The sequence below is a fragment of the Miscanthus floridulus genome, chromosome 5 (assembly GCF_019320115.1).
Source record: "Miscanthus floridulus cultivar M001 chromosome 5, ASM1932011v1, whole genome shotgun sequence".
NCBI lineage: Eukaryota > Viridiplantae > Streptophyta > Magnoliopsida > Poales > Poaceae > Miscanthus > Miscanthus floridulus.
Genome location: NC_089584.1, coordinates 110361644 through 110426404, shown reverse-complemented (window position 1 = coordinate 110426404; position 64761 = coordinate 110361644). Strand labels below are relative to the sequence as shown.

The window sequence follows — 64761 nt, the reverse complement described above, 5'->3', positions numbered from 1 at the left end:
TCCCTGCTACTGTGCTACCGCCATCACTACAGGGGTAGGAGCCACCGTAGATAGACTCCTCTCCTGTACCGCTCCGCAGCTTACCAGGAAGTCCGCAGTAGCGAAGCGCGTAGAGAATCACGGCACGGCATGCCACCCACGCTCGGGCGAAGCGCCCCCATGCCTTCGCTTCTCCGCAACAGATTACTCCCGTTCCACTCCCTCTCCCTTGCCGTCCCAACCCCACACGCGCGCAACAGTGCTTTATAAAAACCGGCAGATTCTCCTCGAATCACAAGCTCCACATGCACGCACCCTCGAGGCCTCGTCACAGGCGAAGCCAGAATAAATGGTCACCCTACTCATATAAGTAGTTTATAAGTTGTAATAATATAATACACTAATCGATTGCTCCGGCTTTAACAATTTGTCGTATCTTTTCGTAATCATTATGAAAACTATTACCCTTGTTGCCTACATAGTCTCTAAACCTATTAGATATTCCAGCCATCTACTACAAATGCATCATTCCCACCTTGTCCCTTATTGCAATCTCTGAACAAGTAACAATATAAACAAAAACACCAATCCATGTTTTCACTATACTCTAGGCAATCATATTTAGTGACTATTCATGTTGAAGTATCTTTATTATTATTCTCATTATCACTAGTGGGTAATTTCCTTTTAAAAAATCTTTTCAACGTGCTTTGATTACCTATGAAATTAGTCACATAATAAAAATTAAAGCAAATAGATACTAAATTACTAACGTGCAAGTAGCCTACTATTAAAAGTCACTAGTGATTATTGAAATACAACTATGCAAGCTATACTAAAGTAGATAGTTACCTGACATTTCGCCGGAATGAAAGAGCACACTCTTTGATGGAAAGCCTTAAGACCTCATATTTCGGACTAGATTGTTTTAATTAGCAATTGCAAAATAGGGTATTTGGGTACCTGTTTAGGTAGACAGAAGATGGGCAGAGAGTTTATCGTCGTCGGGTCGTCAGTGTGATTTGCGCCAAGCATCTTTGAGACGCGAGACAGAGAACGGACGAGCGGCCGCTGGGTGCTGGGCACCGGCGCCGCTTGCCAAATGTTAGAACAATGGAGATCGGAAGATGAAACGACGACTACTCAGTCCAGGGCTCCAGGCTGTAGCGGAGGCTGAAGGCAAACGTTCGGCCTTCTGGGCTGTTGCCTGTACAGTATCTGGTTGCAATTTATATTTACGTACTGTAATCATGTTCCAGGTATAGGAAGCAGAAGATGGGTTGAACTGCTGGGCTGCCAACTTGCTGGGGTCTGACATATTTTCTACTGAGGTCAACGTGGTGAAAAATCGTTGGCTATAACAGGCTACGGCAAAGTCCTCGGTGTCTGCTGACCCCAATGCCTTCACGTAGCTTCGCCCGGGCCTCGATCGGTATCGATCGTCATCTCGCAAAGCCAAGCTGCAAACCAAACCAAATCACAGGAAGTGACTTTGATCACAGGAGTCGAGTCGAACCCTCGCCCGCGCCACCCGCGCCGTAACCTTTTTTTGGTTTCACTTTCACCACCCCGTAGGCTGACCCGGCCCGACCCAAACCCAACTCACAGCCTGTTCGGTTGGCTGGTTCGTATCGTTGCTGGTTCGTGAAAAAGTACTGTTGACTGATTTGTGTAAGAGAAAAATACTATTTCGGCTGGAAATTCCACGGCCAAACGAACAGTCTGACAGTCATGTGTGTGTATCCGTCCATGCATCTGCTGCGGGTTCCGTCTGTCTTGGTCTTGTGACGGACGGGCCTAGCCGAGGCCGAGAGGGCATTTAAGTAGCAACGACCCCTTCGTCCCCGCCCCCTAGCTCCCTGGTCTGTCACCACCGCCGAGCCTCTCGCTCTCGCTCCGGAGTCCGGGCGCCCCTTCCCTATCCCTATCCTCTCTCTAGCTACTACTAGCACTTCCATTTACTGGTGTTTCCTTGCTTTGACGAAGCAGCACCAAATGTTGTCCCACGTCGAGATGGCCCCCGCGCCCGGCGGGTTCAAGCTCTTCGGCAAGGTCATCACGCAGCTGTGCGCCGACACCGCCCCGCCGGCGCAGGAGGCTGCTGCCGCGGCGGCGTCGAGGAGCACGGCCGCCTTCGCGCGGGAGAGGGACGATCCGGACGAGCGCGACCAGCCGATGGTGAAGCGGGAGGCGGCGGCGGCGGACCACGACTTCGTCGTCGCGGACAAGCAGCAACACTCCGCCGCCGCCGGCGGCGGGCCGGCGCAGGCGGCCGAGAGCGACGACAGCAAAGGCCAGCAGCAGCAGCAGCAGCCGCGCCCGCGGCATCATCATCAGCATCAGCATCAGGACACCGCGGAGGCGCGCGCCGCGGCGGCCGCGTCGTCGGCGCCGCCGCTGCCGTGCCCGCGGTGCCGGAGCCGCAACACCAAGTTCTGCTACTTCAACAACTACAACGTCAACCAGCCGCGCCACTTCTGCAAGGACTGCCACCGCTACTGGACCGCGGGCGGCGCGCTCCGCAACGTCCCCGTCGGCGCCGGCCGCCGCAAGAACCGGCCCCTCGGCCCCGCCGGCGCCGTCCCCGTGCCCGTGCCTGTGCCAGCCCACCACCACCTGCACCCCGCTCAAGCGGCGGCGGGCTTCGTCCTCGCCTTCCCTGGCCAGCACCCTTCCTCCCCGACGTCGCCGTCACCGGCCGTCTACGGCGAGCGGTGGCCGGTCTGCCCCGACCGCCGGTTCTGAGCTAGTCCTGATCCTGACGTGACGATCCGATTGATCGAGCGCAGGCAGGCCCCTCGGAATCGGATAGAGAGCTAGTAAGTAGGGTGGTTTGACTCGCGTAAGTTGCTAGTAATGAGGTGGGAAGGCTGCCTTGTTTGTACGTTCTTCAAGCTTACGCAAAAACACCAAAGTGGGTATGGATTGATGGATGGATGGAGGACATGGAAATGGCTTCTGTTTTCTTTCCTTTTCTCTGTGTCTAGCTCGTCTGTTTCCTTCTGCTGTTTCCTACTAAAAGCTTGGCTTTAGCTACTAGTGACCTTGCAGATGTGTGTAAAAAAGGTGTAATGTAACAGCAGGGGAAGGTAAGGTTGCATACTCAGCGTGCGTGCTCAACTGAATGTGATGCGATCACGATCAGCGATCCCATGCACTCCTGTCCTGTCCAGTCCTTAACTCGGATCCCCGGGAGGGAGTCGGTGCTCACTGCTTGATCAGCGTCCTCCTTACATTCCTGGAATCCTGGGAAAAGGTGACGACGGAGTGCTGATGCTCTGCAGATGGAGCTCACGGCATGCATTGGTCCGGGTGCCCTTAGACCTGCTTGTTTCGTTTTTTTTTTATCCAGAACAATATTTTTTTTTATAATATTTCATTTGAAATAATGTTTTTCATCCATTTTTCTTCGCTTTCCTCCCAAAACCCTCCAGCCAAACAGGTCACTTTCCTTCTCTTCGTAGCGCTAGCAGCCTGCCCAGCCCAGCACAGACGACTGGATGAGAGAGCGTGTGTGAGGGGGTGTTTGGCTCCCATCATATAAAATTTAGTTTCTATCATATCGACTATAATAAACATGTTTGATACTATTTAAAGTATTAAACATAGACTAATTATAAAACTAATTATATAGATTGAGACTAATTTGTGAGACGAATATATTAAACCTAATTAGTCTATGATTTGATAATATAATGCTATGGTAACATGTGCTATGATAGATTAATTAGGCTTAATAAATTCGTTTCACGAATTAGTCAGGGCTTCTGTAATTAGTTCTATTATTAATATCCGAACATCTGATGCAACAATAGATATGATATCCGACGTAACATCTCCTAAACTTTAGGTCCTGTTTGGTTTCCATAAGTCAGGTGACTTATTAAGTCAGGTGACTGAAAACTAGTGACTTATAAATCATGCCTGTTTGGTTGTAGATGACTTATAAGCTCATGCATGTTAAGTGAAAGGTGTGGGACCCACGCGAAAAAGGGTGGCTTATAAGTTTTAAGCAGGGGTGAACCAGCTTATTTCTTATAAGCAAGGGTGACTTATAAGTTGGTGGTGTTTGACAAAATCAGTCACTTATTTTACTTTTTAACTTATAAGTAGGTGATTTATTTGAAACTAAACATACCCTTAGTCCACGGATAAACACCCCAGTGGAGGGAAAAAAAAGACCCATATCATACCGATGTGTTCAGAACCAACAAGGAGATAATGCTGTTGACCGCGCGCACAGAAGAGGGTAGACAACGAAAAGGCAGCCTTGCTAGTTGCTACATAGCCACGGTCACATTTCCCACGGTCACATTTCCGTGTGTGGGTGGCCCAGCGCTTTTCACCACCCTTTTGGGAAGTTTCATCACAATGGGCATGGGGGTGATGGAGGACAGGGCACCTGGCCGCCGGGTGGGCTTTTACCGGCCATCAATGCCCGCCCGGCCAAAGATCGCGCGGCCTTTAAAAAGCGCCGGGAGATAAATATTCCACCTGTCAACTTGTCAGGAGTCAAGGGGGGAAGAAGATAGCCCTACTACTAGTAGCGCCCTACTGTCGTGTATAGCTGCTGCCGCTTTGCGGGCTTTAATTGCTCGCAAAGCTACTTTATGCGGTAGCGGCCGCGAGAGCGCTGGCTTTGCCGCGGGATTACTGCTCTGACTCTCTCGGCTCTCGCCCGCGTCGGCGTCGTGCGAGTGGTTGGGAGTTGCGCGACGCACTGCGGCGCGGCCGGGGGACCTTTTCGGACGCGCGGCCTGCTCTGCTGACAGCTCGCCCACACACGCCGGGCCACAGACGGACCGCTGACGTGGGTGTGCCTAAATTATTGTTTATCTCTTATAACAAATTAGCATAAATATCGATATAAGCTAAATTTCAGTTTTCATATTTTATATATTGGCGGCTACTTAATGAATCGTCTTTGAGGCCCTGTTTAGATTCCAAAAATTTTCAATCTAAAGTATCACATCGAATCTTGCGGTACATGCATAAAGTACTAAATATAGACGAAAAATAAAACTAATTACACAGTTAGGTGAGAAATCGTGAGACAAAACTTTCGAACCAAATTAGTCCATAATTAGATACTAATTACCAAACGCAAACGAAAATGCTACAGTAACCAAACAATAGCTAGGCCCAAACAATTTTGGGAACTAAACGCACACTTAATTGGTTTCACAGCAGCTGTGGGGTTACTATGCTGCCTGCTACAGTACATTAATGAGTGAATTTTGTGCCAGGTAGGTGCAGTAACTCTCCATGACTACTATTCCGCTGCAGCTTGGGGCTTGTTTAGTTGGTGAATTTTTTTGGGAAATGGTACTGTAGCACTTTCGTTGTTATTTGGTAATTAGTGTCCAATCATAGTCTAATTAGGCTTAAAAGATTCGTCTCGTGAATTTCGTCTAAACTGTGTAATTAGTTTTATTTTTTATTTATATTTAATGCTTCATATATGCGTCTAAAGATTTGATATGATGAAAAATCTTAAAAAATTTTGCAAAATGAAGTGTAACTAAACAGCACAATGGAGATGAGATGGACAACCCAAAAGGCAAAAGGTTCATCCCATCAGTCATCAGCTGGCCATGACGTGCACTGGGCTCCTTCCTTCTCTTTCCCGCTGTAAAAAAAGGGCCCGACGACTCTGAACCCAAAAGTAGGTGAAGCGAGCGGACTTCAGGCTTCAGCAGCAGCAGACTGAAATCGACAGCCTTTTTCTTACGGTCACTCGGTCGTCCCGGTTGCTTCATTCGGAAGCGTGGCGTCGCAGCCAGCGTGTTGCCTTTCCTCGGCAACGACGCAAAAGCACCGGAGAAACTACGCGCTCGCTCGCGTCCGACGCTATGCCTACTCGCGCGCGGCGCGGCGCCCGTCCAGAAAAGAAAACGGCGCCCGTCGCCTACGAAGTTAAAGGATTTCGATCATCTCAAGGACGCGATCTTCGTATCTGCGTATAGCTGTAGATTTGTTTCTGCATAGATGGTGTGAGTAGTGTAAGTATGGTTAATGAGCGTGCGTGTGTACGAACATATCCAGATAAGAGACATTAAAAAAAAAACGGCGAGCTGAACCGCTGGTCTCGCCCTCGTCACCCGGCCGCCTCATCTCATGTCTCATCGATCGAGATGGGACATGGTCACATGGCTGGGATGGATGGATATCCATGCTGCCGTCTACCGCCCGTGACATGGACGGACGCCACGGCCTGGCCGTCTGCTACTCTGCTTTGATCTGGTGGTTAACTAGGGATGAAGACCCGGTACTATGAGCCATTAAATCTGCCGTTTTCGTTATAAAATTGCTAAACCTCAACCGGTTGATTTGGTCTCTCCAATCAACTGATTTTTGGCTATCTGATCTTACGCGAACGGCTAGCAGGGGGCGTAGCCGACGAACAGGCGAGGCACGCGCAGTTAGCGAGGGCCGCGCAAGGCAGCAGGTGCGGCCAGCCTCAGAGCTCGCGGCCCCGACCATGGCGGGCGCACGGCCCGGCGGGCGTGGCGCGGGGCCGGTGGCCGACGACTAGGAGGGCCGACAACCGGCTTTGAGGAGGGCGACAAGGAGGGCCGACGGCCGGCGACGAGGAGGGCCGACGGCCGGCTACGAGGAGGGCCGCCCCAGGCGGGATCAACGTTGCTGCTTCTTCTTCGGACTCTGTTTGCGTGCGCATTCGACGGAAGGGAAGGGAAGGGAAGTGCACAGGTGACGGAAGGGAAGGGACAAGGTTGGAGAGGTGGGTCCCACCACAATTTGGGAAAATTTGTTTTAAAATTTATGAAAAAAATTAAAATATATTTCTCTGGTATCTGCAATTCATAAAAATAATTTGAAAGCATTTCTGAAAATTTTGACATATATTTGTATTATCTCCAAATTACACCACCGTGTTTAATAAATTACACTGAAGAAATCATTGTAAATCTAGTAATAAGACAGTGTAAATATAGCTAGAAGACACTGTAAGTACATGGAAAAAATTCAATTGATAGGAGGAACGAAAACAAACTGAATGTCAGCCAGACAGATCCTTTCGTTAATGCAGGAGCCGGGTTGCTTTCCGCTGCAATCAAGGGGAAGAGCCAAGAAAGGGAAGATGCATGTAGCCCTCAAGAAAGCGATTTGTGCTGCTCTTTAACATCCTCTGGTTAGCTACTGTCGACACTACGTGTCAATTATCTCCACGTTCGGCTGGTGCTGATACGATCGTGGATTATTACTGCTGGCTGGTTTGGTGTGAGATTACGATCCTTTACGACCAAGTGAACAGGCTCTGTTAACACTCTGTTAACACCACGTCAGTCGATGCTGGCCAATCATCGTTTAGGGAAGAAGAAACTTGACCAGCTCAGGAAAAAAACTTATCGGCGGCGGCAAAAAGTCTACGATTTGTCTATCATTTCTATGAATAGTGAAATCATCGAAATATATCTGTCTATAATGATCTACACAGTTAGCAAAAGCGCTGGCATCTGTTCAGATCTCATTCTCATATTTATTCTAGTAGATAGTAGTAATATAGAATCTGAATTATGAATAAAAAAAGGTGATAGTGTTTGGATCTTATTCTCGTACAGTAGATTTCGGATTATTTCGGATCTTATTCTCGTACAGTAGATTTAGGAAAAAAAACTTATCAGTGGCGTGTTCAGCTGATCCGTTGCACAGTAGATTTTGGATTAATTTGGATAATTTAATAGTGTTATGTGAGAAGAATAAGCTGAAACAAGCTGGAAGTTGAGCAGCCTTTAATTTGTACGTATAGAGCAAATGTCCAATTAACATGTAGTGTTACCCTAAACAGCCGTGTAGTCCACTTACACACCGTTCATACGCTACTCGATGACCGACTGTGTCCATTCATTCGACCGTTCTATCTTGTTTAATTGACAGTGTAGGTCGTTTAAGTGGTCATGTAACCTAAATAAGCGCTGAACTATATGTGTCCGAGTAATTACCGTTTGATGAACATTGATAACAAGACCTATTTGGATTCTAAAATGGTCTTATTCAATAATCCAAATGTTTGGATCTCATTATTATTTTTATGTTCCATTCCAATTTTTTTAGAGATGACTTTAGCCGCTAGTACAAGTACTCAACTGTGCGATTGCCACTTACTATTGCTTCTTTCGCCCTTTTCGACCAGGAGTGGGCCTTCTCTTGGAGGAAAAATTGAAAGCTAACCCTGAACTAAAGCTACTAAAAGATTTGGGGGAAAGTGCACTTTAGAGTGCTTTCATGGTTTCAGTTAGTGTTTTTCTCTCACAACAAATCAGTATCCGTCGGATTTATTAGTCTAGAAATTAACAAGCAAACAGACCGTTTGATCGATCTTTATGCAGTACACGGAAAGCTTGCCTTTTCCGATGGCATTGTGGCAATCAACTTTGAAATTGCGTACAGGTGTGTAATTCCGACGTGGGAGCGGATTCCTTTCGCACCTTGAGTAGCATTGTCGGCACAAATGCGCAGCACTGCATGTATAGGGAATGCTCTTATCCGTTTCTCTATTGAAAACTGTCTGGAACTGTCCATGAAAATACTTAGGTCCTGTTTAGCAGGACTTCTTCATCTATTTCAGGAGCTGTTTTGTGTCAAACAGGGTAAAACAAAACGGCTTTATCCAGAAAGCCCCTTCAATTGTGCTCTCTCAGAGGTTTGAGGTGGGATGAAGCCAAAAATAGTGGCTTCATCCGGCTTTTCACTTCGTCCTGTATGGCGTTCTGTGAGAGCATTGTCGGGGATCAATACTAGGGTACCCGAAGAGAAGGAGCTAATAACCATCAACATTGATTTATCCGAGCAGTCAAGAGCGCGACTACAGCTCCAACCGACCCTAGGTGTGCAAGCTCCGCCTCGCTCGGCCTCTGGGGGCAGGCTCCGCTTCACCCAACATCGAGGTCGCGGACTCCGCCTCGCTCGACACCAAGGCCACGGGCTCCGCCTCGCCCGACCTCTGAGGGCGGGCTCCGCCTCGCCCGACCCTTGGGTTTGCGCTCTGATTCGCCTGACCTCTGAGGGTGGGCTTCACCTCGCTCGACACCGAGGCTACGGACTCCGCCTCGCTCGACCTCTGAGGGCTGGCTCCACCTCGCCCGACCTCTAGGGGCGGGCTTCGCCTCGCCTGACCCTTGGGTTTGCGCTCCGACTCGTCCAACCTCTGAGGGCGAGCTCCGCCTCGCCCGATCCCGAGGCCGCGGGCTCCATCTTGCCCGACCTCTGAGGGTTGGCTCCGCCTCGCTCGACACCGAGGTCGCGGGCTCCGCCTCGCGCCAGCCTCTGAGGGCTGGCTCCGCCTCGCCCGGCCTCTGGGGGGGACTCCGCCTCGACCGACCCCGAGGCCAGGGGATTCGTCTCGTCCGACGAAGACTCATTCCGCCGCCAACCACTCCAGGTCCAAGCGAATGGACCTGGGTCAAAGCTCTGACACCAGAAAGGTGACCGACACGCCCCGATATAACCCATGGCCGTAACGGGCCATACTTGGGGATTTACATAAGGAACAGCGTCGGGCGTACCGGTGCTGTTCTGCCTAACCCTCGTACAAGCACTGACAGGCGCGTTAGTTTACCACGACGTTCGCTAGGACGAAGTGGAGCGCCATGACCGGGAGACGACGCCTGCGCATGGCGCCAATGACGGACAGGGCCACGACATGGAGCTATCCCTGTTGACGTCTACAGGGTCGGCACGACCCACATGAAGGAAAAGAAGGACCCAGCGATCCTGGAGGACTTCTTCTCCTTCTCATCCTCCTCTTTTCCCGCAACTATAACCCGTGCTTTCCCTTGGCCTATAAAAGGGAAAACATGACGTCCCATAAAGGGCATCGCAACACATCGCATCAATTGGGACTCGAATCCATCAAACTCTGAACCGACCAGAACACATAAGCATACAACCGGGAAGCGACCGAGCTCTCGGCACCCGTTCGCTCCTCTCACCAGAGACTTGGGACATGTCCCTCTCTCGACTGTTTGTAACCCCTACTACAAACTTTCAGTGCTACTAACACGAGCAGCAACAACGAACTGGACGTAGGGACATTCTGCTCGAACCAGTATAAACTTCGTGTCCTCTTAGCACACCATCCGAGCCAGACGCACAATATTAGAAATTTACTAGTCGGTGGCAACTCGAAACGCCGACAAGCATGTTTCAAGGAACTCTGTGTCGAGCTGTTTTGTCAAACGATTTATCAAAATGGCTCTAGCTCCACCAATGAAGCTGTTTATGGAGCTGAAACACACAAAAAAATGGCTTTATTAGTGAAGTGGAGTCGCGCCAAATAGGGCCTTAGCCTTCCGCAACGCTAAGTTTGCCTAGTAGTCCAAGCCTTTACGTTTGCAACAAGGATTAGCTTCATTAGGGGTTTCGCAAGACGACATAGCAGCTTGTAGAAGTAATAGTTGCTTGCTTTGATAAAAAGGTAGAACCACCACTCAAAAGCGCTTTGTGACAAAAAAGCAAACCATACTAGGAAAAAAAACAGGCTAAAGTTCCAACAAAAACTATAAAACCTACAATGCCTATTACGTGACTATGATGCAATAAAAGTAGCATGCGATGTAAGATTGGTCGCTTCAAAACTCATGTATCTATGCGGCTTGTCATTTTATTTTGAGGCTAACACCGTTGTAGTTGTCCTTACATAGCAGTAGCACGTGTTTCTTTTGCTCGTTCTTTCCACGACGGCTTAATTGGCTAGAAAACGGAAACGTGATAGGGGTTTTCCCGCTTATTTCCATCCGTTTTCATTCCTAATCTATCTATGACCCATTATGTTACAAAACAAATCCAACTACCTAAATAAAAAATCTACAGTACATACATAACAATAGACATTCCGGAGAGTCAAATCTCAATTATTCCTCTACAGTATTTTGTTATTTTAGTATAGATGTCCTCGCCACCTTAAGTACTACTTAGTCAAGTTAAATTATTCCCTGTCACATGCATCTGAATAACTTCACGTTAAGTTAAACAGTAATCTAACAAATATGAATGGTGTTGAAGCCACGTGGAACTAGAACTCTAAAGTAGAAGTCCAACAGATCCGAACGGGGCATAAATTGGCCAAACAGGCAAACATCATTGCACAAATGTGGTCAGCTGTCAACTTGTCAAGAGTGATTCATTTGATCCGACGCGAGACGTCAGGCACCTAAAGGCTATAACGATAATACCATTTCATCGAAAGGACCAGCTGTAAACCTCTAGCGATATATTTAACTGGTCGATGAACGAGTCTTTATAAAAAAAAAGAAACTGGTGAACATAACTACTACAGTGTGAGCATAGTGGGTCTGGATTCTGGAGTTGAAAGGAGTGGTGAGCTTTTTTTTTTGAGAAAAAAAAAAGGAGTGGTGAGCTGAAGCACGGGAGCATAGTGGGTCTGGAGCTGTAACCCAGCCCATCTAAACATGTTCATTAGGCTGGGAGGCCCGCAAACAAATATAGCCAAGTTTGTTGGGCCACCGCCGGGCGCCGCCCCCGCCCCCGCCCTGTGTTCCGAAGAGCGCGACACGGTGCATCGCTTCCGCAAGACCGTAAGAGCCGACGTCTCCTTCTGGCCTACTCCATTTACGCCGACGGATCGGAAGCCGGCCGGCCCCTCGCACAGCAGCGAGCGTTTGGTCCTCGAACGTGCATGCCCGCGAGGCGCGGCCGGCGGGCCGCGGGCGGTTGCTTGCGTGCGTGCGTGCTCCCGGCCAGCCCATGCGTCCAGCGCCCATCTGCCCCTGCATGAGTTTTCATGTCAGCATCGGCGTCGTTTTCTATGCACCAGAACCGGAGTTGAATGCGGAGGTGGAGCGCGAAGGAAGCAGTCGGTGCATGTTGAGTACAAAACAGAAAATTGTTCGTCAACTCCTTGGCCTGCCGACCATCAGCCATGGCACATGCTTCCCGGAGTGGGAACCGCGTTCAAGATCGTCAAGAACGACTCAGGATGAGTATATACGGGGGATACATACACAACTTGTTGACACAGAAACAACCTGTATTTCTTCATCACCATCAGGCACCAGCTGAACTAGCCTCGCCATTGCCAACACAGCCTGATAAGATACCTGCAGAACTGCAGAAGTGATCGATCCACACAACTCCAAAAGGACAAAAATGACGGTGAGTTTCCGCGTTATGCGTGCGTTTTTCTTGCAATATAATCTACTGGGATCCCTGCTGCGTCTTACGTACTGATTTCATCTGCTGATACTACATCACCTACAGCTCGTGGAGATGTGCGTGCACATGGACTGCCCCGGGTGCGAGAAGAAGATCCGGAAGGCGGTCCAGCGGCTGGAAGGCGTGCACGACGTGGAGATCGACATGGCGCAGCAGAAAGTGACGGTGAACGGGGACGTGGAGCAGAAGAAGGTGCTCAAGGCGCTGCGGCGGACGGGCCGGCGCGCCGTCCTGTGGCCGCTCCCGTACGCCGCCGGGGCCGGCGCCGGCGCCGCGCACGTCCTGGCGGAGCAGCAGCTCCTGTACCAGCCCGGCGCCGCGGGCCTGGCGGCGCACGCCAGCCACGCGGCGCGGCCCACGTCCTCGTACAACTACTACAAGCATGGCTACGACGACTCGCGCATGTACGGCGCATACTACCACCACGGTGCCAACTCGGCCGTTGCCGGCACCAGGGCCACCGACTACTTCAGTGACGAGAACGCGCAGGGGTGCTCCGTCATGTGATTGACAGGATCCCCATGTCAGACAGACAGACAGACATGTAAAAATGAGATGTATAATCTGTACCGATCACATATTACATCGAAAAGATTTGTTACAATTACTTCTTATTCTAACAGCCCCTCACGATCACAGCTGATTTATGTTGAAATTGTGCTTGAAATTCTATAATTGTCTCACTGATATTGTCTTGGTAAATCCATTTATTTGCAACTTAATCTCATGAAGAAACAAAGTCAATTTCTAGTATTTTTCTTGACACTTGTTCTTTAACAAGGCCACCACCTTCACCGGAAGATTACACATGATCTCAAGTGCTCCGGCTCGCGAACTTTCATGGCTGCCTCACATCTACAAACAATGAGATCACTCTTATATGTGTGTCTCTCATGCCAACACATATCCCTAACACTACATCTCACACTTGATCCTCACATTCTGCTCTCCTTGAGGTCCAACAAACCTTAGCCTCTCTCAATGTGACCAAGATTGTCTGGTGCACTCAACTTCTCCTGGATGGACCGTTCGGTGCATTCATTGCATAGTGCCCTTCTCTGAGAGTGTTGGGTGCAAGATAACTTACACGAACATCGAAGAGTATCATGGACTCCACAGAGTATGTATTTCATGTCCCTGAATAGTACATGTCAAGGGTATTTATAGAGGTCCCCTCCTTCGCTACTATACATGTTTAGGGGGTATTTATAGGGGGTGAGTCTTCGACTTCACTACACAGGCTATTCTTCCCTTCTTACCCTATTATTATTATGCTCAACACACATATTTGCACTTTCTTAAGGGTAATTTCATTCATTTGACGAAGCCTGATGGCAATTTGATTCACAAGACGAAGTCTGATACTTTTGACAAAGCCAACTTTCGACGAAGCCTAATACTTTAGATGAAGCCAACTTTCGACGAAGCCGGATTCTTTTGACGAAATGAAGACTAAATCATTAGGCCATTCAGGACTGCGTTCTGCAAGGTCAAGTTCCCAACAGAGAGACACTGGCCGGACTCGGATCCAAGTGTTCAATGAGTGCAATTTCTTCTCCACCATATTGTTTGTTGAGTGCATTCTTTTCTAATCTCACCTCTAACTTCCTCCAATGAACTCTGATTGAGGCAAAAACTTGTCCTGTTGGACTCCCGCATGTAAGGAAAACGAACCCCAGGTCCATTTACTTTGTATTTTAGTGTTTGATGACCAACACAACTAAATTAGATTAATGAATTTGCAAGTAAATGTTTTGTAGTTCAATAGGGTGCAAGACGTGACTTGAACGAAGGCGACATGATGATCCCACGATCAACACCATAAGTAAGACCCTAGAAGCACAAAAGAAGACCTACAAGCAAAGTCCAAGCACGAAGATAGGAAGCAAGCCGGACGTAAGATCGTGAAGAAACGAGCTTCACAGAGGTGACCGGACGTGACCCTTATAGCGACCGGACGCGTCCAATCGAGATGCTCGGCAACCATAGGCGTCAGCAGCAGCGACTGGACGCTGAGAACTAAAACTGACCGGACGCGACGATGGCACTGTTCATCATCTCGGCAACACATTCCGCATTGACCGGACGCTGGCGGATAATCGACCGGACGCAGGAACTGCAGCGTTCGATTGAGTCCAGAGAGGTTCTAGAGCGGCGACAGCGCGACCGAACGCATCCGATCAACAGTGACCGGACTCGGCAGTGCGTCCGATCAACGCGCGTGCTCCAACCGTCGGGATGACCTGACGTGTCCGGTCAAAACGATAGCAGCGTCCGGTCAGTAGCAGAAAGGTGGGTTTCATCCCCAACGGCTACTTTCTCAGTGAAACTTATAAATAGAACCCCCAATCGGCCATTTGAGAATAGTGGAGCTGAGGAAACATATTAAGGTTAATACACCATTTTAGTGATCTCCACTTGCATAGAGTGATTCATTAGGTGATTAGCGTATGTGCTTTGCGAAGTGCTTAGGTTGATTAGACCACCGCTTATGCACACCTCTTATCACTTGGTGCTTGCGTGCACCATTGTTGTACATTAGAGGGGCTTGTAGTCTTGCGAGATCATACCAACCGCGTTTGTGGTGCGACCGCCACCGTGTACCGAAGGGAACAAAGCCTGCGGCGGTTCGGCCAGAAGCTTGATAGTGAAAACGGCAGGGAGCGGTACGGAAGAGGCTTGCCAGAAGGCACACCGGAGACCTACTTGCGCGTGGGGAAGGCTCGGGGCTATCCACGGAGTTACCCGATCGGGAGTTTGGCCCTTGCAAGGGGCTCCAACGAGGACTAGGGGGAAGCTTGCGCACTTCTCGATACCTCGGTAAAAATACTAGAGTTGTCGATGAGAGTTTGCATATCTCTATCTTACTCTTTAGCTTCCGCATTTACATTGTTTGCATAACTCCTTTTGCGATAGAGATAGCAACACACTAGTAAAACCATAGTTGCATATTTAGATAGTTTATCTTTTGCATAGGTTTTGCTAAGAATAGAAAAAGAGGCCATAGTTTAGAGTTAGACTTTTAAGTTGCCTAATTCACCCCCCCTCTTAGGCGTCATGGTCCCTTTCAATCAGTATCGGAGCCGGTTGGCTCAATTTGGACCTTTGGCTTCACCGCCGTTGAGCCGACGCTATTTAGAGTGGTTGGGATAGATATCTCTAGGCCTCAACACTTTGACGACACTAACTTCTCCTACTACAAAGCTAGAAAGGCTTATCACCTTGAGGCGATAGATTTGGGTGTTTGGAGAGTCACTCGTGATGGGATGAAACCCATTAAGAATCCCGATAAACTCACAAAGAGTGAAGAAAAAAAATTCATTTTAATGCTAGAGCTAAAAATTGCTTGTTTGAATCTTTTAGCATGGATGTGTTTAACCAAGTGTTCACTTTAAATACGGCACATGAAATTTGGTTAAAACTCTAAGAGCTCCATGACGGCACAACTAATGTACGTGAGCAAAAACATTGTCTAGCTAAACAAAATTATGATTCTTTTAAAATGAATGATGATGAGCTTGTTCGTGATATGTATTCTCGTTTGAATCTAATTATCAATGAGCTCCATTCAATAGGATTAACAAAGCTAGACGATGCAGACATCGTGAGGAAGATCATCTCCGTGCTACCATAAAAGAAATATGCAAGCATCTTCACCATCCTTCATAACATGAAGGACTTGAGCGCCATGACCCTGGCCATAGTCATTGGTAAGATAGTGGCATTTGAAATATCACGCAAGATGGGTTAAGAAGAAGCATCTTCATTAAGCAAAGGCAAAGCCCTTGCATGTAGTGAGAAAGAGAAGATGAAGGGCAAGCAAGTTGATACAAGCTCAAGCTCATACTCCTCAAGTGAAGATAAAGAAGAAGATGAGGATGATAATGATGATGATGATGAAGATTCAAGTGATGATGATCAATCTTCCTCCTCCATCTCCAACCTTAATGAAGAATCAATCAAACTTATCAACAAGGTGTAGAAAGATGATCCAAAGGCTCAATGTCAAGGGTGTGCCCATCTAAATTTAAGATTTCATCTTCACCAATCAAAGAAATGACCAAAGAAAGAAAGGATGCTATGGATGCGGCGAGTTGGGACACTTTGTGGATGTTTGTCCAAACAAGCCCACACCCAAGACAAAGAAGAAGGCGTGCAAGGACAAAGCCTTCACATCAATAAGGTTATGGGACGATTCTTCAAGTGAAGAAGACCACCACAAGAGGCGCGGGCACAAGCACTCATCATCAAGCACCTCACGTGTGTGCCTTATGGCACGAGGTAACAAAAAACCTATCCCTAGTGATAGTGACAATGATAGTGATAGTGATGATGAGTTACCTTCTTATGGTGAAATTGAGCAACAAAATTTTAACTTTGCTAAAGTTTGCACTAGTCAACAAAAGAAGCTTGAAAAATTAAAAGAAAAACTAGATAGCTCACAACAAGCTTATGCCACTTTGCTTGAACAATATAAAACTTTTGACAATCTTAATATGGAGCTATCTACTAAAATTGAGCAACTTGAGACTAGTGCAAACACAAATAATTGCACAATCAATGATGAGCAACTTGTAAAGAAAAATTAAAAATTAAAGGAAAAGTTAGCTAGCTCACAAGTTGATTATAAAAGTTTGCTCGCTAAAATAGAAACCATGTGCAAACATTGTGATGAGCTAACTAATAAAGTTGCTAATCTTGAAGCCGTCGGTACAACCCCCACCGAGGCACCTAAAAAGAAAGGTTTAATTTTTGATATGCCTAAAAAGGATGGCTCCACTTCTTTATAATGATTTATGTTTAGACTCACCCTTGTGCAATCAAGTTTGTATTGAGAAAGTTGTTGTAGAAACATGCACACAAGAGATCGCAATGGAGAACGAGCAGCTCAAGCAAGAAGTGGCTCGCCTCACCAAGGACTTGACTCAAGTGGAAGGCAAGACGGAGCAAGCCCAACTTCATCAAGATAACACCGTCAAGGGAGTGAAAAAGCTTTATGAAGGACAAGCTGTAGTTTGCTACATGTGCCACAAGGAAGGTCACAAGTCCTATGAGTGCAAAGTGAAAAATGGGGGAGGAACTAAGAAGAAAGAGAAAAATAAAAAGAAAACAAGCAAGCTCTCCAACACCTACACCAACAAGGTGGACAAAAAGGCCTCCACACCTTATCTCTTGAAGAAGAATAAAAATGACAAGGTGGTGACCATCAAGGTGAACAAGAAGCCAACATTGGAGCCAAACATATTTGGGTGCCAAAGGAAATTATTTCCAATATGAAGAGCACCAAGATGGTTTGGATCTCGAAAGAGAAGTGAGAAGTCCAATGGACTTCGGGGAATTTAGAGACTTGGTAAAGTATGGGTGCATTTCATGGGGTGCATCATTATGGATAAGGTAATTGCCAAGTGGGTTAGTGAACACTATGGACCCAAATTCCCCTCCCCATGTTAGGTAACTAGATTTAATTTCTTACAATTTCAAATAACATCTAATTCATTTTCATGCCTAGGTTTGCATTTGCATGTTTAATCTTTTGTCTTGAATACACTAGGTATATCTTATGGTAGGCTTGCTCGGTTTCACTCTTAACCCTTGGAGCAAACCTACATGGTTTAAATTGTTTAGGAGCACGACACATAGCTTGTTTTACAATTGTTCATCTAATATGTGCCAAAGTCCAAATTGTAGATAATTTCTCCCGAATATCACTTTTGAAAATGATTTTCGCATTCATATGATGTCATCTTTCAAGTGGCATTTTTTATTCTAAAATCAATGTGCATGTCTCCTATAAGTATTCTATACTTGTGTGCACAAACTTAGGGGGAGGTTACTCTACAAGTTGGATGCTTTGAGACTAACACATTTTCAAGCTTATCATGTAAGTAGTAGTCTCATTGCAAGGAAAATGGAGTCCCCAGAGTTAAGCATCATACTTCAAATATCCAACACCTATTACAAGTGGTATAAATCAAATTGGTTTCCACATGTGGTATTTCTAGACCGATATCATCATGTTGATTTCACTTTGGTATTTATATGTTTTCTCCATGCATAATATAGCTTAAACTCTCCTGATCATTAATTTGTCAATTATGCATAAACAACATTCTTCATCATATGTATATATATTTAGGGGGAGCTTAGTCTATGTAATGTGAGAGTCAAATTTTGTGACCTATTCCACTCCACATACAATGGATCACAAAGTTTGACCTTCTCTTGTGCTACTAATATCTTCCTTTTTGGTGTTTGATTCCAAAGGGAGAGAATTTGTAGGACTAAAAGCAAGCCCGATCATAATAATTTACAAGTGGTAATGGTCTGAGAAAGGAAGGATAGTGGATTATGGAGTTAGGGGGAGGCTTAAATCCATAATGCCGCATGAGGACATTTGCAAGGGCAAGATAGGTTTCCAAAGATGTTTACATGTGGTATCTTTTAGCATCATATAACATTGCCCTTTGCATTGCATCCTAGCAAGTAAATAGTTTTTAAATTCTCAATTTTTTATTATTTGCTTGTTTTGGTCGTGTTGTCATCAATCACCAAAAAGGGGGAGATTGTAAGGAAAATGGACCCTAGGTCCATTTACTTTGGATTTTAGTGTTTGATGACCAACACAACCAAATTGGACTAATGAATTTACAAGTAAATGTTTTGTAGTTCAATAGGGTGCAAGACATGACTTGAACGAAGGCGACATGATGATCCCACGATCAACACCATAAGCAAAACCCTAGAAGCACAAGAGAAGACCCAAGATATCAAGCAAAGTCCAAGCACGAAGATAGGAACCAAGCCAGACGTAAGATCGCGAAGAAATGAGCTTCACAGAGGTGACCGGACATGACCCTTATAACGACCGGACGCGTCCGATCAAGATGCTCGGCAACCATAGGCGTCAGCGGCAGTGACCGAACGATGAAGATTAAAACTAATCAGACGCGATGATGGCACTCTTCATCATCTCGACAACACATTCAGCATTGACTGGATGCTGGCGGATAATCGACCGGACGCAGGAACTACAGCGTCCGATCAAGTCTAGAGTGGTTCCAAAGTGGCGACAGCGTGACCGAACACGTCTGATCAACAGTGACCGGACTCGGTAGTGCGTCTGATTAACACGCACGCTCCAACGGTCGGGACGACCGGACGCGTCCGGTCAGGACGACAGCAGCGTCCGGTCTATAGTAGAAAGGTGGGTTTCGTCCCCTACGACTACTTTCTCAGTGGGCTTATAAATAGACCTCCAACCGACCATTTAAGAATAGTGGAGCTAAGGAAACATACCAAGACTGTTAATATACTATTTTAGTGATCTCTACTTGCATAGTGCTTAGTGATTCATTAGGTGATTAGCGTAGGTGCTTTACGAAGTGCTTAGGTTGATTAGACCACCGCTTATGCGCTTGCTCTAGGTTTAGGCCTAGTGTTTAGTGAGGTTTGCACACCCCTTATCACTTGGTGCTTGCGCGCACCATTGTTGTACATCGGATGGGCTTGTAGTCTTGCGAGATCACACCAATCGTGTTTGTGGTGTGACGCCACCATGTACCGAAGGGAACAAGGCCCGCGGTGGTTTGGCTGGAAGCTTGACAGTGGAGACGGCGTGGAGTGGTCCGGGAGAGGCTTGCCGGAAGGCACACCGGAGACCCACTTATGCACGGGAAAGGCCCGGGGCTATCCACGGAGTTACCCGACTGGGAGCTTGGCCCTTGCGAGGGATTCCTTGCGAGGGTCTCCAACAAGGACTAGGGGAAAGCTTGTGCGTTTCTTGATACCTCGGTAAAAATACCAGAGTCGTCGATAGGAGTTTGCATATCTCTACCTTACTCTTTAGCTTCTACATTTACCTTGTTTGCATAACTCCTTTTGCGGTAGAGATAGCAACACACTAGCAAAACCATAGTTGCAAATTTAGATAGTTTATCTTTTGCATAGGTTTCGCTAAGAATAGAAAAAAGATGCCATAGTTTAGAGTTAGACTTTTAAGTTGCCTAATTCACCCCCCCTCTTAGGTGTCACGGTCCCTTTGACCGCACAACCAAGCTCTTGGGATCACATGTTTTTCAGGATTGCCCCTGCCATTGCACACTTGAACATTTGATCGAGCCTTTGCATACTCAAAACCTCTTCTTGATGAGCATAACTATTGAGAGGTCGTCAACTTCGAGTCTTCACTTGTAACACTTGATTCATCCATGATCCACTTGATCTTGGTTCTTTGATTGCTCTACTTGCATTGATTCTTGATTGCTTTTCATCTTCAATCTTGAGTTCTTGATCTTCTTGTCATCAACCCTTGTGAATGTCTTCAGCTTCTTTACATTGTAGCCTAACATTAACTCTTGATCCTTCAATCCATATGCTAGCCACACATGACAAGTTGTCCTTTTCATCAATACTTGAGTACACTTCTTCATGTCCATGCGTTTTGGCCTAATGTTAACCTATTTGTCCAAAACATACATGTTAGTCAATAAAGAAAAAATGTCATTAAGCACCGACACTCCCATGCAGCACCCCTTTGGATTTTGTCCATGGTTCCTAATTGATGCTATGTTGATCCTCTGCGTAATGCTGCAACTTCGACCATGTCAGGTGATTTTGCAAATAACAACTCCATCACACACGAAGGATAATCTAATGACATGGAAAGGGTGGTGCATGGGGATTTAGGATCAATCATATTGTTTTGTCCATCCTCTTTGTCTTCGGCCTGGCAACATCCACTTCTACCAAGGCCCCATGCCTTGACTTAGTATTGATCTTACCATGACTTCAATCAATGTTGTCTTCATTACCTTCCTTGTGCACTCTTGCCTTCTATGTGCATGGCAATGATCACCCGCCGTCCACTTTGAGCCTTTGTCCAAACCTTCTTTTCCATCCTTAACTGCTCTTGGTCTCTTGGTCAATCGACATGAACCTCCTTTTGATCTTTCCATCACCTTCGATCGTCAAATCTTTTCCATCACCTATAGATACACAAACGAAGAGATGTTTTTGAACAACTCAACTATAAACATAATTGTTGGCCTTAACAATCACTTATCACCAAATAACAAGGGTACTCTCAATCTTATGAACTCCCCTCCCCTCTTGCCATATGATATTTAAAATATTAAGCACCCCCCCCCCCCCCCCCAAAAAAAGACATAGCATTACCTCCATGAGACAAAAAAGTGAAAATGGGCAAGCTATCGAGATAGTAGTTGGTTAGGATCAACTTTAACTTACCTACCTCATCTTTTCTCCAAGATAAGTTATTATTACCCTTGCATGGGTCCTTTCGACCATTAAGGACCCTTAACAATGCATAAAATTCTACAGTAGCTATACATTAATTTCATGAATTATTTTCACATAAAAACACATGAAAAAACTCACATTCCGAAGTGGAACTAAGATATGGGGCAACTAGATCTAGATTGATTTTGAACGGCTGAATAGGTTTCAATAGTGTGTTAGTAGAAAAAAACGATAATGATACTGTGCGGGCGTCTGTCCCGTCCAGGCGCCGCGCGCCTGGGCCTGTGGCCCAATTAGAGCGACAGTCATGCCACTACAGAAAAGAAGAGCCGCATCAATTTCTCCAACCCCTCGCCATTTCCATCAACCACTGCGTGCCCTCGATCGTTCGCTGCCACGCCCGCACGCTCCTCGGGACAGACGACACGCTCGAGGCATGCCCGCTTGTGCTCCCTTCCTCCCTCCCTCCCTCCCTCAGGGACCTCCATTGTGACCCGGCTCCCGCTCCCCCCCAGAGTGAGGACGACGGTTGCGGCTCCGACGAGGTAGGTCGATCCTTCTTTGGATCTGATCTCTCCTCCTCCTCCTCCTCCTCCTCCTTTGGATCTGAGCCCTCGTCCTCGTCCTCGTCATCCTCCTCCTCTAGATCTGAGGGACACGGCGGTGGCTAGGGTTCCGGCGAGCTCTGGGGTCCTATTCCCTCCTCCCACTAGCGAGCTCAAAGGTGATGGGCCAGGGCTGGAGCAGCCTACATCTCGAGCCCATCCCCTTGCTGTTTGTACGTCCTTTGTTGTTTCTCCGTGTTGAAATGGGGTTTTTTGATGTTGCAACAGATGATTTTTGAATATTTCAATTGGATTTTAGGTTGTTGTAACAGATTATTTTTGAATGTTTCCATTTCCATGTTTCATGGTTGATTTTTGCGATGTTGCAGTACTACTATTTGAGATGTTGCAGTACATAATTTTCGATGTTTCAGTACATAATTTTCGATGTTGTAGTACATATTTTTCGATGTTACAGTACATGTTTTTTCGATGTTGCACTACATATTTTTGCAATGTTGCAGTACATGAATTTTGATGTTGCAGCACGTAATTTTCATTGTTGCAGTATATGTTTTTAATGTTGCTCTATATATTTTTGTGATGTTGCAGTACATGATTTTCGATGTTGTAACACATAATTTTTTATGTTGCAGTACATGTTTTTCGATGTTGCAATACATAATTTTACGATGTTGCAGTATTTATATTCCGATGTTGCACTACATAGTTTTCCCATATGTTTGCGATGTTACACTTAAAGTGTTTTCGTGCTCTTGGGACAGGGGTCGCGGTGGGGAACGGGGTGCGTTGGAGAACAGGACAAGGGCGCGGTGGGGAATGGGGCGTGGTGGAGGAACGGGGACAGGGGCGGTGGGGAACAACGTCAGGGGCGTAGTGGCGAACGAGACGCGGTGGGGAATGAGACGTGGTGGAGGACAAGGGCGCTACCTGGGACCTATGTCCGGATGTCGCCAGGGGGCCGGACGCCCGAATGCTAGGTATGCAAAAAAAAAGTCAGGTGAGGTTTGAATCCAGCATATCACCATATGCACGCTTGCGAACATTTTGCATTAGCCGGCCCATATGGTAGCAAAAAGAACCCGGCCCATATAAACGAATATAATGGCGGATACAAGGAGCACTTCACCTAAAAAGGAATAGTTTTCCTTTATTCGGCTTATCACGCAACTCTATTAGCGAAGTGATTCAGATTTGTGATGGTCATGTAATATTCCTTGCTCTAATAGTTTATTCTGCCCGTTCAATAACCCCCGCTTGGTGAGCGCACAAAACCTCACCGCTCACCTCATCTCAAAGAAAGAAAACCGATGTTGTATTGCAGCTAACAGTTCTAGCATCCTAATCTACTTTCTGCTATACGATAGGGCCCGTTTGGATGAGTTTTATATTCTTAAAAGAGTTAAATGCACCAGAGGTCTATTAACTTGTGAGGAGGTTTCGGTTAGGTCCATCAACTTTCAAAGTGGCTTTTTGGATCCATAAACTTTGTATGATGTATCACTTAGGTCCATATCCCGCCACATGGGCTTCTCATGCTGATGTGGCATGATGACTAGCCTCGTCGAGCAAGTCATGGATGTGAGAGAAGTAGCATGGTCACCAGCCATGGGCAGCAGGCTGCCGTCGCACACATACAACCCCTCCACCTCCCAGCTCTCGCCGCGCCCATCCACGGCGCCGTCCTTTGGGCTAGACCCCATCCGGCAACTGCCCATCTGGTGCACTGAGCAATGGAGCGCCCACGTGTCAGGCCCTAGGAGCATGGGGCCTTTCCCTACTATCACCTTGTTGAGGAACACCTCCAGGTCCTCGTCGCAGAGGCCACCGTCGCACCGCAGCCAGAGCCCGTCGCTGCGGTGGGTGCCCACCTCGGCCGCTCTGACGGCCACCAGGATGCGCAACGCCTCGCACAGCCCGTTGCGGAGCTCCTCCACGTCTTCCCGGCTCGAGGCGCAGCGCACGCGGCCCTCGCCGTCCACATGCCCCGCGCCGCGGTCGTGGACTAGGGGCGAAGGCATGCACGGTGCGTGCGTACCGGAGCATGTGCTCCTTCATGTCGCGGCCGGACTCCCAAGGGATCAGCGAAGCCCAGCACCCAGGCCCCAACGCCGACGTCTGGATGATAGTGCGAGCGGTGACACGGTGCATGGTCATGATGATGCCACCCTCGTAGCACTTGCCACTGAGCTCCGCGGCTGCCTCCGGCGTGCCATCTGGGAAGTAGCCCCACGCCATAGACACCGGGTGCAGGTGAAGGTTGTGGCCGATGTGCCTGTTCTTGAGCCCGCTGTTGTGGAGGAGAGGCGGCGTCATGAGCGCGCCACACGCCGAGATGGAAACCTTGGCCTCTATTAGCAACTTCTTGGTGATGCCGTCGCTCATGCACGCTGCCACCAGGCCCACACACTTCTTGCTCTGACCGTTCATGTCGCTGGGGTTGCTCTCGAGTACAAAATGCTCAGCCTTGCAGCCTGCCAGTGTGACCGCGCCGCCGGTCACCGCGAGCCAGCACCCGCCGTACTGGAACCCCTCCTCTCGGCACCCATCAATCACCGTGAGCCAGGCGCAGACCGCGTCCATGGCATGCACGTACTCCTGCCTCTCAAACATGTAGAGCTCCTACAACATGGAGGAGGCGGTGAACAGGGACCTCGGGATGGCGCCGGAGAAGGCGTTGCTGGAGAGGTCGAGGATGCAGAGCTCGCCGGAGTAGGGGGGCCTTCAACACCAACCTCGGCCACATCACGCTCATGGCGTCGCTCATCACCGACATCACCTCGTGCTTCATCCGTGCCTGCACCGCCGCGGTCATCCTCATCGGTGATGCCAGGTCGCCGGCCTTCACGGCCAAGATCCTGGCTTCCTTCGTCGTGTTCGTGCTCTTCGTCGGCTTCGTCGCGTGACCCGTCGGCCGGTACATCGCGTACAAGCGCGATCTGCCAACGGGGGCGCTCCTCTCCGAGGGCTCCTTCGTGCTAGACGTGTGCGAGGGCAAGACGTCGTCGTTGATGCCGTCGCAGAAGATCCTGACGTGGCCCGAGATGGAGGGCGTGCAGAAGAAGTCGGTGTGGCGGCCGCCCAAGGTGAGCCTTGACCAAGGGAGGAGGTCCAGCGTGAGCAGGAGGAGCAGCGTGTCGCTAGACCTGGACATCCTGTAGCCCGCTGCCGAGGGTGGCGAGAGCGAGGAGGCACGCACGGACAGGTCGTGCCTGCGGACGTCGTCGTGCATGCGCACGCCGCTGAGGCCGGGGAAGAAGCAGGGGGAGACCATCTCCAAGGGACATAAGAACTATGACCTCCGGAGCTTGGCTTTAGGAAATGGAGCAGCCGCTCACTGCCCCAGTGTCCTGGCGCCGCTCCAAGTGAGCTCCTACTCTAGTGAAGTGAAGCTAGCAGCCAGCCTCGAGCTTGAGCAGAGCACAACTTGCTCACTTTTCTTGTACTAGCACACTGTAGCTGCAAGAACACAGGTCCAAGAAGAGGAAAAAGGAAGCTCTCTGGTGGTGCCGGTGCGTGCGTGCTTGTTGTGGGTGGCAGAGTAGAGCGGGCCATCCATGGACGCCTACGAGGCCACCAAGGTGTTCTCGTGGATCCATGCGCTAGACCCGGACCACGCCGCCAAGATCATGGGCTTCCTCCTCATCCAGGATCGCGGCGAGAAGGAGATGATACGCCTCGCCTTCGGCCCCAAGGCGCTGCTCCACACCGTCATGGCCAAGGCGCGCAAGGACCTCGGCCTGTTCCCGGCACCGGGCTCCGGCCCGGGCACGCCCACCTCCACCGCGCACTCGTCATTCCTCCTCTCACGCCAGAACTCCGGCCGCAGCGGCGGTGGTGGCGCCGTCACCGCGCCGTCACCGCTCTTAGATAGGCAGCTACCGGATGGGGTCTAGCCCGAAGGACGGCGCCGTGGATGGGCGCGGCGAGAGCTGGGAGGCGAAGAGGCTGTACGTGTGCGACGGCAGCTTGCTGCCCATGGCTGGTGACCAGCATGCTACTTCTCTCACATCCATGACTTGCTCGACGAGCCTAGTCATCATGCCACATCAGCACGATAAGCCCGTGTGGCGGGATATGGACCTAAGTAATACGACATACAAAGTTTATGGACCCAAAAAACCACTTTGAAAGTTGATGAACCTAATTGAAACATCCTCACAAGTTAATGGACCTCTGGTGCATTTAACTCTTCTTAAAACCACTTTTTGTTTCTAATTTCTAAAATCTGGATTCTGAAGAAAAACTGGTGTGAGTATTTGAATCCCCTAGTTTTTAAAAATCTGGTTTCATTTATTGCTCATAGGGTCATAAAAAACTAACAAAAGCTAGGTATTAACAACTTCTTGGTTTTTAAAAAACTGGCAAAACTGACATAGGAAACTGGATAAAACTAGTGTGTTTGATCCCACCCGATTTTCAAAATAAGAATCTTAAAAACTCGAGGGATCCAAAGAAGGCATAAGTCATTATGTGTTTCATCAGACAAATTATTATTTCTTACCGAGAAACTCCGTCACGATGTTTTGAAGTGCATGCCACATTAGATCCAACGTCGAAAAGAGCTGAGGCCACTGACTAGTGACTAGTGACTACGCAAGAACCACCGCGCTGGCAGGAGCGGCTGGCCAGTGCGTGGACGCGCCGTGCGGTGAGCCCGGTGACCTGAGCCGAGCGCGCACGCCTCCCTCCCGGTTTGCCTCCACCCCGCAAGCGGGCAAGCCGGCAGCAACCCATTCAGAGCCAGAACCGCATCCCCCTAGGCCCCTTGGCAAAATTGGGTCTCCCTCCGATTCCCATCCCTTCGGCAACCAGTGGCCTCTTCCTCCTCGCGCACTTAAATCCCCCGCGCCGCCTTCCCCACTTCCTCCACATCCCGCGCCTATCGACTCCACTCCACGCCTCGCTTTCGCCTCCCTCCCCCGCCTAGCCTAAGCCTACATCCACCATGGCCGCGGCGCACCAGGTCTCCGCCGTGATCTTTAATCTCGACGGCACCCTCCTTGACACAGGTACGCACGTGTATCCATCCACCCAGCCTCATCGCCATCCGGCTCCGTCACACTAGCGCCGCTTCGTACGTAGTACGGACCAATCAGATAGCCTAGATGCACATTTGCACGTGTGCCCGTGTCGCTGTGCTGTAACTGATTTGCACTGTTCTATGCGTGTTCTTTTCTTTTCTTTTTTTTTTTTTTTTTTTTTGGCGCAGAGAGGGCGACAAGGGACATCCTCAACGAATTCTTGGCGGCATACGGGAAGGTTCCCGATGCGCAGAAAGAGGAGAAGAGGCTGGGCCAGATGTATCTGGAGTCCACAACTGGGATCATCAGCGACTACGGGCTGCCGCTCACGGTCGAAGAATACTCCAAGGCGATGCATCCGCTGTACCTGAGAAGGTTTCTTTTCAGTTTTGATTGACATTTACATAACGCTTGTCAGTCTACAGCTACAAGCGCTTACTTTCTCCTATAGGTGGCAAAAGGCAAAACCGCTTCCAGGAGTGAAGAGGCTTGTCAAGCATCTTCATAAGAACGGAGTGCCACTCGCACTTGCTTCTAACTCCGTTAGGAGAAATATTGATCACAAACTTCCGAAACTAGAAGGTAGGAGGATGGCCGTTTGCCTCAGTCTGTATCTTGTCAGTGGCATAAGTAGATGTGTCTTTTGTTTTGTCGCTTCTGGAGCAAATAAGTGCATCTTTCTACTGAACGGGATGAAAAGTCTTCCAATGTGATTCTAAGGATTTATCTTGGTTAAATATGTTATGTATCTTTCTTTACTCATTGACTGAGTGTCCATGCTCCATTTCTGACAACATGGATCATGCAAGTAGCTTCACATTGCAAGTCCTGATTTATAGCATGGTTCAGACAAATAAAAACAAGGTTATTGAACTAGTAAGGAACGAGGACAGTTATCTATCTTTACCCGGTGCGTTTTCTTATTATGTATTGCATTAGCTGCTTAATCCATGTAAACCCCCTTATTGTTTTCCAGATTGGGGAGAGTGTTTTTCTGTTATTCTTGGTGGAGATCAAGTCCCTAATGGGAAACCTTCCCCTGACATGTGGGTACCTTACCATTGTTGACCAATCATCTGTTGCTAATTGCTACTTTTAAGTGCACAAGTTTTATGATGTTTCCATTCAACTATATACTAGTGCTCATCTTTAGCATTGTGTATGCAGCACTGTTTATTACTGATCAGGTATCCTGCATTCTTCTAGATTTTTGGAGGCTGCAAAGAGGCTTGGTGTAAATCCATCGTCGTGCTTGGTCATAGAAGATTCTGTGTAAGTGTAGGAAAGACTTCTTCTGGGCGAGCTCTTATATTGTGCCCTCGCAAAAAAAAATGTTACCATGTGCATGATTCATAACTTATCAGGACACTTTTAGATGTTATTGAAATCCGATCGGCAACAACAAAGCCTTTAAGTCCCAAACAAGTTGGGGTAGGCTAGAGTTGAAACCCAGCAGAAGCAATCAAGATTCAGGAACGTGAATAGCTGTTTTTCAAGCACTCCTATCTAAAGCTAACTCTTAGGGTATATTCCATCATTTCAAGTCTCCTTTTATTGCCTCTATCCAAGTCAACTTCGGTCTTCCTCTGCCTCTCTTCACGTTACTATCCTGGCTTAGGATTCCACCACGCACTGGTGCCTCTGGAGGTCTCCATTGGACATGTCCAAACCATCTCAACCGGTGTTGGACAAGCTTTTCTTCGATTGGTGCTACCCCTAATCTATCACGTATATCATCCTTTCAAACTCGATCCCTTCTTGTATGACCGCAAATCCAACGCAACATACGTATTTCCGTGACACTTATCTGTTGAACATGTCGTCTTTTCATAGGCCAATATTCTGCACCATACAACATAGCAGGTCTAATCGTCGTCCTATAAAACTTACCTTTTAGTTTCTGTGGTACCCTTTTGTAATATAGGACACCAGATGCTTTGCGCCACTTCATCCACCCTGCTTTGATTCTATGGCTAACATCTTCATCAATATCCCCGTCTCTCTGTAGCATTGATTCTAAATATCGAAAGGTATCATTCCTAGGCACTACTTGACCTTCTAAACTAATATCTTCCTCTTCCCCAGTAGTAGTGTCGAAGTCACATCTCATATACTCAGTTTTAGTTCTACTGAGTCTAAAACCTTTGGACTCCAAAGTCTTCCGCCATAACTCTAGTTTCTGATTCACTCCTGTCCGACTTTCATCAACTAGCACTACATCATCCGCGAAAAACATACACCAAGGGATATCCTCTTGTATGTCTCTTGTGAGCTCATCCATCACTAAGGCAAACAGATAAGGGCTCAAAGCTGACCCTTGATATAGTTCTATCCTAATCGGGAAGTCATCCGTGTCTCCATCACTTGTTCGAACACTAGTCACAACATTGTTGTACAGGTCCTTAATGAGCTCGACATACTTCGTTGGGACTTTATGTTTGTCCAAAGCCCATCACATAACATTCTTTGGTATTTTGTCATAAGCCTTCTTCAAGTTAATAACAACCATGTGTAGGTCCTTCTTCTTTTTCCTATACTGCTCCATAACTTGTCTTGTTAAGAAAATTGCTTCCATAGTTGACCTACCGGGCATGAAATCAAATTGATTCATAGAGACCCGCGTTATTGCTTTCAAGTGATGCTCGATAACTCTCTCCCATAGCTTCATAGTATGGCTCATCAACTTAATTCTCTGATAATTAGTACAACTTTTAATATCCCCTTTATTCTTATAGATCGGTACCAATATACTTCTCATCCACTCGTCAGGCATCTTATTCGATCGAAAAATATGGTTGAACAGCTTGGTTAGCCATACTATAGCTATGTCCCCGAGGCATCTCCACACCTCGATTGGGATACCATCCGGTCCCATCGTCTTACCTCCTTTCATCCTTTTCAACGCTTCTCTGACCTTAGATTCTTGGATTCTCTGCACAAAGCGCCTATTGGTGTCATCAAAAGAGTCATCCAACTAAAAGGTTGTGTCCGTATTCTAACCATTGAATAATTTGTCAAAATACTCTTGCCATCGATGTCGGATCTCATCCTCCTTCACCAAGAGATGCTCCCTTTCATCCTTAATGCACTTAACTTGGTTGAAGTCCATTGTCTTTCTCTCACAAATCCTAGTCATCCTATAAATGTTCTTCTCTCCTTCCTTCGTACCCAAATGTTGGTAAAGATCCTCGTACGCTCTATCCTTTGCCACACTTACAGCTCGCTTTGCAGTCTTCTTTGCCACCTTGTACTTCTCTATGTTGTCCACACTCCTATCATGGTACAAGCGTCCATAGTATTCTTTCTTCTCCTTAATAGCCTTTTGGACTTCCTCGTTCCACCACCAAGTATCTTTAGCCTCGCCTCCGCTTCCTTTGGTTACTCCACACCCCTCTAAGGCCACCTTCTGGATGTTGGTTGCCATCTTCTCCCACATGTTGTTTATGTCCTCTTCTTTCTTCCAAGAGCCCTCTTTGATAACCCTTTCCCTGAATACCTCTGACGTCTTCCCTTTCAGTTTCCACCACTTTGTTCTTTCAATTTTAGCTTGTTTATCCCTACTGGCACGCACCTGAAAACGAAAGTCTGCCACCAAAAGCTTATGTTGAGAAACAACACACTCTCCTAGTGTCACCTTGCAACCCAAGCATGCTCGTTTGCCCTTTCTTCTTGCGAGGACAAAGTCAATCTGGCTAGAGTGTTGTCCGCTACTGAAGGTCACTAGATGAGATTCTCTATTTCTAAAGAAAGTGTTGGCTATCATCAGATCAAAAGCTACCGCAAAGTCCAGAACTTCCTTCCCCTCCTGATTCCTACTACCATACCCAAAACCTTCATGAATTGCCTTGAAACCTGCGCTTGTAATATCTACATGCCCATTAAGATCTCCTATCAAAAGCTTTTCACTACTAGGTACAGCTCTAATCAGGCCATCTAAGTCTTTCCAGAACTGTCTCTTAGCACTCTCGTTGAAGCCTACTTGAGGGGCATACGGACTAATTACGTTCAAGACCATATCACCAATGACAAACTTGACTAAGATAATCATATCTCCTTGCCTTCTCACTCCCACCACACTATTCTTGAGGCTCTTATCAATCAAAACTCATACTCCATTTCTATTCGCGACTATCCCTGTGTACCAAAGCTTGAAACCTATATTGTCCACCTCCTTCGCCTTCTGACCCTTCCATTTAGTCTCTTGAACGCATAATATATTTATATGTCTCCTAGTCACGGTATCAACTAATTCTCTTAACTTACCTGTAAGCGACCCTACATTCTAACTACCTAAATGGATCTTAGTTGGTTCGACTACTTCCTTACCGTTCGCACCTGTCGACTCAGATGTGAAGATCCTTGCTCATTTTTCACTACACTCGAGCGCCGATGTAGCGCGCCTCTAAGGATGCGACAACCCGGTCCTTGCTCACTTGACACCGTGCCCAGATCGTGACACGGCGCGTCACGGGGGTGACGACCGGCCCTTACTCATTTAACACCATACCCGGGTTCCGATATGGCGCGTCGCTAAGAGGGTTACGTCCCAACGGTTTTCTTTCAGGTTTCATCTCCATTAGAATGACTAGATTTAACGTTGGCTCGCCACGCCTATCACAACCCTCCTCCTTTACCAGGGCTTGAGACCTGCTATGTTGAGACAAAGCCAAACGATATTACTTCCAGTAGATGCTGGTATGCTATGATGGCTATATTTAAAGTAGATCCCTTATATCTTCTGTTGAGTTCAGCCTCACCAATCACAAAAATTAGGGGCTTAAGGCATCAAAGGTTTTTCATATGCAAATAATTGATAAGATCACTTCCTTTGGTTTTCATCAGCATTCTATTTTTCTATGTGAAATGATATGGCACAGTGTATGATTAGGGACACAAGTTCACTTTTTTTTTTGTCACTGGACTTTGGGTCAACTCAAAACAAACGAACTATTCCAGATTTGAAAGCAAGAAAATGGGAAAAATGAATTAAGGCAGTGAACCAGAACTACCCATTGGGTGCCCACTTGCTTTTCAAAATTTATTTCATTCTCATGACTTCTCAAAACCTGACCCTTTTATACACCTCTTACACGTATATGTAGGATGCCTATGCACTTCTCTCACAAAACAATCAATAATATTTATATTTACTCTTTCATCTATCCCTCTCAACTATGTTGAATCTTCATGTCACTAAAGTGGTAAGTTGCACGCTTCCAACGTTGATGCATTGAAAAGAATGCACTTGGTATGTGCTATTGAGTTATAGTTTCTGCTTCCTTGGTCGTTTTTTATAGCGTTGGAGTCAAGGGTGCCAAGGCTTCTGGGGCAAAGGCGGTTGCAGTACCATCACTTCAAAGTCAGAGGAAGCACTATTATATTGCTGATGTCATCCTCTATTCACTTTTAGACTTTGATCCTGAGCTATGGCGTTTTCCTCCATTTGAAGATCGTAACTCTCTTCATTGACCACTGATTTTGTTTTCTTTGATAAACTGGAATTATTTCAAATCTGATGGGTGACATTTATCATAGGCATTCAAGGTGTACTGCCGATTGATCCCTTACCTTCAAATGCCGGGATAGGTGATAAAATTATAAACAATCTTCATTGGGTAATTTCAGGTTAGACACTTTCTGACTACTCTTATATACTAGTGTTTTTTAATACTGTAAATCACACACGTTTTTTACTTTGACTATCTACAAACAGATGACTGTACCTACGAGTGTATTCCTGACCAAATATCAGGAATTTATTTGGGTTGGGCCAAGTCCAAAGTGCATGGACTCTCCAAGGTGATCATAGGTACTGGGTGGGACTTCTCACAGCAGACTGTCGAAAGAGTGATGGTTGGTACTTCTTGTTCTTATATGTGTGGTTGTTTTCATGTGGGAGGCCAGCTGTCCGAAGATTTTCCTACAGTTCTAAGTATCTTTTCTGGCACGAGATTTTGAACATTGGTAGTCTAGTAATATTTACTAACAGATTAATGCATAGTAAGGTTTCCAAGTTTTCTCGGACAATCATTTGATTTGTGGTTTTTCTTTTACAGCAAGTAGATTTTCTTGATTCCTCTGGCAGGATTGAAACAGAGCCTGTGAAGCTGCTTGTAATTGGTTACATCCGGAAACTCCAAAGTGCGGTAATAACCTTTTATTAAATTTAGCTATAACTCAAGAATCTGACTCCACTGAATTTTTTCATGTACTCATGCTGGTTCACATAGATATGCCATGTAGAGGATTGCCAAATAGTATGCCTTATAGCTTATATAGAGTACAATGAATGAATATTAACTTATTTTCAATTCATGGAAATAGAGGATGGCGACAACTGACACTTATTTCTGATACAAGGAAATAGATGAACCAAAGGGCTCCTCCCGAGCACAACCATATTGGCTCATTCCTGGGGATTTTGTCTGCCCTTTAGGCTTCTCATAGCTTTTTTTTAATGTATTAGGCTTCTCATAGCTCAATGTGGCGTCCTTATTATATTTGCATCATTTCTATTTCATATTCTGCTATGGATCTCCTGTCAAGGGCGTCGAGGGATAGGGTAGGAGGACCCTGGCTACATAGTTCGTAGTCACGATTCGTGGTTAGGGGCGAGGTTTTACCCCTCAGCGCCCGATTGTTTCAGCAAAGGTAGATTAGGGTGCACCCAGTGCAGAGAGCTCCCGCTCTGTGCAGGGTCTGGGAAAGGATGTTAGTTGTAACACCCCGGTGTTACGATCCTATTTAGCGCCATAATTTTGACCTAACAGGTTTTATCGAAACGAGTTTCCAGGGCTTTAAAAGTCTTAACTTAGGTTTTAAAGTATCACTAGTGGCAAGTTATATCGCACTAGCTAGTTGAATAGTTCTGGGATGCAGTCAAAACTAAAAGTTATAACTTCCTAAATCGGAAACGATAGGCGATGGCGTATTAGTATTTAAATTCTAGCTAATTTTCTTGAACGTTAACTTTATATTCTTGCATCGTTGGTTGCCTCATGGTCTGAAGTAGCAGGGTTGACCTAGAAGTTTTCGGAACCCTTTAGAACGCACGTAGACCTACGTTCGGTGCTCTATTCGTGAACCGACGCGCTGTGCGACGAACCCGTCTTGGCCTTCTCGCATTTTCTTCCCTAGTCGCTCTTTGGTCGCACCGAGTGTTGTCCTAGCAAGCTGGTGGTGTGAACTTTGAGTTAGCAAGGTTGGTCGAACCTTAACCGCACTGTTTGGCAGCTTTGGCGTCGCTTTAAAAAGCGTGCACGGCTCTGATTTCGCCCTTTTGGCCTTTGGGTCGCGGTCACCAGGCATGTCTGCACGCTTCGCCGTGTCCGGCTGAGCGCTGGCCGCGCTGAGCCACCGACGTCGCGCTGCTGTCCCCGCGCGCTTGGGTGCCCGTTTGCCATGCCGTGCCCCGCTGGCCAGTCTGTGGACGTCGACCACACGCCGGGCCCGACGTGGCCGCGTCCGCTCTCTGCTGGGCGTAAACTGTTGCCGGACGAGCACTGCTCTCACGCCCGACATAGGTCTATGTCCCGACTGACCGTCGCTGCCTGCCTTGTCACATTCCGTCGCGCCATGCTCAGCCAGCGCCATGTGAACCTGCCGCGTTTACGAACGTCACGACACCGCGCGGCTGCTGCATGCCGTGTCGCTGCGCCTGCGTCGTGGCCGTCTCGTCGAACTCCCGCCGTGTCGGTTGGTCATTGCCCTGCCCGCGTGCTCGTCGTTTTGTTTCAGCCGCCCGCTCCTGGACACGGCCAGGTGGCCCCGTCGTGTAGCCGACATCTCCTCCGTTCGAGCACTGCTGCACTATGCCTCTGTCGCGCCTCGTGCCGCTGTCGGCGCGCCGTTCTATTTATGGGCGCTTGGGCCGTCTCGGGTCGATTCTTCGCGTCAGTAGCTAGGTCGCGAAGTTAGCTAAACGCCCAACCCGCATGGAGAACCAGAGGTGCGCGTTTGCCGGCCAATTTGGCACTCCCGTTGCCGCCGGTCTGTTCGCCGCTGCTACAGAGCAGGCTTGGGGGTAAGGCCCAAAGTCGAGGTAGCGGTTTGATTGAAGGTGATTTCTAACTCGCCTTAACCTGCTTATCCTTATGCTCGTCTCGGCTTGGTCAGAATCTTCCCCGACGACGAGCTGACACGGCCACGCCATGCTCAGAGCGCCGCCGTCCTTCACCGTGCACGTGGCCATCCTAGCACGGGCAGTTTCCGCTCCAGCCGATACCGTAGCCGTGTCCGGGGTAAGGTCCTACTGCTCTCACATCGTTTTGTTTCCGCCTCCGAGGACGTTGGACGCCGGAACAGTCGCGCCGCCCTAGCGTGTAGTCCAGTGGTGTGGTCCGAGCTTTAGAAGTCACCGTTCGGTGCCTATTCGGCACCTAGGGTCTCGTCTTGGCTCTGCGGTGCCCTTAGGTCTGCTTCTTTGGTTGGCGCCTCGCTTTGCTGTCCGGCGTAGCGGGGCAGTGCCAGCCGGAGCCGTTCCGTCTCGCCTGAAGTCGTCGGGGGACTGGTGCGTTCGAATTAGGAGAAAGTCGGGGGGCTGGGTGAAATTGTCAAAGAAAGAGAGAAATAGTGGAAAGGACTATAGGTTGATTTCGTTGAAAGCTAGGGTTGTTTCTGCAAAATGATGGCGCGCGCGGGCCTCCTAGCCGCGTGGGCCGATTTGCTTGAGCCACGCCACCGCCGCGCCTGTGGCCCGCCTGGTCGGCCTGCTTCCGCGCTGCTGGCCTGGCCGCGCCTGGTCGCTGGGCCAGCCTACCATGCGCGCCGTGGGCCGCTGCCGCACGTGCCGGAATGCGGGCCACGCTGAGGCGCCTGTTGTGGGCCGTTTTGGTGACAGCTGATGCCTTTTATTTTTCTAAAGCAATTGGTAATTTAGTGGGGAAGTAAACTTGTAAAATAAAAATAAAATAGGATAGGAGTCCAAAAATAGCGAAATCAGTTTTGTTAGTCCCCCCAAAATCATGCTCTTCATGTTAGTATATTTTGTTCACAAAGTTTGGCAATATTTTTGGGAGCTATATAAGTATTTTAAAATACTTAATATTGCTAAAAGATGAACTTGTATGAATTTCTGGGATAAATCGGTAATAGTGTTGACTCTAAAAATTTGACAGTAAACTACTAATATCAGTATCTACTCTCTGTAATTTTTGTAGCTCAAGAATAATTAGTTTACTAAATAGATAATGATGCCCCATTCCGAATAAAGATTAAATGGAAAAAATGGGATAAAGAAACACTTTGGTTTATATAACCAAAATAATTATTGGGAAATAACGACTTGTGCGACAACATGGATATGTAGCCTAAGTACGGTCGTCGTTAGAACTAGCTCGTTCACTTGAGAGACGTAGAGCGTATTTATACGAGTCACGATTGCAGTTGACTAATTACATCTTTGCATTGCATCGCATGTATATCATATAGGTACGATGATGGATCAACGGATCGATCGAAGGATGATTGAGAATCCGAAGATGGTGTAAGGGTATTCTCTCCAGGAGATGCTGCAATGGGCTTGTTATCCAGCTGATAGTGGATGATCTGAAGATGGTGATACTAACTTTTAATATATCTTACCCAGGCAAGCCCCGGTGCATAACCCCTACTTTTCTGCAGTTTAAATTATATATGTGCATTAAGTTTTAAGGAGTTGAATGAAACCCACTTGCATATATATCTTTATCCTATGAGTCATACTAGTATGACATGATCGTGTATATTGCTATGCTACAGGACTTCGGTAGAAGTCGAGTGATTGCCTGTCACTCGCGAGAGATAAGAAATATATTATTGGATTACTATCACTTGGAAAATATGAAAATGGTGACCGGGCAGGGATATGGTTTAGGTATTGGTGGGTGTAAGAAGTTGTGTCGCCGTGGAGGCGGGTCATAGCTTGGTTACACCGTTTCTCCCTGTCTGGTCGATTAAGGACCAATCGTGTATATGACTCTAGGCAGGTCACAGACTTATTATCCCGAGCACATACTTGTGTATGGGCGTTTGGAAAGCTTGTTGCTCTCTTGTCGCGGATCCAGCTCTTTCCGGACCGACTGTCAGGGTTTTGTTTTGGTGGAGGAGGTCCTTGCGCCGCACTGAGTCCGGGACTCAGGGGCGGGAACTTGGAGTCCTAGTTTGGACGGGGACCTAGACACCCGGAACAAGAGAGTGATGGGTTGGTTCTGCTTGTGCCCGGGGTACAAGCGGGGCATGTGTTTTCGGGGTACCCAGCTGGGGGCATTGATTCGCGAATCGCCGGGCTATCCGGTACGACTTGTCTACGGTTTAGCATCGTAGTAAGAACTGAAAGATGAAAAATGGAAGATGGACGAAGAAAATCTGATTGCTTACCACCTGCTTGAAAGTAGCACAGGTGCTTACATAGAATGGTTAGTTAATGAACCAATGTGACTATTATTAAAAATCAAAGATAAGGACGCACGCTTAGTAATGCTTTCTGCAAATGCAACCCACACACCAGATAGCCTTGCATATCCTTGGAGTCTTTTCTTTTCTCCTGTTGGGTAAGTCTTGCTGAGTACAATTGAGTACTCAGGGTTTTATTCCCCCTGTTGCAGGTAACAGGTGGAGGCTTGAGCTGACCTTTGTGTGTGGATTCCTCCTGGTGGGCTCAGAGAGGATTTCCTTTACGCTGCGATCGCAGTTGTTATTTATAACTCTCACCAAATACTTTTATAAATGAAAGTTTCATAATCTGTTGTCATAGTCTAGATATCAATACTTCATCATGTCATTAATAGATATTTATTTCCGCTGTAACTCTGTTCACATGTTTCTATTCCGCTGTACATTAAATTATTCATAACTCTGATAATATGATTACATTTCGTTGTTATAAAAATAAATGTTATACTCTGATATACATGTAAAGTGATGTAAGAAATGGTTACGAATGATGCAAGCTTTATTCTCTCATTTGTGATCCTGATGGCAAAAATGTGGATTTTTGGATTCTCCCCTGGGGTGTGCCCGACGGAATCGAGTAATTTAGTGTTCTCCCTCGAGTGCTTAGTGTCTAATGAAAGACAAGCACTCCTGTGAGGCATTAAATTAGGCGGTTCTGCCACAGGTGGTATCAGAGCATAAATGAGGAAATAAAGCTTCGAAAACCTTTTCTAAATAAAAATTTGATAACCCATTGTTGCAAAAAGTTGGGGCGTTTATATGCGAAGTTATATAAATAGCCCTATTACTATGGTTATGTATCCAGGATAGATGGCACTCTGCTGACTTAGATAGGCTTGATTAAGTTTTCTGTAGGTACACTGACTCGAGCATAGTTCGATAGTATTGACTAGTTACAGGGAGAGAATGATGTGCCAAAATTTTGAGAACGGTTGCCCTATATGTGGCAACAGTGAAAGGACGTATAGGACGTGCATTCATACATATCCTGCCTGTGCATTGTAGTACTTGTATTACTTGCAGATACGCCATCCCTAGGTGTCACGCGTGTCGTATTGTGCATGACTGTCTCGTCCTATTCTAGAGGTAGGTCTGAACTGTGGCTTCGTGTTTCGTGTTCGCCCGTGGTTCACGCCAGTCGTGACCCACGTCTCCCCATACCTCTTTTCTGCACTCTTGTCAGACCCTTGCTCTGCAGTCGTACTAGTCAGTAATGGCATCGCACGTCGCTCGCCTTGAATTCATGGAAATTTGGTTGATCCGCCGTGGTGATCTCGCGCGGGAACCCTGGTAAACCGCGCCAGGACCACAGAACGCTCTGCCTTTATAAGTAGAGCCTGACTTAGCCATTGGTATCACCACTCGGCGCACTTTAGCTCGCTTAGCTTTTCCCTTTGAACCAGCTTTTCGCTCAGCCTTCCTGGCAACCACCGCCAAAGATGGCAGGAGCCTGGGTTAGTACCTACTGCATGAACGTTGAGGGTTTTTCTAGAATCTTGCATGCCACCCTGCAAAAGCTCGGAGTCAATGATCGCCCCGAGTATGAGGGCCGTGAGTATGAGGAGCATGGCACCGAGCGGTGTGAGGTTACCGTCTATATCGGGAAGAGTGAAGAGTTCCCCGACCTCACTGAAGCCTGGAGTGTGACCGCAACCGGGTTTCGCTTCGTCGACACCTACCAGGTTGTGGCTCGCAAAGCCTTGTGGTACCTCTGCCAGATCTATGAGGAGCCCGTTGCTCGTACTCCCATGCGGTTCTTTCCTCCTTTGGACAAGAATCGGCGAGCATGGAGGGCCTGCATGGAGGCTTTGCAAGGGCGAGATGTGCAAGAGGACAGTCCCACCATGGTGCACGTGACCACGTACCTGCTCGCTCTGGATGAGCAGTACGACCGTCAAGCCTTGGAGCTGAGGGCGTGCTTTCGGCGCGTCGAGGAAGCCGAGATCTTCAACTGGATGCTCCAGGTGCAGCTCGCCGAAGCGCATGCCAGTGCTGCAGCTGCGAAGAGCCGGGAGACTGCCATGTCGGAAGCCCTGAAGGAAGCCGAAGATCGGCATGTTCATCAGCTGCGGGTGGCCTATCTTGTCACCAGGGCCGAACAGAGGACGTTGGCAGCTGGAAGGCGGGATGCCCCGATCTTGGAAGGGATCCCTATCCACCCGCCAGAAAGAAGAAGAACTGGTGTTGCAGCACCGCCTGCACCTCCACCCTCGGAAGTGTCAGAAGAAGAGTCCTTGGTTCCTCTCACTCAGCCGTTGCCCCGTGAAGATGTAGATTAGTTGTCTTGGGATGATGCACCCGTAGTAGTAGTGTTTTTCGTTGCTGTCCCCCTATATTGTACTCTTGCTGTTGTTCGTCGTCCGTAGTTGTTGAGATCGTCTGACCGTAGGCAAATGCTATATCATGAATCGGAGCCTGAATGCCTGTATGATGTACCCGTATAAGACCGTTGGAACATGCATTTTATCTAGTTCACTGTGTTTATTGCGTTCATCTACCTTAAAGTTTCGTTAGATGTGCTTAAAGTTTTCAAGGGTGATATTAAGCGGGTTACAAGAGAAGTTGACATTCAGAAGCCAGCAGATCAGCCGCGATTGGATGTTATTGGACACTGTATCGACTAATTGTGGATGTTCTAGTAGAACACTTGAATCTCCTTAAACCAAATCTGCCATTGGATTTGAATTCCTTGTCCCTTGTTGTGAAGGGAACCCTTATTATTTGAATTTTTCCCTTGTAATACTCCCCTTATTTTGTGGTCTATGACCCCACCGCTTTCATGGCGTGTAAGTTGGTAGCAGTGGCCTGGTTAATAGCTTACGGTGCCGCGACAAAATCGAGGGCTCCCTGTGGAACAGCTGCCACATGGTGATGCTGCTCGGCACGCGCTGGTATCGAGGTTGTTGACCAAGTACCTTTGCCGAGTTACACCGCCGTACCATTTTGTTTTAAAAGTTTTCTCCTTGAAAATGTTCAGGTGCTCAAACAGGAAATCCATAATGGGGATGCAAAAGTGCCTTTCAAGGTAAACAGGAGATGGTTTGGAGAAAGAAACTATGACATGATCTGGGTTTACAGAAAAGACGGATGTGGTCGAGGAAGGTTAGCAGTGGATAGTCGGGAGTAGTTGCAAAAGTCAGAGTGGACGTCTTGTCCCAAGCCCTGTGCTTAGTTGACCGTGCTACGCATGCCGGGTTATTTCGCTGCGTGCCCTGCAAACGCCGTCTGTGTCGGGATCGGTAGCAGCCCATTTTCGCGTGGCCACGGCATCAGTGCAGTGCTCGCCATCTTTGTGCACTGTGCACTTCTCCTTTCCCAGCATCCGGTCGGCTCTCTACCCCGCGCCGTTGTTCACCGTACCGGACCCCCCCCCCATTTCCCTCTCTTTTCCTTCTTCTTTTGGTGACACGACCGCCCGCACGCCTGCCTCGTCGAGCGGACCTCCTCTACTCTCCTTTATTTCCCCTCCACCGCTTGCGCAGGAAGCACACCATGGTTGTGCTTATCCCCACAGCATGAACCATCTGTGTATCCCATTCACTCCGCCTCCACCTCCGGTGCGTCGCTTCCCCTCTACGTTCTCCTCTATAAAGTCCCCTTGGACCTTGCTCTTCTTCTTCATCCCATTCCCTCGCATTCAGAGCAGAGCTACGAAATCCAGTCGATGTTGTGAAGCTAGGTTCGTCTGTCTGAGGTGATGGTGTGATCTGAGAAGAAGAAGGGATCCAGTTCGTCGAAGAAGTTCAAGTTCCCTTGGTTAGTTGGCCTTAGGATTCGCGATGTTTTAATTCTCAGTCGACTGTTTCTGGATTTGTTGGTGCTATGCCATGTTTTGGATAATCATTATCTTGTTTCTCCATTGTCCTCGTCTATCTCGACTTCTGGATTAGATCTCGGTTGTATCAAGTTGCTCTTAACCATGTATCCCTAGATCCCTGTGTGGGTTTAGTATTCGAAGTCGTGTAATCCCTGATCTTCGTAATGTAATCGCGTTTTCCCCTTCTGGTTTTTTTGCTTCGAATCTCGGGACAAGATTCTTTTTAAGGGGGGTTGGTTGTAACAACCCGGTGTTACGATCCTATTTAGCACCATAATTTCGACCTAACAGGTTTTACCGAAACGAGTTTTCGGGGCTTTAAAAGTCTTAACTTAGGTTTTAAAGTATCACTCGTGGCAAGTTATATCGCACTAGCTAGTTGAATAGTTCTGGGATGCAGTCAAAACTAAAAGGTATAACTTCCTAAATCGGAAACGATAGGCGATGGCGTATTAGTATTTAAATTCTAGCTAATTTTCTTGAACGTTAACTTTATATTCTTGCATCATTAGTTGCCTCATGGTCTGAAGTAGCAGGGTTGACCTAGAAGTTTTTGGAACCCTTTAGAACGCACGTAGACCTACGTTCGGTGCTCTATTCGTGAACCGACGCGCTGTGCGACGAACCCGTCTTGGCCTTCTCGCATTTTCTTCCCTAGTCGCTCTTTGGTCGCACCGAGTGTTTTCCTAGCAAGCTGGTGGTGTGAACTTTGAGTTAGCAAGGTTGGTCGAACCTTAACCGCACTGTTTGGCAGCTTTGGCATCGCTTTAAAAAGCGTGCACGGCTCTGATTTCGCCCTTTTGGCCTTTGGGTCGCGGTCACCAGGCGTGTCTGCACGCTTGGCCGTGTCTGGCTGAGCGCTGGCTGCGCTGAGCCACCGATGTCGCGCTGCTGTCCCCATGCGCTTGGGTGCCCGTTTGCCATGTCCGTGCCCCGCTGGCCAGTCTGTGGATGTCGACCACACGCCGGGCCCGACGTGGACGTGTCCGCTCTCTGTTGGGCGCAAACTGTTGCCGGACGAGCACTGCTCTCACGCCCGACATAGGTCTACGTCCCGACTGACCGTCGCTGCCTGCCTTGTCACGTTCCATCACGCCATGCTCAGCCAGCGCTATGTGAACCTGCCGCGTTTACGAACGTCACGACACCGCGCGGCTGCTGCACGCCGTGTCGCTGCGCCTGCGTCATGGCCGTCTCGTCGAACTCCCGCCGTGTCGGTTGGTCATTGCCCTGCCCGCGTGCTCGTCGTTTTGTTTTCAGCCGCCCGCTCCTGGACACGGCCAGGTGGCCCCGTCGTGTAGCCGACATCTCCTCTGTTCGAGCACTGCTGCACTGTGCCTCTGTCGCGCCTCGTGCCGCTGTCGGCGCGCCGTTCTATTTATGGGCGCTTGGGCCATCTCGGGTCGATTCTTCGCGTCAGTAGCTAGGTCGCGAAGTTAGCTAAATGCCCAACCCGCATGGAGAACCAGAGGTGCGCGTTTGCCGACCAATTTGGCACTCCCGTTGCCGCCGGTCTGTTCGCCACTGCTACAGAGCAGGCTTGGGGGTAAGGCCCAAAGCTGAGGTAGCGGTTCGATTGAAGGTGATTTCTAACTCGCCTTAACCTGCTTATCCTTATGCTCGTCTCGGCTTGGTCAGAATCTTCCCCGGCGACGAGCTGACACGGCCGCGCCACGCTCAGAGCGCCGCCGTCCTTCACCGTGCACGTGGCCATCCTAGCATGGGCAGTTTCCGCTCCAGCTGATACCGTAGCCGTGTCCAGGGGTAAGGTCCTACTGCTCTCACATCGTTTTGTTTCCGCCTCCGAGGATGTAGGACGCCGGAACAGTCGCGCCGCCCTAGCGTGTAGTCCTAGTGGTGTGGTCCGAGCTTTAGAAGTCACCGTTCGGTGCCTATTCGGCACCTAGGGTCTCGTCTTGGCTCTGCGGTGCCCTTAGGTCTGCTTCTTTGGTTGGCGCCTCGCCTTGCTGTCCGGCGTAGCGGGGCAGTGCTAGCCGGAGCCGTTCCGTCTCGCCTGAAGTCGTCGGGGGACTGGTGCGTTCGAATTAGGAGAAAGTCGGGGGGCTGGGTGAAATTGTCAGAGAAAGAGAGAAATAGTGGAAAGGACTATAGGTTGATTTCGTTGAAAGCTAGGGTTGTTTCTGCGAAACGATGGCGCGCGTGGGCCTCCTAGCCGCGTGGGTCCGGTTTGCTTGAGCCACGCCACCGCCTGCGCCTGTGGCCCGCCTGGTCGGCCTGCTTCCGCGCTGCTGGCCGCCCTGGCCAGCGCCTGGTCGCTGGGCTGGCCTGCCGTGCGCGCCGTGGGCCGCTGTCCGCACGTGCCAGGAATGCGGGCCACGCTGAGGCGCCTGCTGTGGGCCGTTTTGGTGACAGCTTGATGCCTTTTGTTTTTCTAAAGCAATTGGTAATTTAGTGGGGAAGTAAACTTGTAAAATAAAAATAAAATAGCATAGGAGTCCAAAAATAGCGAAATCAGTTTTGTTAGTCCCCCCAAAATCATGCTCTTCAGTGTTAGTATATTTTGTTCACAAAGTTTGGCAATATTTTTGGGAGCTATATAAGTATTTTAAAATGCTTAATATTGCTAAAAGATGAACTTGTAGGAATTTCTGGGATAAATCGGTAATAGTGTTGACTCTAAAAATTTGACAGTAAACTACTAATATCAGTATCTACTCTCTGTAATTTTTGTAGCTCAAGAATAATTAGTTTACTAAATAGATAATGATGCCCCATTCCGAATAAAGATTAAATGGAAAGAATGGGATAAAGAAACACTTTGGTTTATATAACCAAAATAATTATTGGGAAATAACGCCTTGTGCGACAACATGGATATGTAGCCTAAGTACGGTCGTTGTTAGAACTAGCTCGTTCACTTGAGAGACGTAGAGCGTATTTATACGAGTCACGATTGCAGTTGACTAATTACATCTTTGCATTGCATCGCATGCATATCATATAGGTACGATGATGGATCAACGGATCGATCGAAGGATGATTGGGAATCCGAAGATGGTGTAAGGGTATTCTCTCCAGGAGATGCTGCAATGGGCTTGTTATCCAGCTGATGGTGGATGATCTGAAGATGCTGATACTAACTTTTAATATATCTTACCCAGGCAAGCCCCGGTGAATAACCCCTACTTTTCTACAGTTTAAATTATATATGTGCATTAAGTTTTAAGGAGTTGAATGAAACCCACTTGCATATATATCTTTATCCTATGAGTCATACTAGTATGACAGGATCGTGTAGATTGCTATGCTACAGGACTTCGGTAGAAGTCGAGTGATTGCCTGTCACTCGCGAGAGATAAGAAATATATTATTGGATTACTATCACTTGAAAAATATGAAAATGGTGACCGGGCAGGGATATGGTTTGGGTATTGGTGGGTGTAAGAAGTTGTGTCGCCGCGGAGGTGGGTCATAGCTTGGTTACACCGTTTCTCCCTGTCTGGTCGATTAAGGACCGATCGTGCATATGACTCTAGGCAGGTCACAGACTTATTATCCCAAGCACATACTTGTGTATGGGCGCTTGGAAAGTTTGTTGCTCTCTTGTCGCGGATTCGGCTCTTTCCGGACCGACTGTCAGGGTTTTGTTTTGGTGGAGGAGGTCCTTGCGCCGCACTGAGTCCGGGACTCAGGGGCGGGGGCTTGGAGTCCCAGTTTGGACGGGGACCTGGACACCCGGGACAAGAGAGTGATGGGTTGGTCCTGCTTGTGCCCGGAGTACAAGCGGGGCGTGTATTTTCAGGGTACCCAGCTGGGGGCATTGATTCGCGAATCGCTGGGCTATCCGGTACGGCTTGTCTACGGTTTAGCATCGTAGTAAGAACTGAAAGATGAAAGATGGAAGATGGACGAAGAAAATCTGATTGCTTACCACCTGCTTGAAAGTAGCACAGGTGCTTACATAGAATAGTTAGTTAATGAACCAATGTGACTATTATTAAAAATCAAAGATAAGGACGCACGCTTAGTAATGCTTTCTGCAAATGCAACCCACACACTAGATAGCCTTGCATATCCTTGGAGTCTTTTCTTTTCTCCTGTCGGGTAAGTCTTGCTGAGTACAATTGAGTACTCAGGGTTTTATTCCCCCTGTTGCAGGTAACAGGTGGAGGCTTGAGCTGACCTTTGTGTGTGGATTCCTCCTGGTGGGCTCAGAGAGGATTTCCTTTACGCTGCGATCGTAGTTGTTATTTATAACTCTCACCAAATACTTTTATAAACGAAAGTTTCATAATCTGTTGTCATAGTCTAGATATCAATACTTCATCATGTCATTAATAGATGTTTATTTTCGCTGTAACTCTGTTCACATGTTTCTATTCCGCTGTACATTAAATTATTCATAACTCTGATAATATGATTACATTTCGTTGTTATAAAAATAAATGTTATACTCTGATATACATGTAAAGTGATGTAAGAAATGGTTACGAATGATGCAAGCTTTATTCTTTCATTTGTGATCCTGATGGCAAAAATGTGGATTTTCGGGTTCTCCCCTGGGGTGTGCCCGACAGAATCGAGTAATTTAGTGTTCTCTCTCGAGTGCTTAGTGTCTAATAGAAGACAAGCACTCCTGTGAGGCATTAAATTAGGCGGTTCTACCACATTAGTGGCAAGCCTTATCCTCGCTTATGCAATGCGAGGAGACCGCAACTCGAAATCGGGACCTTCCGGTCACAGGCGGTAAGACTCTACCGCTTGCACCAGGCCCGCCCTTCGGCTTACATATAGGCAGTAGGCTGCCAATCACTCCCCAAAACTCTCTCTCAATCACTCACAATTATTCCTCTGATTTCTCTCAATCACTCACTAATGAGTTACTAAATTTAGCACCAGCTAATGGTGCGCCTCTAACAGCAGCAAATTTAGCCACTTTCGTGGCTAGCTGCACCTGCCTTCTTAGCCGTGCGGCTAAACTGTTTGCCCCACATGACATCAACCACCCCCACCCCCCGCCCCCACCCCCCTCCTCAAGCTAGAAGTTTGGATGACGCTCGATGAAGGGGTCGATGTCCTCCCAAGTGGCTGATGCCGCCGGTTCGCCCTTCCACTGGATGAGGACTTGTCGCACGCCACGGACTAACCGGGTGCGCACTGCCCGCTCAGGTTCTGGAACAGTCGCGCCGTGGTGGATGTTCGGCTGGGGCGGCGGGGCGTCTGGTGGCGTGCCCACAAACATCTTGAGGAGCCCCACATGGAACACATCATGCAGGCGAGCATGTGGTGGAAGCTGCAGGCGAGCAACAACCTCATTGATGAGCTCGATGATGCGGTACAGCCCATAGAAGCAAGGCTTCAGGTTGCCCTTTATGACTTGGGGCACAGAGATAGGCGCACAATGACGGAGATGAAGCCACGCCCAATCACACATGGCATAGGTGATAGCACGATGGAGCTTGTCGTAGGTGCGCTTCTGGATGGCCTGAGCCTGTTCCGGCCTGTAGTATACGTCGGCCAGGAACGTGTCCCGCTCTGCCATCTGCTTGGCCACCGCTGTGACCCGGGACTCCCCAGGCTCATAAGAGCGAATGGTCGGGGGATCCCAGCCGTACACCACCTTGAATGGAGTGTCCTGTAGGGAGGACTGGTAGGCGGTGTTGTAGACATACTCAGCCCACGGAAGCCAGTGAAGCCATTGGCGGGGGCGGTCGCCGGTGAAGCAGCGGAGGTACATGACGATGACGCGGTTGGCTGCCTCCGCTTGGCCGTTGGACTGTGGATGAAACACCGTGGTCATGTGGAGCTTGGCACCCGTCAGCCGCATGAGCTCACGCCAGAACGTCGAGGTGAAGACCGGATCTTGGTCGGACACCAATGACTGGGGCACACCATGAAGGCGGACCACTTCTGCAAAGAAAACCTGCGCCACTGTTTCTGTCGTGTAGGGGCGAGCCAGTGGAATGAAGTGGCAGTACTTACTGAACCTATCGACCACTGTTAAGATCACAGACTTGCCCCCGACTCGCGATAATGCCTCCACGAAGTCAAGGGCGATATCGGTCCAGACCGATGATGGCACCGGCAGTGGCAGGAGCAAACCCGCTGGATGGAGATGCTCGGACTTGTAGCGCTGGCAAGTTGTGCACGCGCAGATGTAGTCCTGCACAGCCTGGAGCAAGTTGGGGAAGTGGAAGTCGTGGCCCAGGCGGTGCACGGTGCGCTAGGGCCAGTCGCGGACAGCCTGCACCTTGGCTGGATCCATGGTGATGCCAGCCTCGGTGATAATGTGGCCGAGGTAGGAGATGGAGTCGACCCCCAAAAGCACACTTAGAGCGCTTGACAAAAAGGCGGTGTTGTTGCAGCACGGCGAGGACGGCACGGAGGTGACGGAGGTGATCTGCCTAGGTTGTGTTGTAGATTAGGATGTCATCAAAGAATACGAGCACGAACCGACGACGGAAGGGATGAAGCACGTCATTCATCAGTGCTTCGAAGGTGGCCAGGGCATTGCACAAGCCGAATGTATGTCATCACCATCACCAGGAACTCATAGAGCCCATCGTGCGTGCGGAACGCTGTCTTTTCGATGTCGGCTGGATTCATCCAGACTTGGTGGTAGCCCGAGCGTAGATCGAGCTTGGTGAAGAACTTGGCGTCGTGGAGCTCGTCCAACAGCTCGTCGACCACCGGGATGGGGAAGGCATCCTTGATGGTGATGGCGTTCAAGGCACGTTAGTCGATGCAGAAGCGCCACAAGCCATCGACCTTCTTGACGAGGAGGACCGGGGAGGAGAACACGGAGGAGCTCCTTCGAATGAGGCCCTGGTCCAGCATGGCGGCGCATTGCCGCTCCAGTTCATCCTTGTGTGTCTCTGGGTACCGATAGGGTCGGAAGGCCACGGGCTGTGATCCCGGGAGGAGAACGATGATGTGGTCGCGACCGCATGGTAGAGGTAGCCCGTGGGGCTCGGTGAAGACATCGGAGAAGGTGTCGAGGAGCGCGTCTAGCAAGTGGGCGCTGGCGTCGATCGCGTGCAGCCTGGGTGCCTCCAACCTGGCCACGCCCTGCCAGCAGACCTGGCGCTCGTGCCGCTGGAACGTCACCGTGCGAGCCACTGGGTGCCGAGGACGACGTCATACCCGGCCAGGGGAATGACAAAGAGGTCGGCGAGGAAGTCATCGCTGTCAACGGTGAACGCGGCTCAGCGAATGACGCTGAGGCAAGAGACACGCTCACCATTTGCCACCATGGTCGTCATACGGGGCGGTGTTGCGGAGGGAGCCCAGTCCGCTGCGCCGCCACCTTGGAGATGAAGTTGTGCGTGGACCCCGAGTCGAGCAGCGCGACGAGGGAGATGTTGCCGAGCTTGAGGTGGATCTATATCATTTCGTTGATGCGGACTTCGGCGATGGCGTGGAGGGAGAAGTGGGGGACGACCTCCTCTGTTGCCCCTTCCTCTGGCGTCTCAGGAGAGGTCTCCTCGTCCTCCACGGCACTGTCCAACAGAAAGAGTCGTTGGCATACTGTGTTATAACCGTGGCTGAACTTTTTGTTACAGTTGTAACAAAGTCCGAGGCGACGGCGTTCCTCCTATTCGGCTTGGGTGACGCGTTTGACCGGTCAACCTTCCACGGTGTCGCGGGGTCGAAACCGCGGCAAGCATGTTGTTCGAGTCGGTGTCAGAGTACGGGGTCTCCGATGGCTCGGGTGGACTCACGAACACAAGAATCACGCAGAGAAGACGCAACAGTTTATCCTAGTTCGAGCCAATTCGGTCCCTACGTCTAGCAGCTGATGATCCTCATACTCAAGAGCACCCAAAATCTGGGGGGAGTTACAATAGAATGTAAAGGAAGAAGATTTGGTAGAAGGGTTAGCTCGGTGCTAATCCTAAGGTTGCCTCGCCGCCGGTGAAGTCTCCCCCTCGTCGGAGAGGAAGGAGACGACGAGATGTGATGGAGGGGCTCTCGGTGCCCCTCTCTGGGTTGCCTTGCTCTCGGAGCCGAGCGGAGGCAGATGGAATGGAATGGAGTGTATGGCGATTGAATCGGGATCCTTCCCCCTCTAGGTCCGACCTTATCCCTTATATAATGAGATAGATCAGGTACAAGGCGGTTTAGGGGGTTCTAGTCTATGGTCTACGTGCGTCGGAGTCCAGGAGGGGTTTGCAGCGGTGCACCATGGACCGTTGTGGTGTCTTGGAGCCAAAGAAGCTTGGGCGTCGTCCGGCTGCTCTGTTTAGACACTATGTGTATCAGGCGGTGTCAACTTGGACCGACCTCCCCCGGTTGAGACCTTCTGGAGTCTTCTTGGTGGCGAAGGAGGTCGGCTCTAGGGGCTGAGGTGTGGGCCCGGAAGCCCCCGAGGCCGCGGGAAGCTTTGTCTTATTGTGTCATGCCCCGGACGTGACCCTGTCGGAGGAGCAGTTGGCAGGGGCACGCCTAGGGAGCGACGCCAGTCGGTAGCTTGGGGCTTGTCTTCTTGTTCCCATGCCCTGGCTGGCAACGTTAGCCGGGCAGGAGCCAAGGACCGGGCTTGGTCGTGCCATAGATCGGGAGCCCAAGGCTCGGGGAAGCCCTCGAGCTCCAGGCGAAAGGTGTGGTCGAGTCAGACTCGGTCGTGTCTCTTTGCCAGAGGGTGCGCGCGGACATGCTCGATGGGCATAGCCATCGAGCCTTCAGGCGATCCTGAAGGGGTCGGTTGGGGGTATTCTTCATTCGGGAACCATTGGACCCGAGGCTTAACATACCTATATATAGGATTTCGTCACACGGTGATCGTGGCCGGGGTGGATGTGGCTGGGGTGGTCGTTGGCGGCGCCGGCAGGGCGAGGCGCGGGGCGGGCGCTGGAAGGAGTGCGCGCGTCGTCGCCCGAGGCTGAGGCGCTGCGTACTGATCCCGCAACTCGAGCTTGCGCGCCAAACTCTTGGCCGTGGCGAGGGATTGGGGGTTGTGAACCTCGACGTCGAAGCTAAGCGGCGGTTGGAGTCTGGCGGTGAAGAGCTGAACCCACTGGTCCTCGTCCAGGAGCCCCGTGTATGGGAGGAACGCTTGGAAACGGTCCTGGTACTCCTCCAGGAGCCCGTGCGTTTGCACGCCGCCAATTCGCCGAGTGGGTTGGATCGGAGGGGCGGACCGTAGCGGAGGTGGAGCAGATCCTTGAAGCGGCGCCAGGATGGAGTACCCTCGTCCTGTTGGACTTGGATGTACCACATCTGTGCCCCATCCTCCAGGTTGCACAAGGCCATCCAGACCTTCTCCTCGAGCTTCTGGAACCGCGGCGGCCGGTCCAGGTGGTGCTCCCTGGAGGCGGGCCTGGAGCCCGAGGCAGACGATGGGGGCCGGTTCGCGTCCAGGCGTTGAATCGCCTGGGAGTTGGCATCGACGGAGGCCTACAGCGACTTCAGGGTGGTGGCCAAGGTGTCCAGGGTGGCCTGGAGTGCGGCCTCCTTGGCGCTGGTGTTGCAGAGTGGGTGGTGCAGAGGTGGAACGCGGCGGCAGCGAAGGCGAGGATGAGCAGCGAGGTGAGGAAGGCCTGGATCGTGATACTAGGTCGTTAAGGGCATCGAGGGACAGGGTAGGAGGACCCTGGCTACGTAGTTCGTAGCCGCGATCCATGGTTAGGGGCGAGGTTTTACCCCTCAACGCTCGATTGTTTCAGCAAAGGTAGATTAGGGAATTTGGGTAATTGTTCTTGCTTCATTCTGATGAAGAGCCATTCGGCTTACATATAGGCAGTAGGCTGCCAATCACTCCCCAAAACTCTCTGTCTCAATCACTCACTAATGAGTTACTAAATTTAGCACCAGCTAATGGTGCGCCTCTAACAGCAGCAAATTTAGCCACTTTCCTGGCCAGCTGCACCTGCCTTCTTAGCCCTGCGGCTAAACTGTTTGCCCCACATGACATCTCCTTTGCCAATATGTCATGCAATGCTTGATTTTGTGTGCAAGCTCACAAATCATGATATGATTATATATTGACTCTATGTAACCGTTATGACAGGATGCTATATTGCAAGCTTTAAATATAACTGACGAAGACAGGAGCATTGCAAAAGAAGCATTGGACCTCCCAACTTTCTCTGAATATGCTAATGACCTTCATCTTGCCTGAGTCGGGCCTTCTCATTGCCTCACTGCCTCACGTTTGTATTTGTTATTGTTAACAAGCAAACATGATGCCAGCTGCATTTTCTTCCATGAAGACTTCATATAAAATGTACTTGTTGCTCGGAGAAGATTAGAGAAAAAGACCGGAAGGCATGAAGCTGTGTGTGTATCACTTAGAGGTCGATCAACGTTACCATATGTTGTTGTAAATTCTTCCCGCTTAATTTTGTTTATTTTACTACATCTGCACATGCTGGGCAGAGTGATAGAAAAGATGCGAGCATATGAAATGGGAAGAAAGAGTACAAATGATTCTTCACGATCAAACAGTACCACAGATGCACAAATTGATCGACATGTGTCGTCTCAATCACTGATTTATCTATGCTTTGCTGAAAGACCGACTGCCATGGAACTAGACAGGTTCCATTACCAAGGTTTATTTCACTGTCATTCATTTGTTATCAAGATTCAAAGTACTGTACTCAATAATTTTCCAACATGAGTATAAGTAGATGCAATCCTAGTACCTCAAGTACCCATTTGCACATACATTAATGTTCATGTTTCCATCTTTCACCCAAATAAACTAATATTCACAGAGGTCCCATCCAACTGCTCATCACATATAGGGGCTACCTGAACATCTTCACATCTTACAATTACAATACACAGAGCTAGGCCCGTTGTGTTGTGTGGAGAAGAGTACAGAATAAACAATCAAGAACTAGCATATCAACGTATCTAAGACCTCGCGGGTGGGAAGTACGAAGAAATTGTAGAACCACGTCTCTTCGTGCTCGGGTGCTTCGATGGACGGACCCACCCTTGTATTTCTCTTTGGATCTCAGGTGGCAGTTCCTCCACCACCGCTGGATCAATGTCTTGAATGTTGAACATCCATGTGTTGCTGCCAGAGGGTTCAGCACAACTGCTGGTGTTGTTCCTATCCTCAGCCTCCGCAGGCACATTGTGTTCTTCAGCTTTGTTTGCTTCCGAAGAACTCCCTGGACCTAATGTCATCACGAATATTCAGCAAACGAAGAAATGTCAAATGTGGCAGTGGTTAAATCAATATATCTGCATCATTGCATCTTACAGTCCACCAAACCTTGATGGTTGCAAATTAGTGCATCAGATTTTCTTTTCTCATGGAGGGTAGATTGAACCCGTGAAAGAAACTTCAATATCAAGGAAGTTCCCTATCGTCATGAAACATCTTGGATTAGTTAATGACATGGAAACTAAAAATTAGTTTGCAAGTCATATACTACCAACACAAAAGAAATGAGACAAAATAAAAAAAAGAAGTGAACAAGTAGAGTACATGTCAAACTTGGAATCCTTTTTTTTAACGAACAGCACAATTCAGTGCTAATTTCATTGAAAAAAGCAAGAGCAAATACAAGATGGTAAGAGGCTATATATTGGAGAAAAAGAAAATACAGCTGACTCAGAAAGAAAAGCCCTTGATTTAATCATTTCTGATACAAAAGGCAATGCCAAGCACTAACTTTGGGATATTCCAACTTGAATATTAATAGTTGATGCTACATTGTTGCCCGGAAGCAAGCAAACAGAAACAAAAGGAAAACGACATTTTCATTCACCAACAGCTTAAGAATAAAACCAACAAGAAATCAGTTTGATGGTGTCCACCGAGGAGAAAAGAACTGACCTTAACTTCAGGCAACTTCTTTGATATTCTTTTTTCTTCATTTGCTTGGCACTGTTTAGCTGAAATCGCAGACGCAGAATGTGTATTATTGTCTTCTTTCTGAGATGTAGATGAATTGGCTTCACAAATACATCGTTGTCTACAGAAAAATATTGGAAGATCCTTAAAGTAGGAACAAACAAAAACTGCAAAAAGTAGGCACACTTGGAACTAAGGAAGATCACCAAGAGATGGATCCTCAGGTACAGACGAAGAATCAGGTATAGCCGGAGGTGCAGCAGAACTAGGACCTTTAATGTATCTCAAGATTGAGCTTGTTCCCTGATAAATGAAATTAAAATAACAAATAAAAATTAGCAAAATGCATTTGTAAATTTATGTGGGGCCTGATATATGGTGTAGCATTTGCAAACATGAGAAGAAGACACCACAGTTCAGAAATGACAGATAATAAGGTTGCAGACATGTTAGCACAGATTTAATAGGATTTTTTGTTTTCATTTTGCTTTAAGTGATTGTAATTTCATTAGTATGTTGGAGTGTTATAAAAGCTGGTGGAACTTCTACATAATGTATAATCTCAATATATGTTTGGTTTGAAGGAATGAGGCTTTATTTATCAAGAGATCAAAATAATATACTGAAGTTGCCATGTTTCTCTAAGGTGTCTCAACATTTAAACTAGATAATGCATCCAATCATCAATTGCTAAGAAAGCTTTTATAAGCATACACTAGGTATATCAAATATTTTGCTTGCAGTAACAGAAAGTGATGTTATGCTCCATCCAGTGTTCTGAGATTCTAAAAACTCGTGAAGGCCAGTTTCAAATAGCTTCATTGCATCCTCCTGAATTTTCCCAGTCCCATAGCGCAAAGGACAGGATTTGGAAGGGAATTTCTTCGTTGAATCACGTTCATTTTCCTGCAGCAAAAGTAGAAAAATCAGGAAGTTATGGTGTGCAGTGTGAAATTGGACTAGATACATGCCTGACCATTTTATCAGAAATTACAGTACCCTAAAAGGAAAGGTATTAGTATATTATTACACAAAATACCTTAGATGCTCTGGCATGAAGAGTTAGCGTTTGGGCAATTCTCTTGTTCTGGTTCAGGTCAGATTGGATCCGTTCACTTAATTCTTCACATAGTTGATCCAGCCAGCCTTTGACCTACAACATAAAGATTGACTGAATTAACTGAACCTTAACAAAAAATTTCCGAGATTCTTACATAGGAATGAGATATTTTGTTTTTTGAGACATGCATGTGGGATCCTTTTTTTTCTCAAATACATGCATGTGGCATCTGACTCAGGTAGCACAAAATTTAAGTTGGTACTGCATCTAGCATCCCTTAAGGCCATCAAAGTGCAGCATCATAGAGCACCAACATAATTCTGTGTTGTACATGCTGCTCATTTCAACAAACTAATATTTGATAAGAGCAGCAGTAGTCAAGTACAACGACTGTTCAGAATTAGTCTGGTGTAAGCTCTACAAATGTGGCTGACATGGACCACAAAAGTTTGTACATGGAACTGCCAAGTTTTCTTTAGTAACCGCTGATCCTCTCACTGACATGCAGGGCTCCAGACTCCAGATCAACAATGTCACCATACAGGTCACAAGACATCATATTGAAACTTGAGAGTTACATATTTTCAAGTTATTTCACCCAAGTCAAAAAAGTATGCAACTAAACATATGGTCCTTCATACATCAGGTGCCAATTGAAATGCTGTTATGGGGGTCAGCTAGGCGGGGCAGGGGCCCATAGGACTAATTAGAGTTATTGGGTCAATTAGAGATAGGGTTAGATTCGGGTCAATTAGAGATAGGATTGGATATGATTTGTTAGGATTTGATTGGGCCTTCCTTAGGTGGTTACAAATCCTCTATCTATAAGGGAGGTGTTGTATCAAGGAGAAAAGGAATGAAGAACAATCAGTCGAATTCACCCCAAACACTCTAGTCTCCCTTCAAGCCAACTTTGTCAGGCTATCGTCCTAGCAATAGTTATCCCCCAAATGAACTACGGTTCATAATAAATGCTACGCTCTATCATTATAACTTCGGATACTCTGTTTCTTGAGCAGGTAATAACTAAAGATTTTGTTAAAGAACAACGAAAATGACAGAGTAAGCAATTCTTACAGAAGCACTGTTCTTCAATGCTCTTGGGCCAGGAAATGTCTTTCCACACCCATGACTCTTGGGTAAAAGACGATCCTCAACTTCTTCCCCACTAATGCCCCTAGCAGTCTTCCATAACCATGTTCTGCATGAAGTCAAGCGCTTACAAGATGAGTTAGTGAGTATTTGCCTATTTGGCATGATATTAAAAAAATATATGCAAAGAAGCATGTTTGATACAATGAAACAACTATCAACTTAAAAGTTACATCATCTGCTAAAGGCCAAAGGGAATAACAACTATTAACTCTTTAAAACGTGATATCATATCTTCACTATAAGCTTATATGTACATTAATCAAAGTAAACCAAATAATAACACATTAATAAAGCATGAACATAATTACCCTGTATTTACTCCATACTGCTCTTGCAACTTATCCTCTGTAAAACTTAGGAGATCACCAATGGTCTCAACCCCAAGATCATCCTGCAAGGAACTTCCAAGCTTACCACCAAGCTGTTTCCTGAACAATACGGTTATTCTCAACATTCAGTTTCACACCATGCATAGTTTCAATTAAAGGCTTAAAGCACAATGTTCTGTGATCTAATAGTGATACAGAGCCTCAAAAACTTTTCCCAGGAAAAAGCAAGAACCTAGAAAGGACAGAGGCGTCTTGTTAGAGTTAGATCATTACATCTTCTTCACCAGTAGTGAGGCTAGAAAGTCTTGAACTGATGAAGAAGGGACAACTGTTTGTTGAGCAGGCTTGTGCATTCCACTGACAAGTTTAGCTAACATCTGCGCAGTATAAGAACAATGAGTGGAAGACTATGATAGCAAGAGAAAGGAATCAAGGAATGCAGAAAACAGAAATACAGGAACCTGAGCTGATTTCCTGAGCATAACAAAACTAACACAACTACCAAACATTTTCATAGTTAGGGTGAAGTAGACAGTTTTAGAAAGTTCAGGGGTAAAACAGGGGTGAAGTAGACCAAGAAAGGGGGGGGGGGGGGGGGGGGTTAAGTAGACTTTTTCCAATCCTGGGGGATTGCAACTTTGCAAGCTGCCGCTGTGCGGTTGCGGTCGCTCCCCTCCCTACTCCGGCCTGAAGCAGCGACGGTACCGGCAGTCGGTTACTCCACTCGGCGGCGGCAGCGGCGGCGGGCGGTGGCGGCAGCGGCAGCCCATCCTTTTCCGTTTCTCCTCCAGTCCTACTGCTCTTCTGATACTCTATTAAGGTACAGCGTGAAGACGAGAGTTCTCTTCATCTCGTGAAAGGCGACGCTCTTATCTGCTTTCGTGGATTTTGTTTTAGTTTTTCGCTAATACAGATTATAGAATGTTTTGCTTGAGGAGCTACTGGTCGCCTGCATTTGCTTCAGTAAAGGAGGGGCCTGTTCGACATCATATAAAGTTTAATTCTGTAGTGGTGAGCTTAATCTACTGTGCCGCTTGCGGTATGCATATGGTGGTTCAGTACTGGCGGAGCGGCCTATCATGATTCCTATTAATTGCGATTGTGCAGCAGGTTTGTGGTATCAGGGGTCCAAGACCGAGATATCCCCGTGTGTGGAAAACTCGGAAGAAAATTGGGACTATTTCCAAGTCACAGAAGCTTGTCGAATGTGTGAGGCTCTTGAACGCTTCTCTGTTGAAAAATTAATTGTGTTTGTATACTCTTGTGCATCACCTTGACATTGCTGGATTAACTTTAGTCCACTGCCACAACCCAACAAACAAAGAAATATCTTTTCATTCAGCTTTTGCAGATTTCAGCTTCTGTATTTGTAGCAAATTTCAGTCACATTACCTGTATCACTGTATGTTACATAAGGGGCAACATATAGTTTGTGTAGGATGTCTTTTTCAAATACTCATTTTCCTATGGACACATTCAAATTGAGTGTCTGAAATTATATGTCAAATTTTTATCATCTCGTGCAGATTAAAGGTCTGTCTAATGTAAAGGAGGAAGTTTATGGAGCACTTGACTCATTTGTTGCATGGGAACTGGCGTTTCCCTTGATAGTAGTAAAGAAGGCACTGAAGAAACTTGAAGACGAAAAGGAATGGAAACGAATAATTCAGGTGTTAAATGGAAGTTCCAAGTTTTGATGTGAACTATTTGGTCTAAATTATTTTCCTACATATTCCTTTCAATTGTCATGAATTTCTAGTTAAAGTTTCATACTGTATTAGCTGCTAGTCCCCTTTCTTGGAGAATGTTGTTAGTAATCTCATCCTTTGACAAGTCAATTAGCTGCTCCCAGTTCTAGAAGAACAGAATTAGCTGCTCTCTTTTAACAGTAAACCGTTTTTGTTTGGAAGATAATGGCAGGAGCTCTGCCTTTCAATTAAGAAAGATGAACTGTTTTTTCCTTTACCAATACTACACCTAGGATTTAGTTGTTCCTTTATAATAACAAACCCTTATTCTGAACTGAAACAATGACCACATAATCTAGGTCATTAAATGGATGTTCAACAAAGGTCAAGGGAAGACAATGGGAACCTATTACACCTTGTTGAATGCTTTGATCGAGGACGGACGGATTGAGGAAGTAGAAGAGTTATTTGGAATGGTATTCTCACGATATATGGAGGGTTTGCCTCATACATTTTTCATGAGAATGATTTCTTTCTATTACAGTGCTGGAGCGTATGATAAGATGTTTGAGGTAGGAAATGAAATGTGTTTTTTTTCCTTATTTCACCAGTTTGCATGCTGTTTGAACTAAAAGTTGGGGTTTGGCTTCAGCAGAAACATTAGTTGGGGATAATTATCCAAGCATTCTTATGCTGTCTTACACGTAAATTCTCCAGATTTTTGCTGATATGGAGGAACTAGGCATAAGACCTGATGGTTCTATTATCAGGATGCTAGGTGATGTATTTCAGAAGTTAGAGATGATGGACAAATATGAAAAGTTAAAAAAGAAATACCCACCACCAAAATGGGAATATCGATACATCAAAGGCAAGCGCATCAGAATGAGAGTTTACCCCAATAGTAAAACTGAAGAGGCAACAAAAGGAGACCCTGACACTGATGAACTCGAAGAGGTGGAAAGTATACACCTTAATAATAATCAATTTGAAGAAGCAGCAAGCTCAGGCCCTGACAGGAGCGTATTGGATGATGTAGCTTGTGGAGACCTTGAATATATATAGATCAGAGCTTCCATTTGGTATTTTTTGTGCCTGCTTGATCAAAGCAGACTAGAGCAAACTGAACTGGTAACACACTCTCTCTATTTTGATTTGAGATCCTAGAACCCATGTTGTCATACTTCTAAAACATGGGCATGGATATCTTCAGATCTACTTTACTATTAGATTGACTAGAAACTACATGTCATGCTTTGCCATCAGCAGTCTTTCATGACATTATGGTTACTTTACCATGAGATGTGTTCTTTAGAGTTTGGTTACTTGATTTATCTGATTCACTTGCATAAGGCGCTTGCTTTTTTTAATGCTTCCCACTAGATTAAAAATATAGCAACATTATTAGGTACAAACAGTTATCCTTTTCCTAATGCTTATAATGCGTCCATATTTCTGCTTTCCTCAGTTGTGCTGCAGATTGAGATTTTGGTGTAGCCAATTTGCCATTGGGAAATAAAAGATCAGCTCTCGTGGTCAATGGGTTTCCAGCAGTTTATCCGAGCATATTCTGTCAAATGTATCTGACTGCTTTCGTGAACATATGGTTGATTGTTGAAGGCAATATCCTAGGCATCAGACAGGGCAGTAGGCAATATCCTAAGCATCCGTATGGTCCTATATTGTTCTGCATGGAAAGACACTATTGTTGACACATAGAGACTTGTGTTACGTGCGCTAACCTTCACAGATACTGCTACTAGCTGAACGATTTTGCTGGGCACTTGCCACTTGAGGACTCACTTTCTGAAGCTCCGGCTCTAGAGTCTAGACACAGAAAAATACTCCGGCTTTTCTACTATTTACCAGATAATCATCATGTTCGCTTGTTGGTTTCAGCCAACCCAAACCAGCCAGCAAACAGTATTTTCCTCTCACAACAAACCAGTGCCAGCCAGCTCAAACCAGCCCAGAAACCAACCAGCGAACAGGCCGAATGACTCTCCTTTCTAAAGTGTTTGATACAGTTCCTCCAGTTGCTACCGGATTTGAAGTCGGAGCTACGTGTTTTCATAGCACCTCTTACGGAGCTCCTTAGATTTCATGGATCTAGGAGCTAGATCCGTGTTTTGATGGATTTAAAGGCGGTGGAATTTGAGGTATCTGGCTAAAAAAATAGGAATGAAGCTTTTTTTTTTCCAGATTTGAAGCTATTGGGAGCTGTCCCAACCACCCTCTAAATAGGGCAGGGAAGATGAATTTGGCCCATGGGCTTCGCTATTTTGGGCCCACGAATCTTGTCATACGCAAGCCTGCACATGCATCGCGTTCGGCGGCGTTCCCTCTCAAAAACAACGAGAAGTCGAGAACTGTCGCCGTTCGGCCCCCTCCAACCTTCGCCTCCCTCCTGACCCAAGTCGCCCAACGGCGTCACCGGACAAGACTCTCTTGCCTCCATGGCGCATGCGTCCTCAGTCCTCAGTCCTCACCCACCCCAGTGACAGTGTGGTACCAGTATAGCACGCATATCCAGTATCGCTACGGTAGGGGAGACGCAAAGGCGAAGGCACGAAGACCAGGAAGCCATTGCCCGTCGCTCCTGAACGGGCGCAGGCGCCCAGCGCACAGCCGGTTCGCTAGGACGTATTTGACTTATAAGCCATAGTTTATTAGTCAATGAACCATATTTTTTTCTTACACCAAACCAACCAACAGTATTTTCAGTCATGACTTATAAGCCAAACCAGCCCAAACGAACCGGGATGGCCTTCAGAGAGTACCGCACCGTGCCCTGAGCACCAGTGCACCACCAGCCTTTGCCCCTGGCTTCTTCTCCGTAGAAAAGCCTACGGCGCGAGGCGCGAGCTTTGCCGTGCCATGCCACTAACAGTAACTAGTGGGGTGGTAGTGTGGTACGGCTCACGAGAGGCGGAGCAGTAAAAATTATCGGCGGATGCCAACGGAAAGCTGGGGTGCGGGGACAGAGTGCTCTCTCCCCTGTGCGACTGTGCAGTGCTTAGCAGCAATTCGCTTTAGCAGGATAAAGGATTAACAAACGCGACTTTGCAGAACTGTTTGGTGCCGTTGGTAGCTCGTGTTCCGAGTACTATATACTTTAATTCGAAAAATTTTGCTGAGCTGCCACTGCCAGTGCGTATTCTTTAATCATTTTGTTGGAGATTCATGTGCAAAGGCCCTGTGATCTTTACCTCAATGATTAGTGCCTTCTGTAGGAGGTAGGACTTCCGTTTGTTAGTACTAGTATCACTAGCATCAGATTAGCGAGATGCAGGTAACCCCGGATTAGCTTGGTTTGCAGTCAGTCTTTGGCAGTTTGAGATGCCGGTGTGCTAGCACCTTGGTGATGAGCGATTGACAATACGGTGTGCGTGTGACGTATTTCTCGACAGGTTGTGGTTGTAGGTGACAGGTGGAGACAAGGTACATGCGGCGACGAGTGAAGAACGAGGATAGGATGCCGTTCCGAAGAACCGTGGAGGCGGAGAAGGGCGGATCGAGGCTTGCGTTCGAGGGACAGGCGATCGTGTGGTGTACGTCTACTGTACCTGGCTACACGGTGGGAGGACGTCGAGGGAGGTTTCCAGATTACGCCACAAAATCCGGGGTTCGCTGGTTGAGCCACAAAGCCATGCATCGTACCGGGACGCTCGCGCGACGTGCGTTGGCCGAAGATGGAAATTCTGGCGATCACGATACGATTTCGGATGGTCGTGCGACGACATCGCGAGGATCACATCGCGAAGATGGAGGGATCGCGGACATCGCGGAATTTGCCATGGAGGACGTAATTGGAATTTACGCTCCTACGTTGGATTTATTTAGCGTAGAGGGTTATGTGAAAATAGGTCGTGCCACCCTTTGGAGATATAAATATGTGGCACCTAGGGTTGAGAAGGGAGCGGAACGTTTTGGACTCTCGGTGAGTTACCATTCACGCGTAAACAGTACCGTGAACAGTACTCGTGCCCCGGGTTCCACGGTTTAGTTTTCCTCTCTCCGGTCTAGCCTAGGGTTTGAACTCTAGTGAGAGGTTTTTGTTGATCTCTCCGATTAAGAGAGGGAGGATGTTCGGGCGGAGGCTAGATGCACTTTTGTAAGTTCAATTACTCAATTTAATCTTTCATCTATAATGATTGATCTTGTGCATCTCGATTGGTTCTTTACAATTCTCGTCAGCATCTGACATAGTCTGCTTGTTTTATTTTTATCTCAAGATCCGTAAGTCCGATTGACGTGATTCCAGTTGGGTTAGTTTCGTAATTTCATCTAGTTTAATCTGACAAATTTTTAGGTCGATCGGAGTTACGGATTTTCGTCCACATCATGTTTACTAGGTACATAGAGTTCTGGCCAGATTTGAAAAACGTGATTTAATCAGGTTTTGTGTTTAGGGGAAGGGTTAGAAATTATTTTTGGCTTCCGCGGCCATTCACCCCCCTCTGGTCGCCCGTTTCGATCCTTCACAGTTTGACTCCTGTAGTCTTTCGGAACCAAATAGGCTGACATATGCTGTGCACCGAACGGAAATGACTGTCCTTGTCACCTGCGTTTGCATTACAATTTACAAATGATACGAAGCTTACCAGACGAGCCAAAGACTGTGACTGCTATAGCCAACGTTCAGTGTTGCGCTTGTATATGTGGTACTGCAGTCCTAAGATCACGCTGAGGAACTTTCGAAAGCAAGTCTCGTTTTTTTCAGAAATCAATGTGCTCTCAAACTGGTCAGAGATTTACGTGTCCAGCTCATTGGACTCGATGTTGCTTGACTGCAGATTAAGTGACAGAAACTTGGGAACCACTGAAAGCTGTTTTGACTTTCGATACTAGAACCACATGCTGAAAAATGATTCCAGGATAAATAGTACCATTTGATTGACGTTCCACTAATCTATGATAGGCATACATTGGTGGTTTTGCCTGGCACAATACCTCTCAGGGAAGCTGAAGCAGATTTCTGCAAATGCTACTGGGAACTGCAAATGCACGCAGCCTTCGTGAATCTGAATCGTGATGGTGCACCAACCACAGCATGTCAGCGTGTGTTTTCCGGGTTTCCTCGAGACGGGGTAACGAAAAGGAACCAGAGCGAACAGAGCACGAGGAGCAAGCACGTACGTGGTGAGATACGTGCAGATCAAATTTTTTTAATTTTGACTAGATTTATAAAAAAATATGTATTTCCTCTATCTCCAAATATATTTAACGACCTATCTAATAATATTAATTATATATTATAAATACTAAAAAATTATATATAATTGATCCAAGTTAGAAAAAATCAACTTATCGGAAAATGAGAATGATTTTTATTTTGGAAGAGAGAGAGTACTGGAGTAGTACGCATCCTTTCATGGACCTCCCGTGTTTCGTCTCGCACCCGTTGTTGCCCTTGTGCCCTTGTTTGCTGGGTAGACGTGCATTCCAAATTTCTATTCCCACTGAAAAAGTTTTGGCACCTTTATCTGCACTGCACTGCACTGCACCCTTCTCCTTTGTCCTCGCCCGCCGCTATCCGACCATACATCTCGCACACCAATACATCATGACACAGCTAGCTCATCAATAGTCAAGGCGCAAGAGGCTCCTCCAAACTTCGAAGAGAAATTGCATGCTGGCTGGCTGGCTCCTCCTGCAATCAGCCCAGGTATGCTCTTCTACTAATCTTTCACGTCCTAATCTTTCATGCGTGGTGATGCGCACACATGTTTGATCCTAGTTGGAGTGGGTGTATGGGTCGCAATCATTTGCGGTGCTTGCTCTTGGTTCCATATGCGTTTAGGTGAGCAGGTGATGTCTACGAGCGGCGAAATATATAGGTCGACACTGACACCGCCCCACAATGTGAATGTGATGTTCATCCTCGGAACGTCTCATTCTCAGCGAGCAAGGATCACGATCGGTTACCTCCTAGTACCTCACAGGGGTGGACCTCAGCGTGAGAATGCTTTTACCTTTTAGGTTGCGTTTCTTGACGTTGAGGCTGTACATAGAAGATATCCACTCCATCACATCAAATTACTAAACCTTGCAAAGGAAAAATGCCAAAATGGACGAGTAACTCCACAGCTAACAATTCGCTAAAGGTTTCAGATGCTCGAGCAGACCCTGACATCTACTGGATACAGCTAGTTTCTGATGAATTGGTGATCTCCTACTCTAGTGCACGCTCGACGCCTTGGCTTCACCTCTGCAAATCCAAGGGTCCCTTTCAGCCAGCTTAAACGCCAGGATTAGAGTAGGCTATAAACACTGCACGGTGTAAGCGCTGATGGGGCCCGATCGCGCGTCGACCTCCTGGATCGCGAGTGGCAAGAGGCTTCACCCGGCAGCCCTCATCTGCATCTGCACACACCCATTCGCCTGTGCTCTTCCAGAGTCCCAGTTCCCACTTCCCTCGTTTGTCTTGTCCCCATTGCATCTTGCCGGAGGACTCCCGGACTCACCGCGCGACTCCATTCCCCGCTGACCCTAGAGCGCATCTATTGGCTACATGTAAGCCTCGCAAGAGGCCAAAAATAACGAGGTCTGTATATGAACAGGCGGCTATGTAATTTTTTTTTTACGCCTCTCATCTAGGTACAACTGTAGTATCTGTTCATGGACAGACACACACCAACACCATACACTCACACACACCGCACTCACACCACATGTACACAAACAGATCCTACAACTACACCTAGATTCCACGATCGCGTCCTTTATGAGCAGCCTGTTCGGTTGGCTGGTTCGTATCGTTACTGGTTCGTGAAGAAGTACTGCTGGCTGGTTTGTGTGAGAGAAAAATATTGTTCTGGCTGGAAATTTATGATCGTTTACGACAAGCCACAGCCAAACGAACAGGCTGGAGATCACCGGGTCTATGAATCCGTAGACGACGAGGTGCTTCACATTCCCTTTATGGTTCCACGCGCGAAAAGCAACCGAATTATTTTAGGGACTAACCCCGGTGAAACACCAGAAAATCGCAGCCACAGGCGGCTATGCAAATTCACCGTTGAGAGGGAGTTCTCTTCTTCTTTTAATAAAATACGTGTTTAGGCCCGGTTAGAAAAAAAACCCAGGAGTTCTCTTCCAGAACTTCTTGCGACGTAGGATTTACCCTATTTAAGCAGATCCACTGGCAGATAACATTAGCTAACAGCTCCTACTCCACAAAAAAAATGCAATTCTCTTTTTTAAGGAGTCAATCAGTTTTAAGTTTGATTTGATATTTTTCACAAAAAAATTATTAGATGTATAAAAAAAAGTACTAGTAACATTTATGAAACCAGATAAACATAATTAGATTGATAAAAGAAATATTTTTTTATTGTATTCCCTTAAAATTGAGGAAATAAATATCATAAGGTTACGGAGTAATATTTAGCAGTTACTCCCTTCGTTCTAAATTATAAATCGCTTTGACTTTTTAGGTACATTCATTTTAAATTATAAATCGCTTTGACTTTTTAGGTACATC

The 64761-nt window shown here is 47.5% G+C and overlaps 4 protein-coding genes and 2 pseudogenes across 7 annotated transcripts; 4 read left to right on the top strand and 2 right to left on the bottom strand.

The window, feature by feature from the left end:
- Positions 1-1844: 1844 nt before the first annotated feature.
- On the top strand, positions 1845-3086 carry LOC136453017 (dof zinc finger protein 5-like). Its single transcript, XM_066453595.1, has one exon. It carries the CDS (start codon positions 1975-1977, stop codon positions 2722-2724), a length of 750 nt encoding a protein of 249 aa, XP_066309692.1. The 5' UTR covers positions 1845-1974; the 3' UTR covers positions 2725-3086.
- Positions 3087-12014: 8928 nt separating this feature from the next.
- Positions 12015-12681, top strand: LOC136453016 (heavy metal-associated isoprenylated plant protein 28-like). Its single transcript, XM_066453594.1, has 2 exons — positions 12015-12114; positions 12220-12681. Exons 1-2 carry the CDS (start codon positions 12109-12111, stop codon positions 12679-12681), a joined length of 468 nt encoding a protein of 155 aa, XP_066309691.1. The 5' UTR covers positions 12015-12108.
- A 10777-nt stretch (positions 12682-23458) lies between these two features.
- On the bottom strand, positions 23459-25272 carry LOC136455112 (long-chain-alcohol oxidase FAO1-like; annotated as a pseudogene).
- Positions 25273-26749: 1477 nt separating this feature from the next.
- Positions 26750-51734, top strand: LOC136453015 (bifunctional riboflavin kinase/FMN phosphatase-like). Of its 4 annotated transcripts, none has more exons than XR_010758936.1 (11): positions 26750-27010; positions 27211-27397; positions 27474-27604; positions 27999-28068; positions 28229-28294; positions 32320-32474; positions 32558-32647; positions 32736-32821; positions 33079-33168; positions 36452-36608; positions 37606-37753. XR_010758936.1 is itself a non-coding variant. In XM_066453592.1 (10 exons), exons 1-10 carry the CDS (start codon positions 26947-26949, stop codon positions 51349-51351), a joined length of 1104 nt encoding a protein of 367 aa, XP_066309689.1. In that variant the 5' UTR covers positions 26750-26946; the 3' UTR covers positions 51352-51734. The 4 variants fall into 4 exon arrangements, 2 of the variants coding, with proteins under 2 accessions (XP_066309689.1, XP_066309690.1); XR_010758935.1 differs by having other exon boundaries at positions 32736-32875; XM_066453592.1 differs by lacking the exons at positions 36452-36608; positions 37606-37753 and adding an exon at positions 51241-51734 and having other exon boundaries at positions 32736-32875.
- Positions 51735-51783: 49 nt separating this feature from the next.
- On the bottom strand, positions 51784-56161 carry LOC136453014 (DNA polymerase eta-like; annotated as a pseudogene).
- Positions 56162-56196: 35 nt separating this feature from the next.
- Positions 56197-59135, top strand: LOC136453013 (pentatricopeptide repeat-containing protein At4g21190-like). The gene is made up of 7 exons (XM_066453591.1): positions 56197-56407; positions 56508-56598; positions 56698-56796; positions 57114-57257; positions 57635-57847; positions 57993-58406; positions 58744-59135. Exons 2-6 carry the CDS (start codon positions 56509-56511, stop codon positions 58338-58340), a joined length of 894 nt encoding a protein of 297 aa, XP_066309688.1. The 5' UTR covers positions 56197-56407; position 56508; the 3' UTR covers positions 58341-58406; positions 58744-59135.
- The last annotated feature ends 5626 nt before the right edge of the window (positions 59136-64761 follow it).

Excerpts from the sequence above, each read along its gene's own strand:
- LOC136453013 (XM_066453591.1), top strand. The coding sequence starts at position 56,509 with ATGTTTTGCTTGAGGAGCTACTGGTCGCCTGCATTTGCTTCAGTAAAG. Across the intron at positions 57,258-57,634 it reads AATGGAAACGAATAATTCAG|GTCATTAAATGGATGTTCAA; the intron begins GTGTTAAATGGA and ends CACATAATCTAG. Across the intron at positions 57,848-57,992 it reads CGTATGATAAGATGTTTGAG|ATTTTTGCTGATATGGAGGA; the intron begins GTAGGAAATGAA and ends TAAATTCTCCAG.
- LOC136453015 (XM_066453592.1), top strand. The coding sequence starts at position 26,947 with ATGGCCGCGGCGCACCAGGTCTCCGCCGTGATCTTTAATCTCGACGGC. Across the intron at positions 28,295-32,319 it reads TTGGTCATAGAAGATTCTGT|CGTTGGAGTCAAGGGTGCCA; the intron begins GTAAGTGTAGGA and ends CGTTTTTTATAG. Across the intron at positions 32,475-32,557 it reads TTTTCCTCCATTTGAAGATC|GCATTCAAGGTGTACTGCCG; the intron begins GTAACTCTCTTC and ends CATTTATCATAG.
- LOC136453017 (XM_066453595.1), top strand. The coding sequence starts at position 1,975 with ATGTTGTCCCACGTCGAGATGGCCCCCGCGCCCGGCGGGTTCAAGCTC.